The sequence below is a fragment of the Leucoraja erinacea genome, chromosome 38, assembly GCF_028641065.1.
Source record: "Leucoraja erinacea ecotype New England chromosome 38, Leri_hhj_1, whole genome shotgun sequence".
Taxonomy (NCBI): domain Eukaryota; kingdom Metazoa; phylum Chordata; class Chondrichthyes; order Rajiformes; family Rajidae; genus Leucoraja; species Leucoraja erinaceus.
In genome coordinates, this window is record NC_073414.1 from 7369226 (window position 1) to 7440142 (window position 70917).

General features: G+C 45.7%; 1 protein-coding gene across 3 annotated transcripts; it reads left to right on the forward strand.

Moving 5' to 3' along the window:
- The first annotated feature begins 1018 nt into the window (after nt 1-1018).
- itpkca (inositol-trisphosphate 3-kinase Ca) lies at nt 1019-55772 on the forward strand. 3 transcript variants are annotated; one of them, XM_055663767.1, is made up of 7 exons: nt 1020-1617; nt 42412-42511; nt 43867-44083; nt 46589-46793; nt 47624-47725; nt 49557-49591; nt 55440-55772. In XM_055663767.1, the coding sequence occupies exons 1-7, from the start codon at nt 1180-1182 to the stop codon at nt 55489-55491; spliced, it is 1149 nt and encodes a 382-aa protein (XP_055519742.1). In that variant the 5' UTR covers nt 1020-1179; the 3' UTR covers nt 55492-55772. The 3 variants fall into 3 exon arrangements, with proteins under 3 accessions (XP_055519743.1, XP_055519742.1, XP_055519741.1); XM_055663766.1 differs by lacking the exon at nt 55440-55772 and adding an exon at nt 51278-53706 and having other exon boundaries at nt 49557-49628; XM_055663768.1 differs by lacking the exons at nt 49557-49591; nt 55440-55772 and adding an exon at nt 54021-54985 and having other exon boundaries at nt 1019-1617; nt 47624-47677.
- The last annotated feature ends 15145 nt before the right edge of the window (nt 55773-70917 follow it).

Sequence of the window (70917 nt, forward strand, 5' to 3'; positions counted from 1 at the left end):
TTCACCCTGTGTTCTTATAGGATATTTGGTGTTCACAACACACAATGTAGATTACACAGAAAAGCTGGAGAAACTCAGCGGGTGCAGCAGCATCCATGGAGCGAAGGAAATAGGCAACGTTTCGGGCCGAAACCCTTCTTCAGACTGATCAGGGGTGGGGGTGGGGTGGGGACAAGAAAGGGAAAAGGAGGAGTAAGCCGGAAGGCTGGAGGGTGGGAGGAGACAGCAGGGGAGCTGAGGAAGGGGAGGAGACAGCAAGGACTAACAGAATTGGGAGAAGTCGATGTTCATGCCCCCGGGGTGCAGACTCCCCAAACGGAATATGAGGTGCTGTTCCTCCAATTTCCGGTGCTGCTCGCTGTGGCCATGGAGGAGACCCAGGACAGAGAGGTCGGAGGCGGAGTGGAAGGGGGAGTTGAAGTGCTGAGCCACCGGGAGGTCAGCTTGGTTATTGCGGACCGAGCGGAGGTGTTCGGCGAAACGATCGCCCAACCTCCGCTTGGTCTCACCGATATAGATCTGCTGACATCTAGAGCAGCGGACGCAATAGATGAGGTTGGAAGAGATGCAGGTAAACCTCTGTCGCACCTGGAACGACTGCTTGGGTCCTTGAACGGAGTCGAGGGGGGAGGTAAAGGGACAAGTGTAAATGTAGATATGACTGACAACTGACGGAAGGCGGGGCGAGCTCTGCGCGTCATGGAGGGGCGGGATTAGGGTATGATTGACAGGCGGGACAAGATCTTCGCGTCATGGGGGCGAGGTTATGACATGATTGACAGCTGCCGGAAGGCGGGGCGAGGTCTGCGCGTCATGGAGGGGCGGGATTAGGGTATGACTAACAGCTGATGGAAGGCGGGACAAGATCTTCGCGTCATGGGGGCGGGGTTATGCTATGATTGACAGCTGCCGGAAGGCGGGGCGAGGTCTGCCCGTCGTGGAGGCGGGGTCAGCGGGTGATTGACAGCGGGATGAAGCGGGAGGGGGGCGTATTACGGGTCGCGGGTGGGGCGACACCCGACCGCGAGCAATTTCGAAATGGGCGGTGTTGGCGGCAGCAGAAGTAGTGGCGGCGGCTGCAGCAGCAGCAACACCGCCGCCGCTCGCAGACGGTTGTCCGCCTGAGCAGCGTCGCGCCTCGACTCCCCCTCGGTGGGTGATGCCGGCAGCGGGAGTTTAATGAAAAGCCCGGAGTGCGCCGCGGCGGAGCTGGAGCTGGAGACGGAGCCCGGCCACGGCCACGGCCACGACCACGGCCTGCGGGAGATGACGGGCAACCTGCGGCTGAGGGGGCCGAGTCCGCCCTGTCCGTGCCCGGCCCCGGCCCCCTCCGCCTACAGGCCCATCCCCCGGCTCATCGTCACCCAGGACGAGTCGCTGGCCAGGCCCGGAGCGGCGGGGGCCGACGACGAGCAGCCCGACGAGGAGTCACCGTCGTCGGACAGCGGCTGCGGAGGCTCCCCCGCTCCCTCGCTGCTGCTCCGCAAACTGTCCGGGTCGTCGCTCTCCTCCGCCGGGCACTCGTCGTCCTTCGAAGAGTCCGAGGACGATTTCAGCCCCTGCAGCGACGCCGAGAGCCAGCCGCCGCAGTACCTCAGCCTGGAGGACGGCCTGGGGGTGAGTGAGTGGGGGCCCGGGGAGAGGCTGGAGGTGGGGGAGAGAGGGTCTAGTGATGGGGAGAGAGGCTAGCAGTCGACGGAGGGAGCAAGGGTGGAGGTGAGGACTGGAGGTCGAAGGGGGAGAGAGAAGGGAGGGAGAAGCTGGTGGTCAGAGGGGGAGAAAGGTTGAAGATTGAGAAGGTTGAGGGGAGGGGGGTAGAGGTTGTAGGGGCAGGGGGAGAGGCTGGTTTTCGGGGGAGAGAGAGAGAGGGGCTGGGGGTCGGAGAGGGGGGGAGGGTTAGGCTGGAAAACGAGCTGATGGTAGGGGCTGGTGATCGAGGTGAAGCGAGCTTCGATCTTCGTGGAGAACATTCACCAATCTGTCCCACAGTCGGCTAACCCACAGGCTGCTGCTGCTGGGGTAAGGTATTTACCTGGGGTCCTCCCTCTCAGCCCAGCTCCTCTTTAAACTGGGGGGGTCTCAGGAACTTGCAGCTCCACGTGGGAACCTAGGTACCCCCCCCCCCCTTCCACCTTTGTCTGGTGGCTGTCATCTCTGACAGTGCGGCACTCTCTCGGTACACACCTGGACTGTCACGTTTGGATTAGGATTAGAAGAGTCCCTGACACAGCCGTCGTTGGAGGTGGTGATAGATATATATACATGTTCCCTGGAAAGCAGACGGAAAGAGGGTGATGAACGTGTGCTGGAGGGGAAGGTGTGAGATCGAAAAGGTGACATGTCTGTATCCCCTGGGGAAGGTTATACCTGCTCTTGTGGCTGAGGCATGTCTGATAGGAAAAGGTGTTTTGGAGGTTGGTGTGGAGCGCCTATTTTATTTGTGCTATGATGTCCTTCAGTTGAGAGATATGTCCATGGGTGTCAAAGGAACACAACAAAGGGGATGTGGGCATGACGCTGGATCAGGATTGTACCTGAGTTTGATATATTGCGATCTCAGATGTTGTTCCATTAGGATTTTCTTTTGTTTGTAGCGAAATGATTCTCTGTTCTTTAAGTTTTTCTGGTAAGGATCTATAGTTTTTTTTAATTATCTAATTGTTTATCTATAAAGAGTTTTGGGGACTGTCAAAGGGATTTCATACGTTCTAGATGCAGAATTAGGCCATTCGGCCCATCAAGTCTATTCTGCTATTCAATAATGGCTGATCCATCTTTCCATCTCAATCCCATTCTCATGCCTTCTCCCCAAAACCCTTGACACCCATGCTAATAATTTGCTCTGCTTTCTGGTTGATTTTTAATTTAAATATGTTTGGGTAGAAAATAATTTGTAGTGTCCCATGTCTGCTGCTGGCAATGTAATTATTGATGATTTGGTTGTGTTTAACTTGTACACTAAAAAAATAGTTGGATCTGCTTCAATTTTCCTTTTACTAGACGCTGAATCTGTGAGCAGAATCTGAGCTGAAGCTCTGGTACAGTTACACAAATGTTTTTGTTCTGTGGTGTAGGTCCAAGAGTTGTGGTACAGACCGAACACTTGGAGGATGGGTTTGATTTCCGTTCTGCTTTTGGCTTGTGTTACAGAGAGCATTGGCTTGGTGGCAGTCGGTGAATTACATTCAGACATGATGGCATGTTTGTGCTTTTAAAAAAAAAAAAAATCCCTAACTCTGCTGCTACTTGCAACTGCAACCAAAGATCTTTGGCTGCAATAATGCCAGGACTGCATGTGACTTGTGTACAATGGAAATCTCGACGCTGAGTTACTCTATCATGGGGTGCGTTGCAGTCCAAACTAATTGACCTGTCACACAGATTAGTCTGACTGAACCCGTGGATGGTGAAAATGTTTGTTTCACTGGAGTTGACCGCTGACAATTAAAACGTGATCAATTGTGCCCATCTCTCTTTGCACACACACACTGAATTTAAGTTGATCCAATCTTGGCTTCCTGTCTTCGATCTTGCTTTGTTATTTCACACTGAGTCTGTGTCTGTGATGTTGCTGCAAGCAAGGTTTTCATTGTACCTGTGCCTAACCGTACTTGTGCATATGATAAACTCGACCTGACTTGCTACCGCTACAGTAGATAAAAGTGCTGGAGAAACTTGGCGGGTGCAGCAGCATCTATGGAGCGAAGGAAATGGGCAATGTTTCAGGCCGAAACCCATCTTCAGGCTGATTGCTACTGCTACGTTCATTGACCTGCAATGGTTCCAAGTCTAAAGATTGCCCTTGATTCATCTACTTTAAAAATGCTCTTCACTATCTCTGTCACCATATTCAGCCTTCCTGCCTTTGCAAAACTTGATGCTCTGATAAGCCTTGGTTGGGCTTCATTGTTTAATTGTTCACTTATTAAACATCCCCTTCCGAAGCATCTGTTTATCTCTCCTACTTCATTACACAAGCGGCATTCTGGTCACTAATCATTCTCCTTGAGTGGATTTTTTTTGTGTCTTTGAGTTTCTGCGAACCTATTTTGGAATGTTTTGCTCTGTACCATGGAGTATCAGATAGTTGCTGTTACAGTCTCTGTTACAGTGTCCATCATCTGTGGTTCACAATCCCCCCCCCCGGACATTAGAGCAGTCTGGACAATCTTTGCAATCTGGACAAAGATTGAGTTGGCGTGTTCATCTTGATGTCCCAACTGTCAACCAATCTCATCTCGGACACGGTGCTGGTCTCTAGTGTTACTCTTCTTCCCCCCCCACCCCCAGTCTTGCTGGATATAAAAATCACAGTAAATTTCCCTACATTGGAATCGTGATTGCATTTTGGAGATAATTCATTGACCGTGGTGCAGCGGTAGAGTTGTTGCCTCACAGCGTCAGAGACCCGGATTCAATCCTGACTCAAGGTGCTGTCTGTACAGAGTTTGTATGTTCTCCCCATGGACATGCTTGGGATTTCTCTGGGTGCTCTGGTTTCTTCCTACACTCCAAAGATGTGCAGCCTTGTAGGTTAATTGGCTTGGTAAACAATTAAACAATGAAGCCCAACCAAGGCTTATCAGAGCATCAAGTCTTGCAAAGGCAGGAAGGCTGAATATGCGACAGAGATAGTGAGGAACATTTTTAAAGTAGATGAATCAAGGGAAAACTTTGGACTTGGAACCATTGCAGGTCAATGAACGTAGCAGTAGCAATTTGTTCCTAGTCTGTGTAGGACAGTGTGAGTATGTGGGGATGGATGGTCGGCACGGACTTGGCAGGCCGTAGGGCCTGTTTTCACGTTGAATCTCTAAACTAAAAACTAAACCTAGACTGGAGTGCTCTGGAATGTCCTAAACGTATAAGAAAGCTGTAGAATTGGGGAGATGTGTAGGGCAGATATTTTGCACAAAGTGTTGAGTATCTGGAACATGCGCTGATGGTGGTGGTGACAGGTGCAATGATGGGGTTTAAGGGGCTTTTAGATGGCCACCTAGATTTGTATGGAATGGAGGGATTATGAATCATATGCGCTCAGGCAGGTGAGATAAATTTCTCTTGGTATCATGTTCGGCACGGACATTGTGAGCTGAAGGGCCTGTTACTGGGAATACAGTCCTGTGTTCTATAAATGCAACGGCAATAGACCTTGGCTGGCAGGGGAATTATATGCGTGCGTGTGTGTGTATTTTCTGGGTTACAGGATTAATATCTATTTCATGTGGAAGTCAAACACATTGTAATTCTAGTTAATTATATGAAGAAGCCATACGCAACAGATTGCAGAGTGGTAATATTTTTTAAGAACTCTGTTTTGCAGCATGGGGATTGGAGGGCCCAGTGTCACTCCCCACTTCAAGTGGAAAGTACTGCAGTAAAATACAGTGTGCTGGAGGAACTCAGTAAGTCAATCTGCAAGTGCTGGAGAAACTCAGCGGGTGCGGCAGCATCTATGGAGCGAAGGAAATAGGCAACGTTTCGTGCCAAAACCCTTCTTCAGACTGGGTCAATCTGCAACTTGGGAGGGAAATGGACAGATGACGTTTCGGGTCGGGTTCCTTCAGTTTCTGTCCATTTCCCTCCACAGATGCTGCCTGACCCGCTGAGTCAGATTATAAAAACTGAAACGTCCAAAATCTGCAGTCTCTTGTGACCGAATGTAGAGCAGATTGTGTAATCCACGTGCAGGTTTGAACACATCCTACCCAGTTCAGTAACTGTGACAAATATGTACTGGAAATCTGTAATAAAGACAGCAAATGCAGGATTCACTCAGCTGGTCAGGGAGCACATACAAGTCAAGTCAAGTTTATTCGTCACGTACACATAGGAGATGTGAAGTGAAATGGAAAGTGGCAATGCTTGTGGATTGTGCAATAAACTACAAAACAGAATGGAACCGAATTACATATTACATATTTGTTGGAGGAAAAAAAAACAAAAAAAAAACAGCAATTTTACAAAGACACCACCCAACAGTAAATTAGTACAGTAAAGTTACTCCCTGGTGAGATAGGAGTTTACAGTGGCCTCTGGGAAGAAACTCCTCGTCCTCTCCGTTTTCACAGCATGGCAACGGTGGCGTTTGCCTGACCTGTTGCTGGGGTGAAAGGGGTCCCAGGCTGTTGCTGGGGTGAAAGGGGTCCCAGTCTGAAGAAGGGTTTCGGCCCGAAACGTTGCCCATTTCATTCGCACCATAGATGCTGCTGCACCCTCTGAGTTTCTCCAGCATTTTTGTGTACCCCCCCATGATCTTGTTGGCTCTGGATTTGCACCTCCTGATGTATAGTTCCTGCAGGGGAGGGGGCGAGTGTAGTTCCCATAGTGCGTTCGGCCGAACACACTACTCTCTGCAGAGCCTTCTTGTCCTGGGCAGAGCAGTCCACAAATGAAATTATGATGTTTCCGGACAAGATGCTTTCCACAGCCGCTGAGTGGAAGCTCTAGCCGCTGAGTAGAAGCAGAGAGAAAAACAACTCCATGTTTCTGTTCAGAGACACTTATTACAGTAAGCAGTGCATCACCTGCACACGAGTGCGTTGCATTATGAATGCGTGTCCGTGTTTGCTGACTCTGATGTTTATGTTGTGCTGAGCTTGCTGTGATTAAGTTCTGCATGTGTGTGTGTGCTGTTGTAATCCGATAACCTGTAGGCATTACTATTAATAAGTTGCGGTGAGGGTGATATTCTCAGAAGAATTCAAGACATCCAGGTAATCAATCACCTGTTCAATTGTCTGAGGTTTAACAAAGGACACCTCCCTCTTTTCATGAGATGATGGAAAGATTAAATTCTTGATTCCAAAGAAATAAACAGAAGAACAATGAAGTGTGACAAACCTTTGCAAGAGTGGTATTTATTACCCCTGAAGTATTGTGGGCTTGAACTTTATTTAATGCAAAGTTAAAAGGAATTAATTATCATGGTTTCGATGTATAAGGTTAAATGCAGTAGTTATGTAAGTATTGCCTGACTAAGAAGAACTGCTCTGGTTGCTGGATTGGAAAGTACAGCAAGTCAGATAGTGGAAGGAAAGTCCCAGGTCTCTTTGAAAATTCTGTCCATCAACTGGTCTCCACAGGGTGAACACACAAAGAATATCAGTCTGACGAAGGGTTTCGGCCTAAAACTTTGCCTATTTTCTTCGAGCAGTCTGAAGAAGGGTTTTGGTCTGAAACGTTGCCTATTTCCTTCGCTCCATAGATGCTGCCTCACCCGCTGAGTTTCTCCAGCACTTTTGTCTACCTTCGATTTTCTAGCATCTGCAGTTCCTTCCTGAACATCATTGCCATGAACATGCTTTCCCCAGTATAGTCATCATTGCATTTGTAGAGTTATAGAGTGATACAGCATGGAAATAGGCCCTTTGGCCCAACATGCCCACACTGGCCGACATGTTCCAACTACACTAGTCCCACCTACCTGCGATTGGGCCAAGTCCCTCCAAACCTGTCCTATCCATCTATCTGTCTAAGTGTGTAGATACTGAAAGAAAGGTGTGTTGGAAAGAACTGCGGATGCACAAAATGCTGGAGTAACCTTGCGGATCAGACTGCATCTCTGGAGGAAAGGAACAGGTGACGTTTCAGGTCAAGACCCTTCTTCAGACTAGGTTTCTGGCCCAACCAGTGATCGATGGTGCAATTCCTCTTTGCAAACAAAGATCTGATTCCATGTATTGCTCTTTTTCCTTTAAATCCATAGTAATTCAGCTTTTCCCAGTAGTTGTGTGCACAGTTTTTGTTGACAACCTTCTGGAAGTCCACCTGCTGTATTTTCCAAATATAATTCTAATTTGATACAAGCTGATTAGTAAGGATGTCAAAAGTTATGGGGAGCTGGCAAGAGAATGAGGTTGAGAGAGAAAAACCAATCAGCCACGATCGAATGGCAGAGGATACTGGATGGGCTAATTCTGCTCCTATGTCTTGTCCTATTATGCCCATATCTGCAGATATGTTTTACTTTCTAAAATCTGTAATGCCTGCTTATTTTCCCATAAAAACACTTCATCCACCCAGATATTAGGCTTGGCCTCTGGAAATAAAAACAAGGTCAATAAGATTATCATTGAGCAGGCATTGATCAGTAGGATTAAACCCAAGGTAGACAAAAATGCTGGAGAAACTCAGTGGGTGAGGCAGCATCTATGGAGCGAGGGAAATAGGCAACGTTTCGGCCTGCTGAGTTTCTCCAGCATTTTTGTCTACCTTCGATTTTCCAGCATCTGCAATTCCTTCTTAAACAGGATTAAACCCATTTGTGTGTCCACAGATAAAGATTGATCTCCAATGTATTTCTGTTTAAGAAGGAACTGCAGATGCTGGAAAAATCGAAGGTAGATAAAAATGCTGGAGAAACTCAGCGAGTGAGGCAGCATCTATGGAGCGAAGGAATAGGTGACCCGTCTGAAGAAGGGTCTCGACCCGAAACGTCACCTATTCCGTCGCTCCATAGATGCTGCCTCACCCGCTGAGTTTCTCCAGCATTTTTATCTACCTCCAATGTATTTCTAGTGTGTTCTGTTTTCATTTGAGCTTCAGAGCTTCAGCATCTCTACGGCCTTTATACTATCTGGGTCACTTTTGTTTTTGTTGATTTACGGCATTATGTTTCATTCGTATTTCTGAAAATATGCTATCTGTCCATTTCAACATTGCAGCCCGCAGTGTCTTTCTAGAAACATAGAAATTAGGTGCAGGAGTAGGCCATTCGGCCCTTCGAGCCTGCACCGCCATTCAATATGATCATGGCTGATCATCCAACAGTATCCCGTACCTGCCTTCTCTCCATACCCCCTTAGCCACAAGGGCCACATCTAACTCCCTCTTAAATATAGCCAATGAACTGGCCTCAACTACCCTCTGTGGCAGAGGTGAACTCAATTTGGCAGTTGGCATTAAAAACAGAAAATGCTAATAACATTCAACAGCTTAGAGGAGTGAAATTATTAACATTTCAGGCTAGATCTTTCTCCATCGATTTTGAAAGGTGGGCTATTTTTCTATTTGCAGATGCTGCCTGACCTGATGCATCCTGCTTTTTGCTTTAATTGCAGATTTACTGCGTCGCAGTTTTTTGATTCTATGTTGCAAGTTGGCATTTTGTTACAATGTATTGGAAGCAAGAACTGACATGACAATTTGTTAATATTGTGTCACCTTTGAGTCCAAAGCCCTCCACATTGGTGTGGGATAAAGGATTGACAGTAGTTTACATTTTGTGAGATGCTTTGCAAGCAGCCGTAGGTTCTATGACCTATGATCTATCTAAAGTATTCTTATTGATAGAAATATAGAAACATAGAAAATAGGTGCAGGAGTAGGCCATTCGGCCCTTCTAGCCTACACCACCATTCAATATGATCATGGCTGATCATCCAACTCAGTATCCTGTACCTGCCTTCTCTCCATACCACCTGATCCCCTTAGCCACAAGGGCCACATCTAACTCCCTCTTAAATATACCCAATGAACTGGCCTCAACTACCTTCTGTGGCAGAGAATTCCAGAGATTCACCACTCTCTGTGTGAAAAATGTTTTTCTCATATCGGTCCTAAAAGATTTCCCCCTTATCCTTAAACTGTGACACCTTGTGCTGGACTTCATCGGGAACAATCTTCCTGCATCTAGCCTGTCCAACCCCTTAAGAATTTTGTAAGTTTCTATAAGATCCCCCCTCAATCTTCTAAATTCTAGCGAGTACAAGCCGAGTCTATCCAGACTTTCTTCATATGAAAGCCCTGACATCCCAGGAATCGGTCTGGTACTCTCTGTACTCCCTTTATGGCAAGAATGTCTTTCCTCTTGATTACTGAAATAATATGACAGTAATCTGATAAATAATGATTGCAGGAACCCAGTTGCTTAAGTGGTTACGTCTAGAATTGTCATCTTGTGGTTTCATTGACGGCATAGAATTAAAACAATTCTTTGCTGTCTCTGCTCTTCCTCTATTTTCCTTACCATCCAATTTGTTTTCTACATTCTATTTCAATTAACTATTTTTAAATATCAGCAATTATGAAAATACAGTAACTCGTTATTATGGACCTCATAATAATCGATTTTGGTTATAGTGGACAGACCTACCGACCTTTGCCGTCGCCGCTGCCGGCCGGCATTGCCTACTGTTGCCACCCCTGGCCACCACCGCCATGCCTGGCCGCTTCCAATTCCTCGTTAATCCTTATTCATTCTTAGTGGACTATTTCCCCCTGTCCATGGTCCGTTACAACAAGGGTTTACTGTGTTTAAGAAGGAACTGCTGATGCTAGAAAATCGAAGGTACACAAAAAAGCTGGAGAAACTCAGTGGGTGCAGCAGCATCTATGGAGCGAAGGAAAAAGGCAACGTTTCGGGCCGAAACCCTTCTTCAGACTGATGGGGGGTGGGGAGACGAAAGGAAAAAGGAGGGTTTACTGTATCTGAACTGTCTTATTCTGAATATAACAATTTCCTGTATAAAGACTAAAGTATCGCTGCTAACTTCCAGTAAAGAGTTCGTGCTTGGCTCCACTTACATCCATAAGTGTATTAACCATTTTTTCACTGACTTGTTTATGCAAATTTAACTTTGTATTTGTTCTGTACTTGTTCTTTTACTTTGTTTTCTTATCTATAATCTCTTCCTTTTAATTTCATTAAAAAAAAACAATTAATGGGCAGGAAGTTGTTTTGCTTAAATGTGATGCAATGCTCCAATGGTATGCAGTGGTGTTCATCGACTGGAGCTGATCCTGTGTTATCTGTGCTAGGAATCTGTGTCCCCTTCCCAGTCTCACCGCACGCTGACTTCCAAATGTACTCGTATTTTGTCTTCACTATGTCAACCCTGGAAATCCCTGCTCAACAACAATGTAGGAATAACCTAACTGCAAGACAATAGACAATAGGGGCAGGAGGAGGCCATTCTGCCCTTCGAGCCTGCACTGCCATTCAATGTGATTATGGCTGATCATCCCCAATCAGTACCCCGTTCCTGCCTTCTCCCCATATCCTCTGACTCCACTATTTTCAAGATCCCTATCTAGCTCTCTCTTGAAAGTATCCAGAGAACCTGCCTCCGCCGCCCTCTGAGGCAGAGAATTCCACACTCGCCACTCTGTGAGAAAAAGAGCCTGTCATGGTCTCCCACCATCTACTTGAAATTACGAATGGGTAACAACTGACCCTTGCCATGATGCCCACATCCCTTCACTTGAGTTGGGAAGTGAAAGGCACAGTGGCTCAGATGCTTCACAGCCCCAGAGACCCAAGTTCGATCTTGACCTGGGGTGCTGTCTGTGTGGAGTTTGCACCTTCTCCCCGTGACCACACGCATTTGCTGTGAGACTCTAGTTTCCTCCCATATCCCAAAGACGTGGGTTTGTAGATGGGTGTGTAGGGGGGAACTACAGTTGCTGGTTTACACCAAAGATAGACACAAAATTCTGGAGTAACTCTTCAGGTCAGGAAGCATCTCTAAACCAGAATTGGAGCAGAAATGGTTTTGTAATTATGGAGCAAGAGGATGTGAGGAATCTTGAAATTGACTATGTGGAATAGAATCAGTGGACGTTGTTGAGCTTTTAGTTTAGAGATACAGCTTGGAAACAGGCCCTTCAGTCCACTGAGTCCATGCCAACCAACGATCGCTCCATACACGAGCACTATCCTACACACTAGGAACAATTTACAAATTTTACTGAAACCAAATTAACCTACAAACTTGTATATACTTGGAAGTGTGGGAGGAAACCGGAGCACCCGCAGTAAAGCCACGCAGTCACGGGAAGAATGTACAAACTCCATACAGACAGCACCCGTAGTCGGGATGGAACTCGGGTCTCTGGCGTTGTAAGGCAGCACTCGCCCACTGCGCTACTACATAATTAAAGTTGGGGGAAGAACAGCCACTGGTCAGACAGCACTTTGCCCTCCATGTTTGGCCCTGAACCTCTTCCTCTTGTGTTCCCTCTCAATTTGATTTCATCTTTTTGCCACCATATATTTAGTATCTATATTCCATCTATTCTAATTCTACAATTGCTCACTCCTGGATTTGTTACACAAAGCCCGCCTATAAATATCCGCTGGAAATGTTGATTAGACAATTGCGAGGAAATGGGTCGTTCCGATTTAATTTTTTAAATCTCTCTGTCCAGTCATTTCCTGTTCTGAATGAGGCAACGTGATTCATGGTGTCTATCGCAGGAATGTTCTTCTTTAGCTGAGCTAGTGCTTGGGGAATATAAGGTCCATGTTTATGAGTGATTAATTGTTGGGTTAGGAATGTATCTATTGAGAAAACTCATTGTGCGGTTCAGTTTTATCGCCTCCTAGGCCCACTTTTAAATGAAACTCTCCATTCCGCATTTCCTCGCCCTCCCCGGGAAACATAATGAATGAATGTTCCCAGCAGTGAGCCTTTGCAATTACTACTTCTCAAACACAAGGATGAAATGTCAAAGAAAGCCCCCAAGCCTTTTGGTCATTCAGGAAAATCTCATGCACTTTTATGGTAGAGTTGCTGCCTTACAACGCCGGAGATCCGGGTTCGACCCTGGCTACGGGTGCTGTATGATGTGTGTATATATTTATATAATGGGACATGGACACACTGATCTGTTCTGTATTCATGCCTACTATATTCTGTTGTGCTGAAGCAAAGCAAGAATTTCATTGTCCTATCTGGGACACATGACAATAAACTCACTTGACTTGACTTGACTTGACTTGACTTGACTTGTCTATACGGAGTTTGTACGTTCTCCCTGTGACTGCATGGGTTTTCCCCCAGGTGCTCCGGTTTCTGCCAACACCGAATACGTGCAGGTTTGTAGGTTAAATGGCTTTGGTAAAGATTATAAATTGACTCTAGTGTGCAGGATAGTGCTAGTGCATGGTGATTGTTGGTCGGCCCAGACTCAGTGGGCTGAAGGGCCTGTTACCGTACCATATCTCTAAACAAAACTAAGTTTGATAGCTTTGCAGGGAGGGTAGTTTTTGCAGCTTCTCAATGAAGAAAAATAAATGTCCAAATATCAGTATTCCTGTTTCCCAACTTCCTGACTTTGACTCTCTCCTCCTTGCACCATACCCATGAAAATAATCTGCACTGGGCTATACTTTTGTTTGTGAAGTACTGTACTTTTGAGATGCAGTTGCTGTTGTAGTAATGTGAAATATTTTCCATACAATAACATGACACGCAGAACAGTGCAGCAACAGGGACAATAACCTGTGTAAATACTGCTGGGATAAATACTGGCCGGGACATGGGGTAGAATGGGATTTGCCAATTGTTAATCATAACTGCCTGACAGGACAGATTAAGGAATGAGTGATATTTCATGTCGAGACCCTTCTTCAGACTCGAAACGTCACCCATTCTTTCTCTCCAGAGATGCTGCCTGCCCCCCGCTGAGTTACTCCAGCTTTTTGTGTCTATCTTCGGTTTCAACCGGCATCTGCAGTTCCTTCATCCACAGGACAGATAAAGATCTTGTGTATAAAATGACTCTCCTGACAGTGCAGAAGTTCCACACTTCTTCAGTTGGATCTATTGTCCTTGCAGGCTTAGTCTAGATCTCGCTAACCTCCACACACTCACCAACATCATGACGAGCCCTCGGGTGACTTGGTGCATTAGTTCATAAGCAGGATCAGGCCATTCGGCCCATCGAGTCTGCTTCGCCATACAATCATGGCTGATCTATTTTTCCCTGTCAACCCCATACTTATGAACTAATGCACCAACAGAATCAAGTGATATGGGGGAAAAAACAGGAACGGGGTTACTGATTCTGGATGATCAGCTGTGATAATATTGAATGGCCGTGCTGGCTCGAAGGGCCGATGGCCTACTCCTGCACTTGTTTTCTATGTTTCTATATAGGCCTTGCCATTGGCATCCACTGAGCTTAGACAGGAAGCAAAGTTAGAAATTATTTTGACAAATATGAAAAAAAAAGTTTTTAAAGCATCTCTTGCATTGAGCGATTGGAAATCAAATTTACTCATTTAAAATTACTAAAAATTCAGGAATAGTTAAATATTCAACAAAATGGTGACCCAGTGTAGCACTTGCACTCTCAAACTTGCAGATGTTGGAAATTTAACACAAAAACAGAGTGAAGCATCATAGCAAAGTTCTCTGGATGCTTTCAAGAGAAAGCTAGATAGGGCTCTTAAAAAAAAAAAAAAAAAAAAAAAAAAAAAAAAAGCAGTCAGGGGATATGGGGAGATGGCAGGAACAGGGTACTGATTGGGGATGATCAGCCATGATCACATTGAATGGCGGTGCTGGCTTGAAGGGCCGAATGGCCTCCTCCTGCACCTATTGTCTATTGTCAAAGGGTTCATGATCTGAAACATTGATTCTGTTTTTCTTTCCTCGCATGCTGCCTGACCTATAATGACGCAATAACATTCAACTTTAAAGCCTTTGACTGAAAGTATATTTCAAAATATAACTATACAAAGCCATGGTGCTTAGAGTACATCATTTCAAACAGTTTTATTAGCTGAAATTGGCCACACAAAAAAATAGCAGTACTTGTTTTCTTTGGATACATTATTACCTGACAACATAAGAATAAAAATGCTAGTACTGTAAAGGGCCTGTCCCACTTTCACGACCTAATTCACAACCTTTTTTACTCGTGGACATTTTTCATCATGCGGGACAAACGCCCCGACCTACTTGATGTCACTAGTACCTACGACTAGCATCACGACCTGCTACGGCCTACCTACAAAACCTCCTACGACCTCGTTACGACCATGCTGCGAGTATGAGTCAAGGGCAAACTCGGCAGAGGTCGTCAAAGTGGGACTGGCCCTTAAGATAGCTACATACAAGCAGCACCACTGTACCACCCACTGTGTTTCATACATTGTAAAACAACCCAATATTTTTGAATGAACTAAGTAGAAAATGTATAACTTTGTTTGGGAGGAGTAAATGAGGGGCGAGTATGAGCAGGTAGACAGGAGGATAGGCAATAAATGGTATTTGGTTGCATTTGCTGTGCATTTGGCTTGAGTGTAGACACTGAGCCAGAATCCTATAATTTGGTTAGAACCAATCTTCCGTATCTCCGGGCGTTTGTGCATTTGATGAATTAATCTCCATTTCTCTACTTATCACTTTCTGCTTGTTCTCTGACCGTGGGAAAAGTTATTTGACTATATTGTTGTTACCCGCGTAACTCCCAATCCCCTGAGATCCACTGGGGTGACAATGCCTTTCTGATGTCACTGACAGTGTCCTATGCTGTTAATATTTGGCATTCGCAGCAATGTATTGAATTGTGCCAAGTTTTGGCGTTTTAACATGTGTTTCTGAATTGCCCATGTATGCGGTTTGTGGATGTATGTTTGTCTTTGTGCGGTGTGATTGTTAGGTGTTGTGCTCTTGTTTTACGGTTACATAAATCACTCTCTTTGGAGTGCCTTGATAGTTTGGCTGGTGGGAGGCGTTTCCTCTTGGACAAGTTGTTGGAGAGAGAGAGTAGGCCATTTGCCTTCTCGCACCGCCTCCATTTTAATAATAAGGTGGATTTTTAACCTCTGCCGCTTTCCCCACATGTTCCCATATTCGATGAATGGTTAGTTTATAATTGTCACGTGCACTGAGGTGCTGTGAAAAGCTCTTTGTTTCGAGTTATCCAGTCGCGTTCCCATAAATCGTAAAAAGAAATTCCTCTCGGCTGTCTTGTATGTACTCAGCAACTGGGTCTCCAAAGCTTTCTTGGGTAGAAATTCCAAAGCTGAAGAATTTTCTTGTCCTGAACGACAAACTCCTTGTGTTATGGCTGCAACCTCAAGTTGAACGAAGTTGCAATAAAACATGCAGTCCCCTAAAGGCCCTTCGAAGATCCAAAATTAACCCTTTCCTAAGACAGCACTAAACTAACATAGCTTATTGCTTTATGGCCTCATCAATGTATTGATCTATTCTTCTAGAGAATGCTCTCGTTCACACCATGAATTAATCCTTTACCCTATTGCTGTTCATTTGGTTTGCTGTTTCACCATTGTATTATCCTTGTTACACTTGCTTATAATTTCCTATTTAATGCTGTGCTAGGACATGAAATTGACGTCTCCAATTTCAGGTAGTCCCTGATTTCTCCTTCTTTCCCCTCTCCAGCTCTTCCTCAGCCCACTGGCTCAGCCTCTTCCTATCTTCTTCCCCCCCCCCCCCCCCCCCCCCCCCCCGTCACATCAGTGAGGGTGTGGGGGCGGGAAGAAGAAAGGAAGAGAAGGGTCACAACCCAAAGCGTCACCTATTTCCGTCGCTCCATACATGCTGCCTCACTCGCTGAGTTTCTCCAGCATTTTTGTCTACCCATGCTAGGACATGTTCATTTGCTGCTCTCTTTACATCTTGCAATTAAGCCAGGTAGCATTTAACAATATTTGCAACAGTACACATGAGGCAAAAGGATCATGTGTATTTCCCCCAAAAAATCCCCAGATCTTCTGCAGTCTAGGCAACCAAACCATTTGGTCTATGTTCTGGAACCCAAAGCTCATCTGAGTCTGAAGAAGACCAGAGTAGGTGAAACAAGGACTGGAGGACATGGGTTTAAGGGGAAGGGGAAAAGATTTAATAAGAAGGTAGATAAAAATGCTGGAGAAACTCAGCGGGTACAGCAGCATCTATGGAGCGAAGGAAATAGGCAACATTTCAGCCCGAAACGTTGCCTATTTCCTTCACTCCATAGATGCTGCTGCATCCGCTGAGTTTCTCCAGCATTTTTCTCTATCTTCGATTATCCAGCACTGCAGTTCCTTCTTAAAGATTTAATAAGAATCTGAAGAAGGGTCTCGACCCAAAACGTTGCCTATTTCCTTCTCTCCATAGATGCTGCCTCACCTGCTGAGTTTCTCAAGCATTTTTGTCTACATAAGAATCTGAGGGGTAACTTTTTCACATAAAGGGGGGTGGGTGTATGGAACAAGCTGCCGCAGTCGGTAGTTGAAGAAGGGACTTTCCCAACGTTTAAGAAACCGTTAGACGGGTACATGGATTGGGCAGGTTTGGAGGGATATCGGCCAAACGCAGGCAGGTTGGACTAGTGTAGCTGGGACATGTTGGCCGCTGTGGGCAAGTAGTGCTGAAGGGCCTGCATCCATGCTGTATCACTCTATGATTCTAAGGGATCTGACCCAAAACATCACCTAGCATTTTTCTTCAGAGATGCTGCCTGACCTGCTGAGTTACTCCAGCACTTTGTACCTGTCTCACCAGGGGTCTGTTGGCTTGCCCTGCAGCACTGAGACACAGCATGTTCAACATATGTGCACAGGTGAAGCTGATGATCATGACCAGTAGTTCTAAGGCTTATGGAAGTGCTTACTGTGGTTGTGAAGCACACTGGTACTGATAACTTCCTGTCAAAATGTCCAGGTGTTTAGAACTGAAACCTCAATCCGTTTTGCTGCTTAGTTTGTTCTCAGCCTCCACGGTGGCAGTGCCTGCCCTCCCTGCCCAGTGACGGGGTGGAAAGTGTGTATGAAGTTAGTGGTGGAAAATCTGACCACATTGCACTTGGTGGCAGTGGCAGCGGTAGAGTTGCTGCCTCACAGCGTCAGAGACCCGGGTTCGATCCTGACTACGGGTGCTGTCTGTGTGGAGTTTGTGCGCTCTTCCCATGATTGCGTGGGTTTTCCCTGGGTGCTCCGGTTTCCTCCCACACTCCAAAAACTCACATGTTTGTAGGTTAATTTGGCTTTGGTAAAAATTGTAAATGATCCTTAGTTTGTGGGATAGTGCTAGTATGTGGGGATCGCCGGTTGGCATGGACTCGGTGGGCCGAAGGGCCTTTTTCTGCGCTGTACCTCGAAACTAAATTAGTGAACCTGTTTTGCACCATTTATATTACACTTTTTATTAACTGTAAACTAAACATTATACGAGGACTTGAACTGACCACTCTCTCTGGACAGTCCCGCCAGGCTTCATCCCTTTTTTCCTTGACCGGGCCTGCTCTTCCCACCAATGCCTTGCCTTGAAGATCGCATTTGCACAAGCTTTGTTGCCCTTGACCTTTCTCACCTCCAAGGCATGTTCTTGCTGCTCAGTGATCTTGTGATGCCCTTTCACCAGCTGCTGGGAGCTGTGTGGCCCAGCTTGCTTGAGCACTGTTCTTGCTCATCCCCTGGAGCTGGTCCTGCTTCCTCTTGCTGTTGAAAAGCCTCCTGAATACCCACAGGATTCAGAATTGCAAGCTAGTCGACCATAACTCATAGACAATAGGTGCAGGAGTAGGCCATTCGGCCCTTCGAGTCAGCGCCGCCATTCAATGTGATTCACTGGAGTTTCGAAGGATGAGGGGATATCTTATAGAAACTTATAAAAGGACTGGACAAGCTAGATGCAGGAAAAATGTTCCCAATGTTGGGCAAGTCCAGAACCATTGGCCACAGTCTTAGAATAAAGGGGAGGTCATTTAATACTGAGGTGAGAAAAAACTTTTTCACCCGGAGAGTTGTGAATTTATGGAATTCCCTGCCATAGAGAGCAGTGGAGGCCAAGTCACTGGATGGATTTAAGAGAGAGTTAGATAGAGCTCTAGGGGTTAATGGAATCAAGGGATATGGGGAGAAGGCAGGCATGGGTTATTGATAGGGGACGATCAGCCATGATCACAATGAATGGCGGTGCTGGCTCGAAGGGCCGAATGGCCTCCTCCTGCACCTATTTTCTATGTTTCTATGATTCAATGACATGTCCGAATTAACTCTGAATCACCTCCAAGTGTTCCAGATATGTCATTGTATTGACTTGCACTTTTTTTAAATATACATTAAGGAACAATAATTGTTTGCTTGTGTTAACATGTATGTGTAATGGATTAAATTATTTTTACTATAACACAAAGTGCTGGAGTAACTCAGCGGGTCAGTCAGCCTATCTGGAGGACATAGGCAAATTGAAACATAGAAAATAGGTGCAGGAGGAGGCCATTTGGCCCTTTGAGCCTGCACGGCCATTCAATGTGATCATGGCTGAATCATCCACAGCCAATAACCCGTGCCTGCCTTCTCCCCATATCCCCTGATTTTGCTAGCCCCTAGAGCTCTATCATGTTTCAGGTCAATGTTTGAGAATATTTGGTGGTCGTGGATGGGCAACATTTTGGGTCGGAACGTTTCTTCTGATTGAAAAAGTGTTTCGACCAAAAACATTGCCTATCCATGACCTCCGCAGAATCTGCTTGTTCCGCTGAGTTACTTCGTATTCTACACAAGTAGCCACAGAGGGTAGTTGAGGCCAGTTCATTGGCTATATTTAAGAGGAAGTTAGATGTGGCCCTTGTGGCTAAAGGGATCAGGGGGTATGGAGAGAAGGCAGGTACAGGATACTGAGTTGGACGATCAGCCTTAATCATATTGAATGGCCGAATGACCTACTCCTACACCTATTTTCTATGTCTACAAGGTTTCAGCACCTGCAGTTCCTTGTGCCTACATAATGTTTTCATTGCTGACAGTCTTGTACTTGCGTGGGTATGGAATATTGCTTCTGTGCAGATCAAATGCATTCCCCTTGAATGGCTTTACTGAGAGCATCGACCTAGTCTGCCTCTGCTTGTTTGTAGATTCTGATCAAATTGTCACCGCAACCACAGCATCGCGGGTATGTAATGGAAACTTTTGTGCAGGTAGCTAGCTGGCTGCTGTGCAACCAGGTTACGCAACCTTGCTTTTTGTGGCGTGTAGGATCTGCTGAGGGTGTTGCAGGAAGCTGCTGGAGGGGGGGGGGGGGGGAGAGCAGTCTGAGCTGAGCTGCCTCTGCTCTGTGACAGACGGCAATGTGGAGATCACTGGGGTGAATGGGGCAGGACGGCTTATGTGTAAGAAAATCGATCATCCATCCACGTTCCGCACCTCCATATGTCTCGGAGATTATGGTGAGCAATGTTTTTGTATAGGGTATATATTTGCTTAATTGACATTTCAATAGCTTTGCCTGGTGATGTTGCTGCTGTATACAATCCAGGGCTGTCTAGGATCATAAACCTGGGGGAGATAATGAATGGGCAGCACAGTGGTGCAGCTTGTAGGAATGCTTCTTTGCATCTTGAACAACCTGGGATTAGTCTGCCTGTGGCTGCTGTCTAGATGGAGTTTGCACGTTTGTCCTGTGTATCTGTGGATCTCCTCCCCGCGACAGAAGATCTATAGACACAAAACGCTGGAGTAACTCAGCGGGTGAGGCAGCATCTATGGAGAGAAGGAATGAGTGACGTTTCGGGTCGAGACCCTTGAAGATGCGTCACTCATTCCTTCTCTCCATGGATGCTGCCTCACCCGCTGAGTTACTCCAGCATTTTGTGTCTTCCTTCGATTTTACCAGTTCTTTCTTAAACAGAAGATCTATAGGTTGTCATGTTAGCTGCTCACTGTAAATTGTCCCAAGTGCGCAGGTAAATGGTAAAATGAGGGGTGGTACAGTGGGAAATGTGGGAGAATAAGATTTGAATACATGGGTGGAATGGTGGGCTGTTTCTGTACTGTATGAGTCCATGGCTTCATTTGCATCCCACATTTAAAAGCATATCGAAAGCCTTTGTTCCCTTTGATTCAAGATTCCAGATTCCGGAGGGTTTATTGTCATTACAGCCATATACACAGTGCAATGAGATAGCGTTTCCCCAGAACCTCGGTGCTACATAGAACACAATTGAACAACATGCTACATATATAGATATACTACGCTATACACTTCCTTACTGTAGTGCAACAAAGTAAATAGAAAATATACAAAACAGCAACGCAGGACAGTAGACAACAGTGCAACAGAGTGCAGTGTACACAAACCAAGTGTGCCCTGTTGGTTTGTGTTTGGGGGGGGGGGGGGGTGTATTTGGATCAGTCCCTGAGCGTTGAGTCAATTGGCCTGGGGAAAGCAGCTATTGCATAGTCTGGATGTGAGGGGCCGTATGCTTTGGTACCTTCTGCCAGATGGGAGGGGGCAGAAAAATGTATGTTTGAAGGGGAAGTGTGTGAAAGGCCTGTAACCCAGCGGGCCATGGAGATCGTGGAACTATTAATTGAGCTGCTTTTAGTCGAGCTCCATCCTTGCCTGTCTGCCCCGGTACTGTGGCGCACATCTGCAAAGGATGCGTCATGCTGCAATTATTCTGTTTACCTGTAATCTTATAACTTGAGGAATGTTCACAATTGGTAGAAAGCCAGCTCCACTGGTTATCAATCACAGTCGAACAGCATGGAGCTACGCCCTCCGAGTTTACGGAGACTCAGAAGAAGGGTCTCGACCCAAAACGTCACATAGAACCATAGAAACATAGAAATTAGGTGCAGGAGTAGGCCATTCGGCCCTTCGAGCCTGCACCGCCATTCAATATGATCATGGTTGATCATCCAACTCAGTATCCCGTACCTGCCCTCTCTCCATACCCCTTGATCCCATTAGCCACAAGGGCCACATCTAACTCCATCTTAAATATAGCCAATTAACTGGCCTCAACTACCTTCTGTGGCAGAGAATTCCAGAGATTCGCCACTGTGTGAAAAATGTTTTTCTCATCTCGGTCCTAAAGGATTTCCCCCTTATCCTTAAACTGTGACCCCTTGTTCTGGACTTCCCCAACATCGGGAATAATCTTCCTGCATCTAGCCTGTCCAGCCCCTTAAGAATTTTGTAAGTTTCTATAAGGTCCAACCTCAATCTTCTAAATTCTAGTGGGTACAAGCCGAGCCTATCCAGTCTTTCTTCATATGAAAGTCCTGACATCCCAGGAATCAGTCTGGTGAACCTTCTTTGTATTCCCTCTATGGCAAGAATGTCTTTCCTCAGGTTAGGAGACCAAAACTGTACGCAATACTCCAGGTGTGGTCTCACCAAGACCCTGTACAACTGTAGTAGAAACTCCCTGCCCCTATTCCTTCTCTCCATAGATGATCTCTGAGCTGCTGAGTTTTTGTGTCTATTTTTAGTGACCCATCAAGCATTCATTTGCACTCAACTGACCTTAATCTCAGTTTATTCTCCCCACGTTCCCATTAACTTTAAGATTCTATCACAAGGTATGTGATGTGCACCAGAGACCAATGGCACTGCCGTTTTTGAGATATAGGACGGAAACTGGAAAATCAATCGAGGGAGAACATGTGCTCTCCACACACTACTCTGCTCCCAAGGTAGTCAAAAGTGCTGGAGAAACTCAGCGGGTTTCGGCCCGAAACGTTGCCTATTTCCTTGGCTCCATAGATGCTGCTGCACCCGCTGAGTTTCTCCAGCACTTCTGTCTACCTTTGATTTTCCAGCATCTGCAGTTCCTTCTTAAACACTGCTCCCAAGGTCTGGATTGAGCCTGGCACGCTGGAGCTATGACATTGCAGCTCTACCAGCTGCACCATTGCCACTTGTTGCAGATCTGATACTTTGGTTAGTTTACTGACTCCTGCACCCTTTTTTATTTCCCCTTCTCTCCACCCCACCCCCCTTCTTACTAACATTCTCCATCATCAGCTGACAATGTGCCCTCAGTAACAGTAACAGAGCAGGACTGGCAGCATCTCTGGATAGAAGGAATGGGTGACGTTTCGGCTCAAGACTCTTCGGTCTGAAGAAGGGTCTCGACCTGCAACCTCACCCATTCCTTCTCTCCAGACACAAAATGCTGGAGTAACTCGGCGGGACAGGCAGCATCTCTAGAGAAAAGGAAGCGGTGACGTTTGCCTGACCCGCTGAGTTACTCCGGCATTTTGTGTCTACCTTGTCTACTTTTTACATTTAGCCTTTGTCACTATCTCCACCCATCAGACTCCCCCTCACCTGTATCCACCCATCACTTGCCAGGCATTACCTCAACCCCACCTGTCTTTCAAGCTTTCTTTCCCCTTAGTCCACCAGTCTGAAGAAGGGTCCCGACCCGAATAATCGCTGCTCCATTCCCTCGATTGGTGCTGAGTTCCTCGTAAGGTTGCTTTTTGAGGTTTCTGAGGCACCGCCTAACTTATGACTGACCTTGCTTGACTCAAATAACCAAAGTGACATTAAAATCCTGCAATTCTTTGCGTATTGTAGCTCTCACATCATTGCTGAAGAGATGCTTTGTAACCGGAGGCATGGAAAGACAGGCACGACAAGTTTACTTGGATAGTTTGCATTTTAATTGCATACGTTGAATTACAAATCAGCAAACACGATGAATGCATAAAATGCATGGGGGGAACAAATGGTAAACATTCTAAACATTAAGCAGGTTAGGCAGCCTCTGTGAAGAAAGAACTAGTATTTCAGGCCTTGATCGTTTGTTAAAACTAGAAAGTTCAACTGGTTTTTAAGCAAGCTGCAGGGAAATTGGATTTGGGTGGGGATGAAGGGAGGGAAATTCTATCTGTGTGAAAGGCAGGAGGGAGTAAATGATAAGTTATAGTGTGAGGTAATGGATAGATAAATTAAAAAAATCAGTGAAGAAGTAGTGCTTGCATCAAAATGAAACGGAGGCTGGAGTTTGTTGTGTTGTTTTCCAACTTAGTTCAATCATTCAACAAGTTCAACCAAAGACTACAAAAAGTAGTACACACTGCCCAGTCCATCGTCGGCTCCGACCTTCCTTCCGTCGAGGGGATCTATCGCAGTCGCTGCCTCAAAAAGGCTGGCAGTATCATCAAAGACCCACACCATCCTGGCCACACATTCATCTCCCTGCTACCTTCAGGTAGAAGGTACAGGAGCCTGAAGACTGCAACAACCAGGTTCAGGAATAGCTACTTCCCCACGGCCATCAGGCCATTAAACCTGGCTCGGACAAAACTCTGATTATTAATAACCCATTATCTGTTATTTGCACTTTATCAGTTTATTTATTCATGTGCGTATATATTTATATTATGGTATATGGACACACTGATCTGTTTTGTAGTAAATGCCTACTATGTTCTGTGTGCTGAAGCAAAGCAAGAATTTCATTGTCCTATCAGGGACACAATGATCAGGTCCCCCCTTAACCTTCTGCGCTCCAGAGAATAAAGACCTAACTTATTCAGCCTATCACTGTAACAATAAAACTCGACCACTTGATTTTGAAGCATTCGTGCATGGTGGAGGTATAATGTAGTCATAAGGTGATACACTCCCACACCCCCCCCCTCCCCAGGCTTGGTCTCTCGCAAGTCAGGATCGAACCCGTGCCTTTAGTACCGTAAGGCGGCAACTCCAACGCTGTGCCACCATGCCATCTACTTGGCTCCGATATGAGTCTGGTTCAGTTGCTAACAAGATGGTTGGATTTGGAGGTTGGGGAGTTTATAAATACATGTTTTTGCACTTTCATTTGGATAAATAAGTTTTCAATGTCTGGTGAGTTCATAAAGTTCTTGTGTATTGAAATTCGAGGTGTCCGTCTCAACTGACGATTTCATTTTCAACTCGTGTTCCGCTGTCTGTTGAATGTTTCCGTGGCTAGAACAGTCTCTTTATGAAGAAAATCACCCTTGAGTAGAAAGGAGGGGGTTTGGAAATAGTTTCTCTTTGCTTTGTGGAAACTTGGAACATTTATGAAAGCAGCTCTGTATTGCCCTCCTTTATCTGTAAAGGTCTCTAGTTTATCTACGCAGTTGTGATTCCTTGTGACTGAGCAGTTTGTTCTTGTTTACCCTGGGCCAGGAATTTTGTTGTCTGCTCCAGCCATTCTGCTTTTAGTTTCCAGCTCGATTTCTCATTTCAAACCAGCATTGGAACAATGGCAGTCTTGGTGGGAAACACCTTTAACAATACAAAGGGCAGCACCGTGGCTCTGCGACAGAGAGCTGCCTTACAGCGCCAGAGACACGGGTTTGAGCCTGACTACAGGTGCTTGTCTGTACAGAGTTTGTACGTTCTCCCCGTGACTTGCGTGGGTTTTCTCCGGTTTCCTCCCACACTCCAAAGACGTGCAGGTTTGTAGGCTAATTGGCTTGGTATAAAGTGTAAATTGTCCCCAGTGTGTAGGATTGTATATGGGGATCGCTGGTAGGGCAGACTCGGAGGGCCGAAGGGCCTGTTGCCACGCTGCATCTCTAAACTAAACTAAAACACAAAGTACTTGAGGAACTCTGGAGTTCAGTCAGCATTGATGGAGGGATTGGATAGTACATTTTGTGTCTTGACCCCCTTCAGACTGATTATAGTGGGTTTGGCGGAGAAATGAATGTTGGATACGAGAGGTAGGGTCTGCACAAAGCCTAGCAAGTGATGGGCGAATGTGGGGCGAGGGGTTGATTAGTGGACACGGGTTAGAGATGAAAAGGAGACAAACGATGTCGGGTAAGAGGAGAGAGGAGGAGTGAAATGTAAAGCCAAAGGGAGGGATAGAGGAGGAAGGGGGCAGGAGAGGGTGTTTTATTATCGTATGTCCCAGATAGAAGAATGAAATTCTTACTTGCTGCAGCACAACAGTATATGTAAACACAATACTCTGTAAATAATATGATAAACGAGAGAGAGGGAAAAAAAGTTCAGTGTGTATATGTGTGTGCGCGCGCGTGTGTCTGTGTGTGTGTGTATATGTATATGTGTGTATGTATATATATGTGTATATATGTATATGTATGTATATGTGTGTGTATATATATATATATATATGCATATGTATGTGTATATATATGTGTGTATATATATATATTTATGTGTGTATGTATATGTATATGTGTATATATATATATATATGTGTGTGTATATATATGTATATATTTGTCTCTGATGCTGGCTGCCTTTTTGAGGCAGTGACTCCGATAAATCCCTTTGATGGTGGGATAAAAGAGAAATGAGGCACTCGGAATTGGGAGATATGCATGGGAAGGAGGGGAATTGAGGAGGATGACGGGGGGTGGGGGGTGAAATATGGTTGAGGCACAGGAAGGAGAGAGGGGGTAGCAGGGGTATTTAAAATTTGAGAATTCAGTGTTCATACACTGGATTATACCCTGATGCTTCATTTAACAATACAAACCCTGACGCTGTCTCAACATTCCAAATGGAGAGGATTGTGAGTGATGCTGTCCAAAGTGGAGAGGCGTCAGTGGTAGGCAAAGGGCCTGTCCCACTTTCAAGACCTAATTCACAACCTTTTTTACTCGTGGACATTTTTCATCATAATACAAAAAAATGCCCCGACCTACTTGATGTTACGAGTACTTACGACTAGCATCACGGCCTGCTACGACCTACCTACGACCTTGTGACGACCATGCTGCGAGTATGAGTCCAGGGCAAACTCGGCAGAGGTGGTGAATTAGGTCGTGAAAGTGGGACAGAGCCTTTATGATTCTCCTATTGGAAGTACGTTTAAAGTAAGGTTGCAGAAGGCACATTCAGTCTGAAGAAGGGTTTCTGCCCGAAACGTTGCCTATTTCCTTCGCTCCATAGATGCTGCTGCACTCGCTGAGTTTCTCCAGCATTTTTGTGTACCTGCAGAAGGCACATGTTTGGGCTGTTAGGTTTTTGAGAGTTTGAAGCATGCACCGACTTTACCATGAACCAGAGGGGTAGGATAGGAAGAGGAAAGAGTGGTCTTTGCTGCCATGAATAATTGCTGGTCTGAGAGTTCTATGCCTGCTTGGAAGCAGAGAATAGGGAATCTAGATACACAATTGCTGGAGAAACCCAGCGGGTGCAGCAGCATCTATGGAGCGAAGGAAATAGGCAACGTTTCGGCCGAAACGTTGCCTATTTCCTTCCTTCGCTCCATAGATGCTGCTGCACCCGCTGAGTTTCTCCAGCAATTTTGTGTACCTTCGATTTTCCAGCATCTGCAGTTCCTTCTAAAACAGGGAATCCAGATGCTGCCTTTTATGGGTGAGTCACATAGAATCTAGAGTTTTAATTCAATTCATTGTCACGGGAGGAAGAATGAAAAGCTTTTTTTGTTGCGTGCTATTCAGTCAGTGGAAAGACGATATGATTGTAATCATGCCTTCCACATTGTAGATAAAGGGTGTAACATTGAGTTCAAGGTAAAGATAGTCTGAGAGTCTCCAATGAGATAGATGATAGCTCAGGATAGTAGCTCCCTCTTCCTATGCTTCAATCAAGGAAATCCAGCCTTCTCATTCTTTCTCAATGACTCCTACTGGAAAGCACTTGCAAATTAAACGGGAATAAGATCCGGATCAGCAGGAAGTCTGCTGAATCCCATTGGGATACTGTTGAATCACCAGCCCCGATTTTAAAATGGCAGCACAGAGCTCCAATTCTTTTTGAGGAGAATTGTACCAATCGCCACAGATACAACTGATACAGGTAAATTTCTACTAATAAAACATTTTTTTTTTTTTCATCATTTGCATTGTTTAGGTCAATTTTGTCCACAGCCAGTTAGAAGTGGGTTTAGACTGACATTTGATTCAGCACGTTGTTCTACAAAGCTCCTGATGACCAAATCTTCCAGAAGGTGTTTTAATCCTTATTTTGAACGAGGGAACAACCAACACCCCATTTTTCAACTTGGGCAGATCATGGCACAATTTTGAAAATGCTACTATGGTAACTCTAGTACTTTTAGTCAATAATTAAACGGCAAACATTACTAAACAGTATCTGGTAACATCACATTGCTCCATGTGGCAACATACCGACGACTGCATTTCCTACGTTACAAAAGTAATGACACGTCAGATGTATTTGACTGTAAAGCTCTTTGCGATTTGGAACATTGCTGATATAGTGTGAGGCCCCAATGGTGAATACAGCATTTGAAAGAATCAAACAGCCTCTTAGGTCTCTATTTTCCAGCACTTTGAGCTCGGGACAGAATGGGACAAGTTGTACAACTCGAGCAAAACACAAAGTGCGACAGGAACTCATCGCGTTAGGTAGCATCTGGGGAGGCCGTGGTTCTAGACCAGAAACGCCACCTCCCTAGATGCTGCCTGAGTTTAGTTTAGAGATTTAGCATGGAAACTGGCTCTTCGGCCCAGCGAGTCTGTGACAGCCAGTGATCCCCACACACTATCAATACCCTACTACACACTATGGACAATTTACAATTTTACCAGGCCTATTAGCCTGCAAACCTGTATGTCTTTTGAGTGTGTAAGAAGGAACTGCAGATGCTGGAAAATCGAAGGTACACAAGAAGAAGGGTTTCGGCCCGAAACGCTGCCTATTTCCTTCGCTCCATAGATGCTGCTGCAACCGCTGAATTTCTCCAGCTTTTTTGTGTACGTCTTTAGAGTTTGGAATGGAAACCGGAGCTCCTGGGGAACACCCAAGCACGTCACGGGGAGAACGTACAAAATCCGTACGGTAAACACCTTCTGTCAGGATTAAATCTGGGTCTCTGGCGCTGTAAGGCAGCAACTCTACCACTGTGCCACATGCTCCAGCTTTTTTCCTCAGGATTCCAGCATCTGCAGCCCTCGTGCCTTGTGGATAACCTTTTTTGTCGTGCTTGCAAAGGTTCTTTTGAAGAGAATGGCCTGCTCTTGGGTAATTCTATGAGTCGTGTCGGAGACAGTGAGCGTGAGGGCTCCAAACACCTAAAAGCACATAGTGCCAGCAGGTAGGAAGTGTCTCCGTACTGTACACTGCACAATGACAATAAAGATTGAATCTGAATCGGAAAGGTTAGGCTGTGATTTTGGAAATGAATGCTCTAACTCTTCAAATTGTGGATTAGTAAAAATTTAAATAGCTCTTATTTTCAAGGCAAATTTGTATGTGTGTCATCGATCGCTCGTGGCAGTTTAAGAAAAAAGAAACAACTAAGTCTAACGTTTGTCTTCAGTGCAGTGGAAACTTTCACCAGCGTGCTTCAAGTTGCTGCCTAAAACAAGAGGCTCATTAGTTTTGTGCGGGGCTGCATAGGAAACTCATTGAATCACATGTTCCACGAGTGAAAGAGCGTATAGTCTTTGGTGGCGTATTAAATTCCACGCTTCCCCCTCCTCAACTGGAATAGACAGTATTTGTCTCAATGTGCTGTGTCATGTGCTTTCATGTGATGTTTTTTGCTCTCTTTTTCTCTCTAAATAACTCCATGATCCAGATTGAGGTTTGGTCAGAGTCCTTGCTTTGAAAATGTACCATGCTCAGTCGCTTTATTTGTGTGGCTAGTGAGTGAACGGGAATATACATTATATAAGAACAGTAACTGGAAAGCAAACTGGCTTTAAATCTGAAATAAAAATTAATTATAGAAATATCCAGCAGGTCGGGCAGCATCTAGATAGAGAGAAAGAGAGAGGGAGAGAGAATTTCACTGTTTTTACCTCTTGTGGATGCAGTGTGACAATTTTAAGCTTTTTTTTGTTTAATGTAACAGTATTTATGTTATGTACTGGTATAATGAAGGGCCGCACAGGGGTAGAGTTGCTGCCTTAAGGACATGTCCCACTTTCCCGACCTAATTTACGACCTTTTTTACTCGTGGAAATTTTTCATCAGGCTAGAAAAAATGGCGCGACCTACTTAATGCCTCGAGCACCTACGACGAGCATCGTAACCTCCTACGACCTCGTGACGACCATGCTGCGAGTACGAGTCAAGGGCAAACTCGGCAGAGGTGGTGAATTAGGTCATGAAAGTGGGACAGACCCTTTCGACTGCCAGAGACCCCTATTCGATCCTAACTACGGGTGCTGTCTGGACAGAGTTTGTACTTTCCCCTGTGACTGTGTGGGTTTACAAGGACAAGGACGAACAGACTAAAAAACAGTTTTTACCCCACTGCTATAAAAGCACTGAATGTAGCCGCCAAGGAACGCAGGGGCGAGACATACTAAGGGACTGTGGTACACTGTGAAATCGACAGAAGGATGGAGGGTTGGGTGTTTATGCGTGCTATTTTCGTGATATTTATTTTAGTTGTTTATCTTTTAATATTTTACCTTGTATGTATCGTTAGCTTTTAGAAATGCATGAATGGTGCACTGACTGGCTGACATTTTAAAATTTCGTTGTACATGGTTCATGTTACAATGACAATAAAGAAACTATTCTATTCTATTCTATTTTCTCCAGGAACTCCGGGTTCCTCCCACATTCCGAAGATATACAGGTTTGCAGGTTAATCCAGTGGTTCACAACCTTTTTTTAGCTCATGGCCCCCTTGGGATCTTTTAATTTTTCTGTGCCCCCCCCCCCCCTGACATTATTAGCGGGGAAAAAAGTACTTCAATATTATAATACCTTCCATAAAAATATCAGTCTATTAATTGCACATATATTCTCTTTTATTCCATTCCAAAAACATCAAAAATATTACAACTACATAGATTTAAATTTATTAGAACTGAAATTTAGGAGGCAAATTTAAGTAGCTCTGTAGCCCCCTTCATTGAACCTGTGGCCCCCTAAATCCCATTTTTTTTCTTCTGTGGCCCCCCTGAAATTTGCCATTGCCCCTTTGGGGTCATGTGGCCCCAGGTTGGGAATCACCGGGTTAATCAACTTCTATTAATAGTCCCGAGTGTGTCGTTTAGTATTTGTGTATGGTGATCACTTGATGGCATGGACCTGGTGGGCCAAAGGGCCTGTTACCACTGCTGTATGTGTAAAGTCAAGTCTAAATATCCTCTTACCATACATTTTATCCAAATCCCTCATTTTACATAGTTACATCAAACCCCTTTGTCTTTTTCTGAAGAAAGTGTTGCAGCCATTCTAAATTATCCTTGTATCCGGATCCTCTCCTCCCAGAAGCCAAGCACATAAATCATTTCCCCCCCTGAATTCCTTCACATCCTTCCTATAATGTCGTGCTCAGATTTGAGCATGACTCTCCACCCAAGACTGCACCAGTGTTTTCGGCAAAACTGCTTGTTTATATCCTGTTGCAATCTATCGCATTTCTTTGTGCCGTAATCAGCGATTATACAATTCTGGCTCTACGGTTTTTGCTGTTCCACACAAAACAGCACAAGAACAGACCCTTCAGCTCACAATATCTGTGACAAACATGATGCCAACATGATCTAATTTGCCTGCACACCATCCATGTCCTTCCATTCCCTGCATATTCATATGCCTATGCAAAAGCCTCCGTCTACCTATCCTGAAAATTCAAGTAATTCAAGAGCCTTGGTGTTCACCTTTTCTTTCCTTTGCTTGCTTGTGGAAAGTTGTGACCTTTTCATTTCTAAATTTCTTGCGATGAAGAGATTATGTAAGGAATATCCTATTAGTCAGTCCTTTCAGTGTGTCCACCTCCATGCTGGGCCACTTGATCCTGACTTATTGTGTTGCTGTTGCATTGCTCCACCTATTCCTACTTTTGCTCGTGCAATTAGAGTGGGTGTGTCACTTTGCAAGTTGTAACTTGTGCACCCTGTAATTACAGTTGAATTATTGGAACTTCAGTGAGATGGCAGATGCCTGGTACAGCGTATTCAATATTGAAAGAAATCAGAGTCTGTTCTGACACGGCTCATTAACCTCGAGTGCAAATTGTGCTGCTGTTCTACTTTGTGACTTGGGTAGGAGACGTATTAATCTGGAGCAAGATACTTCTATCTCTTCTATCACCAGTCCAGATGGACTTTCTGGCTCAAAATATCGATGTCCATTTCCCTCCACAGATGCTGCTTGGCCTGCTGAGTTCCCCGAGCAGATTTTGTTCTATCTCAATAACCTTGTTATCACCAGCATTTTGTGTCAATCTTCGGTATATACCAGCATCTGCAGTTCCTTTCAACACATCTAAGCTAGTTCCATTTGCCTGCGTTTGGCCTATTTCCCTCTAAATCTGTTTTATCTAGAGACCTCCCACTGGAATGCAGAGTGTTAAAGCCATCATCTTTTAAAATGGGAAATTGAACCACATTTTAGGACTGTCCTCTTGGACGTGTAGATATCCCATGGCCGTCTGAAGAAGGGTTTCGGCCTGAAATGTTGCCTATTTCCTTCGCTCCATAGATGCTGCTGCACCCACTGAGTTTCTCCAGCTTTTTTGTGTAACCTATCCCATGGCATTGTTCAAAGACCAGGGAAATCCCCGCTACTGTTCTGACAAATGTGCAGCTATTGACCAGTTTCACCAAAATAAGTCATTGTTTAGTGGGCCAAAAACAAAGATGGTTTGAAGTCTGAAATAAAATTGGAGAATGCTGGATGTTTTCAGCAGGTCAGACAGCATCAGTGGAGGCAAAAGTGTTATTGTTTCAGGTCAGCCTTTCATCCAAACCTTTATTGTGTGACGTTGCACTGTGTACATTGGCTGCTGTATTTCTATCATCGTGGCAGTAAATCCACTTCAAAAATGTCTAACTTGCTACAAAGTACTTGTGGAATGCCTGCCTACCCTGAAAATTGTGATAGACGTACACACCGGAGGTGATATCTTTGCTGCTTGGTGGCAGGGTTGGAAACGTGCATGTCTGAGCAATCTTATGGTCATAATTACCATTTTATGAGTTCTTGATGGTTTTATTCCTGTAATGCAACAGAAACTGTAGCGATTACTTAAGTCTGACTCAGTAAACATTTCCAAATTCAGTCTAAATCGGATATAGAAATAGCATACTCATGGAGCAATCATAGGCTCGTGATTCAAAGTTAGAACATTTTTGAGCCAAGACAGAATTAGCTTTGTCTTTTCCTGGGCGTATCATCCTGCTGTATTTTTGTTTGCATTATGCAATGTGCGGTGTACTGACAAATGTTGTGCTGTCACACTGACGTTTAGTCTTGGCAAGACCAGATTCCAGACACCATTGTTCTGTTCCAAACAAATCTCCCCAGAGCTGACATGTTGTTGAAAGAATCACAGAGCAGGTAGGCAGGGTATGTCAGAAGGTAGACAAAAGTGCTGGAGAAACTCAGCGGGTGCAGCAGCATCTTCTGCAGTTGTACAGAGCCCCAGTGAGACCACACCTGGAGTATTGTGTGCAATTTTGGTCCCCTAATTTGAGGAAGGACATTCTTGCTATTGAGGGAGTGCAGTGTAGGTTTACAAAGTTAATTCCCGGGATGGTGGCATTGTAATATGCTGAGAGAATGGAGCAGCTGGGCTTGTACACTCTGGAGTTTGGAAGGATGAGGGGGTTCCTCATTGAAATATATAAGATTGTTAAGGGCTTGGACATGCTAGAGGCAAGAAACATGTTCCCGGTGTTGGGGGAGTCCAGAACCACGGGCCACAGTTTAAGAATAAGGGGTAAGCCATTTAGGTACGGAGACGAAGTAACACTTTTTCTCACAGAGAGTGGTGAGTCTGTGGAATTGTCTGCTTCAGAGGGCGGTGGAGGCCGGTTCTCTGGATGCTTTCAAGAGAGAGCTAGATAGGGCTCTTAAAGATAGCAGAGTCAGGGGATATGGGGAGAAGGCAGGAACGGGGTACTGATTGGGGATGATCAGCCATGATCACATTGAATGGCGGTGCTGGCTCGAAGGGCCGAATAGACTACGCCTGCACCTGTTGTCTATTGTCATCTATGGAGCGAAGGAAATGGGCAACTATTTGGGCCGAACCTGTTCCGTCAGAAGAATGTCAGAAGAATGCTTGCTGACAGAATACCAAAGCAGCTATTTCATGGTGAGCAGACTGAGATTAAATGATCACGTGGTGCACAGAAAAACAGACTTTAAAGCCTTACAACATGTGTGAAGAGTTTCAACATTGATACACACTCACCGGTGGGAACAAAGGGCATTGGACAGTGCTGTTTGGTGCGCCTGCATAAAAGGCGCAGCTCCCTCGTCAACGGGAAAGCTACAGTGGAAGAAGCAGAATTAAAAAGGATCTCAAATTGCGAGCCATTGGTGCAGCATCCCCTCCACCTCTGTTTCCTGCGTTTAAGCCCTTATTGATCTAATCAGTCATCTCCATACACATTGCTACATTCTAAACTAGATGTCATGGCCTTCCTTGAATGAGTGACGAACAGTGACAACAGATAAGATATGATGCATACTGTTGAAATGAATGACTAATTGTATATAAGCTGGACAGTGGCGCAGCGGTAGAGTTGCTGACTTACAGTGCCAGAGACCCGGGTTTGATCCTGACCTTGGGTGCTGTCTGTACAGAGTTTGTACCTTCTCCCCGTGACCACGTGGATTTTCTCCGGGTGCTCCGGTTTCCTCCCACACTCCAAAGACGTACAGATTTGTAGATGAATTGGCTTTGGGGAAAAAATAGTAAATTGTCCCGACTACGTAGGATAGCGCTAGTGTACGGGGTGATTGCTGGTCGGTGCAGACTCTGTGAGCTGAAGGGCCTGTTTCCACACTATATCTCTAATATCTGAAGTAAAGTTGGGGGAAGGGGTGAGAGTGCTGTGTTTGGGTACAGCTATCATTAAACTCTGAAGACTGTTTGAGGAGTTGTTCCTTCTTGCCATTCTGGGTGGGGTTAGCATTATAGCAAAAATCCCAGTCAATGAATGAGGTTTGGAACCCTGATTTAGGATCAAACTGGAAGCAAAACCTAAAGAGTTAGTCAAGGCTGCTTTCCGTCATCGCTCATTATTCATTGTGAGCGTCAGTCAGTGTGGTGTCTCACGTTTGGGGGTGTGTCTGAGTGACGTCACAAATACTGGAATAAAAGCCAAACCTCCACGGTTGCAGTATTAACTCGGAGAAACTTCTGATGCCTGTGGCTGCCCAGGTAATGTTCTCAGATTTAATTTTTACTTTTAAATGTATTCTGGAATCTTTTTCTGTTTGCTCTTCCTGGAGTGTATTTCCCATTCAAATCTTCCAGGATTTGAAATGACTTGCCGTTTTGGAATTCTTCTGGAGTGTGTCAAATTCCAGTTGCCAGTGTTGACTGGATGTCACATTCTATAGTTTCAGCCAACTTTCTGAATCGTGCCCGCTCGGTATTCAAAATAATATCAAGGTTAATATCACGATCATTAAAATCATATTTTGCCTCGCACTATGTATTGTGACAAAGAGCACCTGATCAGAATTTTTTAAATTTTTTAAAAAAATGTTGTGATCTACAAACTCCTCCTCCCGACCTTCTTTTTACTCGTCGACTTTTGTGTCATGCTGAAAAAAACGTCACGAATTACCTGATGCCCCGAGTACCTACGGCTGGCATTACGAGCCGCTACGATATATCTACGGCCTCGCTACAGACAGTCTCCGAGGTTGAATCAAGGGGAAATCTCGGGAGAATTCGTGAGTAACTCGGGAAAGTGGGACAGGACCTTTACTCCTGTACTTTGTGTCTGCAATTGAGTTTAAGTTTGGTGACTCCCTCGAGCATTGTGAATGCACCATATTCAGTAAGGGAGGAGAGCTGGAAAAGTTGCAGGTTCCCTTTCTCAGACAAAGCTTGAACCAGGCAGGATACTGTGATCGTTCCTGTGGCCGTTTTAATTTAGCACCACACAAATGCAGAGTGTCTGAATCTTGCGCCCTTCTACTGAGTGGCTTTATTGAATTGAATTTCGCAATTTGCCCTGGCGGCTTTTTGATCTTGTGACCTTGAGCGTTGCTGGTCGAGTTCCGCAGCCACTGGCGTTTTGATTACTGGTAGGTGATCCGTGTAGGTGAATACACTGTGGACATTGTTTAACTCTGTTATAACCAGAACACATTGTTTTGTGGACTTTTAAAATTATGGGTGCAGTCCCTAGGCGCAACAATCATGTCTTTGTTTGTGGCTGCTTGGTCTTTGAGGCGGGGGGGGGTTAGTGTGGGCAGGTCTGCCCTGCTGGTTTGGGGTGAGTGAGTAAAGTCTGTCTGCACCTTTCTTGAATACCACGGGAGCACAGATTCTTGCTTGTGGAATGGTGAAGTGAAGGAGATAAGGAACTGCTGATGCTGGAATCTTGAGCCGAACATGCAGTTCGTGGGGGGGGGGGGGGGGAGTCCTATCTTTCCATGTGCCACATTATTGGCTGTGATTTGCGTAGGGCATGTTGGAGTCTAGCTGCCCTGTCATCAGCGGTCACTCGAAACGAGTATGACTCCTCTCCATAGGGACGTCTACTTGTGGGTCTGTAGATGTCTGTAGAGGCCGATCCGAGATCCACACACCTTGGTGCAACGTGGGCAGTGGAGTCGAGCTGCACCGTACAGTGCCTTATTGAAACATAGAAACATAGTAAATGGGTGCAGGAGTAGGCCATTCGGCCCTTCAAGCCTGCACCGCCATTCAATATGATCATGGCTGATCATCCAACTTCGTATCCTGTACCTGCCTTCTCTCCATACCCCCTGATCCCTTTAGCCACAAGGGCCACATCTAACTCCCTCTTAAATATAGCTAATAAACTGGACGCAGGACTGTAAGGGATCTGCCCAAGTTCTATGTCACAAAAGAAAATTGACTAGCCTATAGGTTACAAAAAAGATAAATAACACAAAATGCTGAAATCCCCAATCTCCAATTTCGACTGCTCCATTGACGGCCAAGAGGGGGGGTGGGGGATGTTGGTTGGGGTGGGCAAGTCGGGCCGAAGGGGCTGTTTCCACTCTGTGATAAAGAGTTTAAGAAGGAACTGCAGATGCTGGAAAATCGAAGGTACACAAAAATGCTGGAGAAACTCAGCGGATGCAGCAGCATCTATGGAGCGAAGGAAATAGGCAACGTGACGTTGCCTATTTCCTTCGCTCCATAGATGCTGCTGCACCCACTGAGTTTCTCCAGCATTTTTGTGTACATAGAAACATAGAAAATAGGTGCAGGAGTAGGCCATTCGGCCCTTCGAGCCTGCACCAACATTCAATATGATCACGGCTGATCATCCAACTCGGTATCCTGTACCTGCCTTCTCTCCATACCCCCTGATCCCTTTAGGGTCCACAAGGGCCACATCTAACTCCCTCTCAAATATAGCCAATGAACGGGCCTCAACTACCTTCTGTGGCAGAGAATTCCACAGATTCACCACTCCTTGTGTGAAAAATGTTTTTCTCATCTCGGTCCTAAAAGATTTCCCCCTTATCCTTAAACTGTGTGGCCCCTTGTTCTGGACCTTCCACTCTGTGATAGTCTGACTCTGTGACTCCTGCATTTTCTCTTTAAATCTCTCTTGCCTTTTTTATCCTTCTAAGTTTGTCTCTTGAAAGGCTCGTGACTGCCTACCTACAATGTTAGTCCCTGTGTCTCCTTGTATTACTTGGCGTAAGATGCTATTTTTTCCAAATAACACTTGTGAAGCCCCGTTAAAGATTTGACGGCACTAAAGGTGCTATATAAATGCATGGAGTGGTTGAGCACATTATGAGCTCCTGATGGCCAAATTCACTTCACTAGGCAAGTGTTAAAGTTTATTAATAAGGTGAGCTGCTTCTCTCCTGTGCTTCTGTGTGAACCTGATGACCGAACTGTGAATTAGCTAGTTTCATCAGCCAGGAGTTGGCACGGTTCCTGAAAGTCTTAAACCTGTGCACCAGGGTTGAAACTATGCATAAAATAACAAGCTGTGTGGTTTGTTTTGACTAGAGCTATGATCAATGTTTTTTTTAAGTTTGAGGGCCGAGAGAGACTCCTAATGAGCTGAAGTCATTGAGGTTGCTGGGTTTGGAGAGCCTGGAGCAGCACTGAGCCCAATTTTTTACAATATGTAAAAGAATATGTGATTCTGTTTGTAGTTTGTTTGGTTGTTTGTTTGTCTTTTGCACAAAGTCCGCGAGCATTGCCACTTTTCATTTCACTGCACATCTCGTATGTGTATGTGACAAATAAACTTGACTTGACTTCCCACCCCATGGAGCTTGTTTGCACCCCCCCCCCCATTTCCCCATGAGGCAGGTTGGATGGCTTATCTTCCTGCATGCATTTTAACTCCATATAACCATATAACAATTACAGCACGGAAACAGGCCATCTCGGCCCTACAAGTCCGTGCCGAACAAATGTTTTTTTCCCCTTAGTCCCACCTGCCTGCACTCATACCATAACCCTCCATTCCCTTCTCATCCATATGCCTATCCAATTTATTTTTAAATGATACCAATGAACCTGCCTCCACCACTTCCACTGGAAGCTCATTCCACACCGCTACCACTCTCTGAGTAAAGAAGTTCCCCCTCATATTACCCCTAAACTTCTGTCCCTTAATTCTGAAGTCATGTCCTCTTCATGTTTGAATCTTCCCTATTCTCAAAGGGAAAAGCTTGTCCACATCAACTCTGTCTATCCCTCTCATCATTTTAAAGACCTCTATCAGGTCCCCCCTTAACCATCTGCGCTCCAGAGAATAAAGACCTCCCAACTCCCATCTTGTGGTTTAATTATTGACACATTTAACTTGCAAAATAACCACAATAAACGGGACTATCTCACACTAAACGTTTTTCACGTTATTCCCTATGTCATGTATTTGTACGTTGTGGACGGCGCTATTGTAATCATGTACTGCCTTTCTGCTGACTAGTTAGCACGCAACAAAAGCTTTTCACTGTACCTCGGTACACGTGACAATAAATTAAACTCAAACTCAAAGTGGTAGGAAGGAACTGCAGATGCTGGTTTAAACCCAAGATAGACACAAAATGCTGGAGTTACTCAGCGGGACAGACTGCATCCCTAGAGAGAAGAAATGGGTCTCTCCGTTCATACTGAAGTCTGAAGAAGGGTCTCAACCTGAAAAGTCACCCATTCTTTCCCTGGGTGGAAGATAAGGAGGTGGGAGTCCTGGTTGGTTCCATTCAGGCTCGGTAATGCTAGCCACGAGAACCAGGACTGTCGGGACACGAAGTCAGGACTGTCTTATGAAGAAAGACTGGATAGACTTGGTTTATACTCTCTAGAATTTAGAAGATTGAGAGGGGATCTTATAGAAACTTACAAAATTCTTAAGGGGTTGGACAGGCTAGATGCAGGAAGATTGTTCCCGATGTTGGGGAAGTCCAGGACAAGGGGTCACAGCTTAAGGATAAGGGGGAAATCCTTTAAAACCGAGATGAGAAGAACTTTTTTCACACAGAGAGTGGTGAATCTCTGGAACTCTCTGCCACAGAGGGTAGTTGAGGCCAGTTCATTGGCTATATTTAAGAGTTAGATGTGGCCCTTGTGGCTAAGGGGATCAGGGGGTATTGGAGAGAAGGCAGGTACGGGATACTGAGTTGGATGATCAGCCATGATCATATTGAATGGCGGTGCAGGCTCGAAGGGCCGAATGGCCTACTCCTGCACCTAATTTCTATGTTTCTATGTAACCCGAACCTGCTTGGTAAATTTCATCAGCATGTACTCGGGTGAGAGAGTCTAACGAGGGAAGTTGCTGGTACCCGGGCTTACAAGTTATACTTCCATCGTGACTGAGACTACATGGACATCAAGTTTATTTTTCAACTGGAGATCGAGTCGGGTCAAGAGTGATTCATTCTCATATGTACTGACAACAGAACAATGAACATTGTATTTTGCAACTCAGGATTTTACAATGACATAGCTGTGGGTTTAAGTGATTTCAAGTAGAATGAAACTTTACAGTTTTAGATCCTGGTTCAGAATCTTAAACAATAACCAACTTGAGTATTGAATGTGACAAGCTGTTTTTAGTTCACATTATAGAGTTGGAACAAGCATGCAAAGGCTGATGACGTGCTTCTGTTTTCTTCTGATAGCAGTTTTTAGACTTTAGAGATTCGGCATGGAAACAGGCCCTTCAGCGCACCGAGTCCACGCCGACCAGCGATCACCCCGTACACTAATGCCCCTGTCCCACTTGGGAAACCTGAACGGGAACCTCTGGAGACTTTGTGCCCCACGCAAGGTTTCCGTGCAGTTCCCGGTAGTTTTTGTCAGTCTCCCTACCTACAACCACCTGCAACCTCCGGGAACCGCACGGAAACCTTGGGTGGGGCGCAAAGTCTCCAGAGGTTTCCGTTCAGGTTTCCTAAGTGGGACAGGGGCATTACACTATCCTACACACTGGCGACAATTTACAATTTTACTGAGGTCAACTAACCTACAAACCTATACATCTTTGGAGTGTGGGAGGAAACTGGAGTTCCTGGAGGAAACCCACGTGGTCACAGGGAGAACGTACAAACTCCTTACAGACAGCATCCAAGGTCAGGATTAAACCCAGGGCTTTGGCATTGTAAGGCAGCAACTCTACTGTTGCCGCCCTCGGTTGGTGTGGGTGAGAGGCACAAGTTGTGCCACTTCCCCGTGGGTTTAATCTTGACGCTGGGCACTCTCTGTGAGATTGCCCCTCCCTGTGATTACATGCGTTTGCCCCATGTGCTTAGGTTTCCTCCCACCTCTCATATTCGCTGTGTTTAAGAGGGAACTGCAGATGCTGGAGAATCGAAGGTTACACAAAAAAGCTGGAGAAACTCAGCGGGTGCAGCAGCATCTATGGAGCGAAGGAAATAGGCAACGTTTCGGGCCGAAACCCTTCTTCAGACTGATCGGGGGCGGGGGTGGGCGGGGACAAGAAAGGGAAAAGGAGGAGGAGCCCGAAGGCTGGGGGATGGGAGGAGACAGCAGGGGGGCTGAGGAAGGGGAGGAGACAGCAAGGACTAACAAAATTGGGAGAATTCGATGTTCATGCCCCCGGGGTGCAGACTCCCCAAGCGGAATATGGGGTGCTGTTCCTCCAATTTCCGGTGCTGCTCGCTGTGGCCATGGAGGAGACCCAGGACAGAGAGGTCGGAGACGGAGTGGGAGGGGGAGTTGAAGTGCTGAGCCACCGGGAGGTCAGCTTGGTTATTGCGGACCGAGCGGAGGTGTTCGGTGAAACGATCGCCCAACCTCCGCTTGGTCTCACCGATATAGATCTCATATTCGCTGGTTGGTAGGTTACTTGGCTGCGGTAAATGACCCCTAGTGGGTGGTAGGAGAATGAAGAGGGTGTTAATGGGTATGTGTGGGCGAATACATCACAGGCTTGCATGTGCGGGGAACTAATAGGCTGAATGGCATCTATATTGTAAGAAATAATGAGATGATGTGGAAAAACAATGGTGATCGTGCAGGTCAGGACTAGTGTCTCTCCAGTTTTAATAGTTGAAATAATATTGTGAAGGCGGGGATCTTTGAAATACAATCTCTAGTTTGCTCTTCTGGTAATATGATCACGGCACTAGCAATGCCAGGTTGGCCTGTGTCTCCTCAGCACTGCCAACACCCTTTTTCTGTGTAGTAAACCTCTTGGGTAGACAAAAGTGCTGGAGAAACTCAGCGGGTGCAGCAGCATCTATGGAGCAAAGGAAATAGGCAACGTTTCGTGCCGAAACGTTGCCTATTTCCTTTGCTTCATAGATGCTGCTGCATCCGCTGAGTTTCTCCAGCACTTTTGTCTACCTTCGATTTTCCAGCATCTGCAGTTCCTTCTTAAACACTGGTAACTCTCTTCCTGAGTGCTAGTGGATCCATCCTGTAATCGGAGCCATTAACAGTGCTCCAGATGCAGCTGACCAATGTTTTGTATTGTTCCAGCATGTTTTCCCTGCCGTTTTATGCCCCACTAATAAAGGCAATAATACTGTGCTGCCTTAGCTACCGTATGTAGCTGTGCTCCTACCTTCAGAAGTCTATCCACAAGCACTCTAATGCCCCTGTCCCACTTAGGAAACCTGAACAGAAACCTCTGGAGACTTTGCGCCCCACCCAAAGTTTCCGTGCATTTCCCGGAGGTTGCAGGTGGTGGAAGCGGGTAGGGAGACTGACAAAAACCTCCGGGAACCGCACGGAAACCTTGGGTGGGGCGCAAAGTCTCCAGAGGTTTCTGTTCAGGTTTCCTAAGTGGGACAGGGGCATAAGATCCCTCTGGAATTCTGCACCTCTTGCTATTCTATTTACTGTAAATGTGTTTGCCTTTAATTCCATGTCAAATTCATTGGCAGACGCTTCCCAATGAATTCTACTTTGCTAGTCAGCATGAATCTTGCTAGTTCTTTAATATCGTTAGAAAACCCTGGGTGTTGTCACGCAGCCATGTCAAGTCCCACCCTGAACCCTCCAATTACTAAAACTCCCAGTTGTAGTGGCACCAAACACCAACAACGTACCTCGGTGACTGCCAATCACCACCCCCCCCCCCCCCCCCGGACACTTATTATTATTTATTCAAATCATTTGCTATGTCGCTCTTCAAGGGAGATGCTAAATGCATTTCGTTGTCTCTGTACTGTACACTGACAATGACAATTAAAATTGAATCTGAATCTGAATCTGAATAAGGCCAGACGTCAGGCAGGTTCAAACGACAGTTTATTCAGGTGTTTTACTGTTATCATTGCTGCTGTAGTTGAGCGAGGTTGTTCTCTCGGGCTCAGCTACCGGTGGACTTCATGGGTCTCGAGGTGAGATAACCTTAAGTAGCAGGACACTCCCCCTAGCCCATGACGTCACGTGCCAGCCCTCGTACCTACTGACGAGGGTTCGACCATTAGCGGTCTGTGTATTAGCTGACGCCACACCGTGACCAATATCCCCAATCAAATGTCTTACTCCTGGGGAAAGCAAAGTGGAAGTCAAGTATTCATTGTGGGATTGCAGAGATTATGTTGTTCCCTTTTGTTAATCTGGGGCTTTTCTTTGCAGAACAAGTCGTGGAAGAAGCTGAAAACCATGGTGCACTGGTCCCCGTTCGTTGTCACCTTCAAGAAGCGTTATCCGTGGGTGCAGTTGGCGGGACATGCAGGTAACTCATGCCATGCGATTCTCCATCAGTCTCGTGGCAAGGCAGCCCCGGGTCCTCTCATGACTGCTAGACCCTGTCATACTGTTGAGTAAGCAGTGACGATGCAGTGTGGTTGGTTCTGCTGACGGCTGATTGCAGTGTAGGTTCCATTCAGGAAGGTCGATTGTCTGGAATGACAGAGCAGATTGGAAATCAAAGACCAGGGCTTTAGTTTGGTTTAGACCAACCTGGGGCCATGGCAAATTTCAGGGGGGCTACAGAAAAATGTTGCGATTTAGGGGGCCACAGGTTCAATGAAACATAGAAACATAGAAATTAGGTGCAGGAGTAGGCCATTCGGCCCTTCGAGCCTGCACCGCCATTCAATATGATCATGGCTGATCATCCAACTCAGTATCCCGTACCTGCCTTCTCTCCCTACCCCCTGATCCCCTTAGCCACAAGGGCCACATCTAACTCCCTCTTAAATATAGCCAATGAACTGGCCTCAACTACCCTCTGTGGCAGAGAGTTCCAGAGATTCACCACTCTCTGTGTGAAAAAAAGTTCTTCTCATCTCGGTTTTAAAGGATTTTTCCCCCTTATCCTTAAGCTGTGACCCCTTGTCCTGGACTTCCCTAACATCGGGAACAATCTTCCTGCATCATGAAGGGGGCCACAGAGCTACCACCCTGTTGCCTCCTCAATTTCAGTTCTAATAAATTTAAATCTATGTTGTTGAAATATTTTTGATGTTTGTGGAATAGAATAAAAGAGAATATATGTGCACTGGAAAAACATTTCTCCCATCTTGGTCCTAAAAGACATCACCCTTATCCTTAAACAGTGACCCCTTGTTCTGGGCTTCCCCAACATCGGGAACAATCTTCCTGCATCTAGCCTGTCCAACCCCTTAAGAATTTTGTAAGTTTCTATAAGATTCCCCCCTCAATCTTCTAAATTCCAGCGAGTACAAGCCGAGTCTATCCAGTCTTTCTTCATATGAAAGTCCTGCCATCCCAGTAATCAGTCTGGTGAACCTTCTCTGTACTCCCTCTATGACAAGAATGTCTTTCCTCTGATCCAAATAATGCAGGACTGTGCTGTGTTATTTGGAAGATCCTATAGCGGAGATCCTATTGCTATAGGGTCTTTGGGCACAGCTGTAGGTACTCGGGGCACTCCCTCTATGGCAAGTATGTCTTCCCTCAGATTAGGAGACCAAAACCGTACACAATACTCCAGGCGAAGGACTAGCTGCCCTCTGTGACCATCATTTGCCTTTGCTGGCCACGATTCTGTAGTGAGTTTGGAGAGGCAGGTTTGTGAACTGGAAGGTTCAGGGTGATCCTAATGAAGACATCTTTTCTTTTCAGGCAACTTTAAAGCTGGGGATTATGGAAAGATCCTGAAGAAGTATTGCGAGTGTGAGCATCAGTGTCTGGAGTCCCTGATGAAGGACCCTCTGCTGCGTCCTTACGTACCGGGCTATTACGGTGTGGTGGGCAAGGATGGAGACAGCTACAACCAGATGGACGACTTGCTGTCGGAGTTTGACTCCCCCTCGATCATGGACTGCAAGATGGGAGTGAGGTATGTTCAATAATATTGATTGGCTCAGGAGAAGGGGTTGCAGGACGAGGACGAGGGGGAGGGGTGGTGCGGTTTGTTCCTCTCTTTGTATATTTGTAACCTCAACCCTTGTAATTCTGCTGTGCAACTTTGAGCTGTAAATGGGTTTTGATACACAACTCAAACGTATAAGAACTAGTGAGCGATCTTTGTCTGAAATTTGTTTTTTGGCTTTACCTTGAAAAGTATCCATGATGTTGTTCTATTTCATAGAAATGGGGCAATAATAAATGATTTGTTTGCCTGAGGCATTTAACAGTAAGTGATTACCTGAATAGATGCTAATCATATCCTGCAGGCGCCACCTTGGGTAATGTGGCTCTGACGTAAAGGTGTACGGAATTTATGGAATGTGTCTGGTTTGGTAATGATAGACAAATGGTGGTAAGGGCCTGTTCCACTTTCCTGAGTTATTCACGAATTCTCCGGATTTATTTACAAATTCTCCCGAGTTTTCAAACTCACAGAATGTTCATAGCGTTCCAAAGGGCCTGTCCCACTTTCCCGAGTTATTCACGAATTCTCCCGAGTTTTCAAACTCGTAGAATGTTCGTAACGAGTCCGTGGATATACCGTAGCGGCTTGTTATGCCAGCCGTGGTTACTCGGGGCTATTTTTTTCCTCGTGGACATTTTACATCAGGCCGAAAAAACATCCCGACTTACCTGATGCCCCGAGTACCTACAGCTGGTATAACGAGCTGCTACGATATATCCACTGACTCATACGGACTTGTTACGAACATTCTGCTAGTTTGAAAACTCGGGGGAATTCGTGAATAACTCGGGGAAAGTGGGACAGGCCCTTTAGAAAACTCTGGCGCACAGTATTGGTTCTGAAGGAGCCAGTAATGATGGCTAGCCTGGAATGAATGAGCATGGGGCAGAAGGATATGGTATGGTAATAGTGTAGGAAGGAACTGCAAGTGCTGGTTTAAACCGAAGATAGACGCAAAATGCTGGAGTAACTCAGCGGGACAGGCAGCATCTCTGGAGAGAAGAAATTGGTGACATTTCTCAACACCTAATATTTTGCCTGTTGACTGTCATAGAATCAGAGTCATACTGCACGAAAACAAGTCCATGGTCCTACCATACTCATGCTGACCATCAAGGACATGTCTATAGAGCGACTGAAGTCTGAAGAAGGGTCTCGACCCGAAATGTCACCTATTCCTTCGCTCCATAGATGCTGCCTCACCCGCTGAGTTTCTCCAGCATTTTTGTCTACCTTTGATTTTTCAGCATCTGCAGTTCTTTCTTAAACATCAAGGACGTGTCTAGTATTTGGCCGATTTCTTCTCTGCCATGGCATTTCAAATGCTCTCCTTCGAATACTTAAATGCCAAGACAATTAAGGAGATAGATGGAAAATTGCCAATTGCATTTTAAAGAAATTAATGCTATGTGGCTGTAGACACAGCATGGACAGGAAGTCACGAGGATATGGGGACGTTAGCATCCAGTGGGCAGGTGCTATAGACCTGCACGGGAAGGTAGACGCTCCCGCCCCCACCAGTCTCGGGCAGATGGGGCTCGTCAGCCTGGGAAGGCAGTCCATCTAGGAGAGGGGGAAACTCTGATTTAAAACCTCCACTGCCTTGTGGCCATATCCAGTCATGGAAAAGGCTCCCAGAGTAAACCTGGAGAAAATCCGGAGTTGGAGCCCCTAAGGCAGTTTGTCGTTGTCTACAACCTCGCTCTGGCAGCTCCTGCGATGGCGCTGGTGCCAAACTGTAACGGCCCTGCTGTTCCTTTGGATCGATCAGCGATGTGGAGAGGGGGGGATGTGCTGCATGGGCAACAGCCTGTCCTCCATATGACATTGATCGTCCAGGCTTGCATCCATCCAGCCAGGATGCATCACCCATGGTCAGTCATGACCGAGAGGGGCCTACTACTACCATACACCCAGGTATTTAACTCATGGAACAGGTGTGGGAAGTACAGCCCTTCCTTCTATCCAACGATGCTGGATTTTGACTTCCAAAGCCTTGGTATTTGAGGTGCAGATCATTTATTATTGCCCCTAATTATGAAATAGAACAACATTATGGATTTGGTTAGAAGTAAGATTTAAAGATGGACAGAGACAGTAACAGTGATAGTGAAGGAGTGCAGATGCCATGGGGTTGAAGATGTGTAGGGAGGAACAGCAGATGCTCGTAACATTGAAGATACACAAACTGCCGGGGCAACTCAACCGGTCAGGCAGTATCTCTGGATAAAAGGAAAAGGTGATATTTTGAGGTTTTGACCCAAAACGTCACCTATTCCCTTTTATCCAGAGATGTTGCCTGGCCCGCTGAGTTACTCCAGCATTTTGTCTACCTTGAGGTTGAAGATGGTTGCTTTGGAGATTGCGAGCGGATGTCTCTGGAGGTGGGTCAAGAGCAGTCGCTACAAATCATGGCGGATCTGTGTAGCGTTGGCCTTTTCTCACTGGGTTACAAATTTCCTTTTGTAGGACCTACCTAGAGGAGGAGTTAACCAAAGCTCGAGAGAAACCCAAACTGCGTAAAGATATGTACGAGAAGATGATAGCGGTGGATCCAAATGCACCCACCCAAGAGGAACACGAACAAAAGGCCATTTTGAAGCCACGTTACATGCAATGGCGGGAGACCCTTAGCTCGACTGCAACACTAGGATTCAGGATCGAAGGCATCAGGGTGAGTGGTGAGCCCAACAGCCCACACTGACAAGAAACTGATTGACCAACAGAAAGGCATTTAGTCCTGTTATTTACTGAGTCTTGGATGTGTCAGGGGTTATGGGGAGAGGGCAGGAGAATGTGGTTGAGAGGGAACGATAGATCAACCATGATTGAATGACGAAGTAGACTTTAAGTCTAGTTTGGAGATACAACGTGGGAACAGGCCCATCGGCCCACTGAAGGGGTCACAGCTTAAGGATAAAGGGGAAATCCTTTAAAACCGAGATGAGAAGAACTTTTTTCACACAGAGAGTGGTGAATCTCTGGAACTCTCTGTCACAGAGGGTAGTTGAGGCCAGTTCATTGGCTATATTTAAGAGGGAGTTAGATGTGGCCCTTGTGGCTAAGGGGATCAGAGGGTATGGAGAGAAGGCAGGTACTGGGATACTGAGTTGGATGATCAGCCATGATCATATTGAATGGCGGTGCAGGCTCGAAGGGCCGAATGGCCTACTCCTGCACCTAATTTCTATGTTTCTAATCCGAGCCAACCAGCGATCCCAGCACAATAATGTTATCCTACACACACTAGGGACAATTTTACAATTATACCAAGCCAATTCTTTGGAGTGGGAGTAAACCAGAGATCCCAGAGAAAACCCACGCAGGTCATGTGGAGATCGTACAAAGTCTGTACAGACCGCCCTCGTAGTCCAGATCGAACCCAAGCATTGAGTAAGGTAGTCAGCACAGGACGGGGGATGGTGCTGTCTGCTGTTGACTGTCGTGCCCCACGTGCCCTGCTCCTTATTGTTAACAAGCTTCTGTTTTCTTGGTTTCCCCCAGAAGGCTGATGGGTCCTGCAACACAAACTTTAAGAAAACCAAACTCAAGGAACAGGTTATGGTGGCACTGGAAGATTTTGTGGACTGCAATAAAAACATCTTGGTAACTATCTTTTTTAATAGTACTTTGGGCAAAGGGTTCTTTGTATCCAGCCAGAGATCATAATGTATTTCTCTTTCCAAGAGCTTCTTTAAATGCTTCAAATACATGTACAGGTAGCACAGGCACATGTTGTTGTATTTTGAGTGGGGTCTTCGATGTCCATCACAGAGTGTTTGTGGATCCTAATGGAGGTGGTCCTATCTTCACACCAAGGGTACCACTCCCAATAGTGTGTGCAGCACTGCAGTCAGACTCATCTGCCCAATGCTTTTTAACTCACGAACAGGACACATTTGTGTGAGTGCTTAGATGACTTCATCTCCAATAACCACCCATCAGCTTGGCATCAAAGCTTTTTTCTACGAGCAGTAGCTCTACTCAATAACCATAAATCTGTAGCCCCCTTTTTGCTCTGGTAATTTATTTAATCCACATGTTTGATTATTAATGTTTAATGTCTTATGTGTCATTCCTAACTGTCACTGTATGTCATGTTGTTACTTGTGGGCGGAGCACCAAGGCAAATTCCTTGTATGTGAATACTTGGCCACTAAACTTATTGATTAATTAATTAATTAATTAATTCATTCATCTGAATTAGTACACCATGCATTTCCTTAACCTTGACATGCGTTGACTTTAGTGTGTATTTATATTATAAAATGTAACACAGTTACTAAGTTACCTAGGCTGCCCCAGCTTCATGCAACTTTTAAAATCCGGACAAGGGCTTTGGCATGTGGGGGCACCACCACATTTGGACTCTCCTTCCAACCGCCCAGCAATATGCAATGGGGATGTATTGTAGAAACATAGACAAGAGGTGCAGGAGTAGGCCATTCGGCCCTTCGAGCCTGCACCGCCATTCGATATGATCATGGCTGATCATCCAACTCAGTATCCTGTACCTGCCTTCTCTCCATACCCCCTGATTCCTTTAGCCACAAGGGCCACATCTAACTTCCTCTTAAATATAGCCGATGAACTGGCCTCAACTACCTTCTGTGGCAGAGAGTTCCACAGATTCACCACTCTCTGTGTAAAAAATGATTTTCTCATATCGGTCCTAAAAGATTTCCCTCTTATCCTTAAACTGTGACCCCTAAACTGTTCATCCTTCATCACCGCTGTGTCAAAATCCTGGTGTTGGCCTTCCCAACAACTCTGCAGGAGCACCTTCTTGGGATAGGGTTTTACTTCCAAAAAGGGTCTTGCCACAATCACCATGAGGTGTGCAGTGTGTGCTGGTATTATCAGGAATGAATACAAGGAAAAATAAAGCTGGATGGTGCTTCAAACAACTGCCACTTGTTTGGACTAATGGCCGGATACTCTTCCTAACATAAAGGTGGTGGAGGGAGGGCTTAAGCCAGAAAGGGTTATTGGGAAGAAAGAGCTACTTTAAATGTAGTTGCATCTTGTTGGGTAACTATAGTTGGGTGGAGATTATTCCATGCTTTAATTGTGCGGGGGAAGAACGAATTGCTGTACACATCTGTCTTTGTAGCTGGGATCACAAATTGGATCGAATGCCCTCGTCTGCTCCTAATTGGTTTGGGTTTGGTGTAGGTCTTGTAGTCTATGTCGAGCTGACCATTTAACATTTCCTTCATAGCCTTCAGGGGTTAGGTCTCCCCTTTCCCCCCCGCGATGTGGTGAATTGCGCCACAGCTTCCCCTTCAGTGAGCTGGCTGGGCTGGGCTACTGCACGGGGTGAATGCTACACATTGGGCCAGCATACTAGTCCGCTGCTTCATGTAGCCTGTGTATGGTGGGTGACAGTTGTCTGCTGTGTTGCTGGGCCACTAACACTTCTGTTGTTCTGTTGCAGAGAAAGTATTTGGCACGGTTGAAAGAATTGGTGATAGCATTGGAGGGCTCGGAGTTTTTCAAGACCCATGAGGTAATGTATTTGCTGTGTCTGTCCATAGCTTACTGCTAGAAAGCAGTGATTCTTAAATTAATCGAAACTAAAACTAATTGGCACCCCAGCGGCAATTGCAGGCCAAAGATGCTGGAAAATCGAAGGTAGACAAAAGTGCTGGAGAAACTCAGCGGGTGCAGCAGCATCTATGGAGTGAAGGGAATAGGCAACGTTTCGGGCCAAAACCCTTCTTCAGACTGATGTGTGGTGTGGGGTGGGGGTGGGGGGGGGAGAAGAATCCGAGCCGTTTGTCCAGTTGTGGATGCGACATCTATTTATTGTACTGATCAGGCAAGATCCCTGCCCAACCCTCACATCACTGCTGACCATTGACTGGCCACATAATTTCACCCCACACTGACACTCCCTTTATTCCACCCCCAGCTCCACCCTCTCTGCTGCTTAGACAAGCTTGCTCTCCCCCTTTTTGTTTGTTCTGATCAAAGGTCTTCAACCTAAGACTCTGACTTATTTCTCTTTCCGCGGATGCTGCCTGACCTGCTGAGTTTTCCCCCCGACATTTTCTGTTGTGATCCTGTTGTGAGTTGGGTTGCTGTGCACGGCAGTTCCTGAATGTGTTTGAGGTGACGGCTTGAACCTTCCTAGCTGCTGGCAGTGTCCGTGATAGCTGCACAGCTGCTGCTTTGCATCTCACCTTCATGTTGCTTCCATGTCCCATTTGTTTTGGAAAATGTTTGTGGTTTGTCCATTCGGTAAACTTTAATGTTGATATTCACGGGTCAATGGTGGTAAGACGGGTCCCTGAGCGTTGCTGCATCTTTGCACCCTCTGTGTTGGCAGTCTGTGATGATCCCATGCATGTAGATGTAAGAATTCTCCACAGTTTGAGGTTAAAGAAGGGACTGCAGATGCTGGAAAATCGAAGGTAGACAAAAATGTTTTGGTCGAGACCCAAAATGTTCCTTTCCTTCTCTCCATAGATGCTGCCTCACCCGCTGAGTTTCTCCAGCATTTTTTGTCTACCTTCGATTGTTCCCGCATCTGCAGTCCTTTCTTACACATAGTGTTTCTGAATGCAGTTGTGGAAATGTCTCGGGAGTATTGTGTGCAGTTTTGGTCCCCTAATTTGAGGAAGGACATTCTTGCTATTGAGGAAGTGCAGCGTAGGTTCACAAGGTTAATTCCCGGGATGGCGGGACTGTCATATGCTGAGAGAATGGAGCAGCTGGGCTTCTACACTCTGGAGTTTAGAAGGATGAGAGGGTATCTCATTGAAACGTATAAGATTGTTAAAGGCTTGGACACGCTGGAAGCAAGAAACATGTTCCCGATGTTGGGGGAGTCCAGAACCAGGGGCCACAGTTTAAGAATAAGGAGTAAGCCATTTAGAACGGAGACGAAGAAACACTTTTTTTCACAGAGAGTGGTGAGTCTGTGGAATTCTCTGCATCAGAGAGCAGTGGAGGCAGGTTCTCTGGATGCTTTCAAGAGCGAGCTAGATAGGGCTCTTAAAAATAGTGGAGTCAGGAGATACGGGGAGAAGGCAGGAACAGGGTACTGATTGGGGATGATCAGCCATGATCACATTGAATGGCGGTGCTGGCTCGAAGGGCCGAATGGCCTACTCCTGCACCTATTGTCTATTGTCTCTGTTCCCTTGTTTCCAGGTGGTGGGCAGTTCCCTTCTCTTTGTCCACGACGACTCGGAGATGGCCAAAGTTTGGATGATCGACTTTGGAAAGACGGTGATGTTGCCTGCCCCAGAGACACTGAACCACAGGGAGGCCTGGAAGGAGGGCAACCGGGAGGACGGCTACCTGTGGGGGCTTGATAACCTCATCGGTATCATCAGCAAGATGGTGGAGGAGTGACTCGCTGCAGCAGTCCTCGGCTGTATTGGTCACAGCTGGCCGTTTCCATGTCGCACACCCTCCTCATGGGGAAGTGCCTCTTGCCTGGCAGCGTTTTTCCCCCTCACCCCCTCTCCCTTTCCTCCTGCAGGAGCGAAGCTCTCTGCACGAGAGAACCACCACAGCTGGGGGGAGAGGGGAGGGGTGGTGTGCGTAGGAATTGGGGGAAGGTGCGGATGTGAACCTGGGTGATGAAAGCTGCAGCCATCTTTTGAAGGCGTCACTCCTGAGCACTGTGGCCCAGACTCCTGAACTCTGCAGTAAAGCCAGAGGAAGGCCTGGGATTTGAACTCTAAGCTGCAGTGGCGGTGGCAAACGCTAACCGGACACTTTAGGGCTCTCGTCAACTGGCTGAGTCGGTGAACTTTCTTTTGGCAAACGAAACACTGGAGGGAGGCAGAGCTATCTCTGATTCATTCCTCGGTTTGTATCATATATATATTTTTTTATAGCCGCAAAACAGTACTGCAGAACAGTTTACTGAGGCCAATCGCATTTGTATGCATTTGAAACATTGTCCCGATCTTGCTTCATTTGCCCTGTCTGCGATATGCTCTGACCCGATAGAATCTAATCCCCTCTCACTTCCACTTTCCCCTTCCCCACCCCCGATGGGGCTGAACTCGCCACTGCATCGAACACTGACGACAAACTGGCGAGAGATGCCTGCTGTGGGTGTTGAGACCCAAGGGCAGAGTAGTTGAGGGTCAAATGCACTAGAAGCTACGTGGAATCATCCAAGGCTAGTACTCTTGGACTTCACAGTGTAACATTTTATAGTACTGTGTAATAAATCTGTAACAACGGGTTTAGCCTCTTCAAAAACATTTATTAAACAAAAGCTAATCTTTAAACCTAAGTTGAATATTAACCATTGAGTAGAGAGTGACTTCCAGTTTGTCACGGTGAGGGACTGCATGTACTGTTCCATCACAATCTTATTCTGCAGCTAGAGATGGCTCAGTTACAGCATCTCTCTGAATTTATCAGCATCGGTGGGGGTTGGGAGGTTTTGGACAAGACGTGGTATGCTGGCCCTCATTTTGGGGCAGTGTATGGGGCTTACTAATGACTGGAATTTCCCCCAAACAAGAGACTGCAGTCTCAGAGATTTGCAGACGCAGCCTTGGAGAAGGTGCGTCCTCAAGCCTGGATAACCTTCAACATGGTGTTGAACCAGAGAAGTTTAACCTTTACCATAAAGTTGCTCTCGATTTCCCCCACCTCCAGGTTCCTCCTTCACAGGCTAGTTGCTTGTAGTTTGAGTGAGTTCTGTAGCTAGAGATTGCAGTCTGGGTTAGAGGAGGTGTGGTGTGAGCATTTCCCATTTTTAGTTAAGTCTTCCCTCCACCACCTCCAGTTTAAATTCCATTTGGAATATTTTGGAGGACCAAGAATCCCTTTATGGTAATTTTTAAACCTTAAATTCTCTCGATTATTTGGCATTCTCTGAGAAATAATACGTTATTTTTTAAGTAATTTTAATTTGAAGTAAATTTTAAGTGTAGAGTGAAGATATGTCCTCCCACCCTCTGTGCTGTTGGTTCTGAAACTGAACCTTGACCACATTAAGAGCAGCGCTTCACTGAAACATTGTATCTGCGTGCAGACGATAAAGTCGTTTGGCAAATCAATGGATATTTTTTTCCAGATTGAGCAATATCTGAGAGTTTTCCCCATTCGGAGTTCTGCTCTTTGACACATGCGATGTGGGCACAGATTAGCTACTGTGTCTTCCTTGCAGTGCAAAGAATGATCAAGACTCTGTACCATCAGTTGCTGCAAAGAGGCAATAGTTACCTGAATGTTAGGCAGACTGATCCCACAGCAATTCCAAGCTTCATTTTAACATTAAACTCAATGGTGTCTAATGCCCCTGTCCCACTTAGGAAACCTGAACGGAAACCTCTGGAGACCTTGCGCAAGGTTCCCGGAGGTTCTTGTCACTCTCCCTAATGGTCGGGAGTGGTTTCCGTGTAGTCGAGCTTCTTCTAAGTTCCGGCGATTATTTAAAAAAATTCGAAACCGGCCGCGACTAAAAATAGGTTGTTATTTTAAAAACCGGTAATTTTTTTAGTCGAACCCGGTTTCAATGCTAGTTGCAGGTGGTTGCCGGAGGTTGCCGGAGGTTGCAGGTGGTTGCTGGAGGTTGCAGGTGGTTGCCGGAGGTTGCAGGTAGTGGAAGGTAAGACCTTTTTTTTTCACCCAGTTTTATTCCACCAGGGAGGTCTTACCTTCCACTACCTGCAACCTTCGGCAACCACCTTCAACTAGCATCGCAACCGGCTTCGACTAAACAATGACCGATTTTTAAAACGGCAACCTATTTTTAGTCGCGGCCGGTTTTGAATTTTTTGAAATAATCGCCGGAACATAGAAGAAGCGGAAACCACTTTCCACCATTAGGGAGACTGACAAAAACCTCCGGGAACCTCATGGAAACCTTGGGTGGGGCGCAAGGTCTCCAGAGACTTCCGTTCAGGTTCCCTAAGTGGGACAGGGGCATAACTATTGGGAGGATCGCAAGGGCGCGTGTGATGAGAATCACAGTGAAATAATATAATGTGATATACATTGGCATTCGGTGTATTAATACATTAAAACTTCCCAAAATCAAAGTTCAAATATGATTGGGGAAGTGAATACATTTTAAGTTCAAATAACAGTTCATCATCAAATGTCCCTATTTGAAGGCAAACCCTCCCATAGTTGCAAAGCCCTGGGGAAATTTATAACTTGACTGATGGAAGTTATCTCAGCTTGCATCTCCACTGAACTCCCAGGAGAGCCCTGAAGTATCAGAACAAAATAATCCGGCTGACTGTCTGTCGATGGTAGTTCAGCCATTGTAAATAGCTGGGGTCTCTTGCCTTGTTTAGAGATGCCTCCATCTTATAAATACCTGCTGTACTATAGGGAACCTGTAAATTGAATCCCAAATGCAATGAGCCTGAGCAAAATACTTTTTGCTGGTTGTATTTTTATGTTTATGACAGTGTGTGTGTATGTGTTTCTATCTCAGAGATTAAACACTGGGGGAGTTTCATTGCTGAGGGAGAGTTTTCAGAATGGGTCATTAATGAGCAGAGCTCCTGTCGAATGCTGGAATTTTTTTTTTTAAAGATTAGGATCTTTTGTTATTTTATCCTTCCCCAGGCTCTCGTGAAATCACCCAGTTCTATTCCGATCAATGAACGCATTGTGGTGAAACGGTGAAGGAATGATACTCTGGGCTTGGGCGCTTGCAGCTCGTGTTGGAATGAGAACGCTGCTTGTGGCTTCTTACTCCACGACTCCATTTTGCAGGGCTAGTGAGGTGTTTTAGTGAGCTGGAAGTTGGGTATGTGTCATTCTACTTTGGTTTGTCCCCTTCAACAACAGCGAGACTTTTTTAGTTAAAATAAGTCATTAACACGCTATGGTGTTGTGATCTTGTGCAGAGGGGAAGGAAGTGAGCCAATATCATTTAGCGGTCCATGTATCATTTAGCTTGGCCCAGCCTCCGTCATCTCCGCGTTTGTTTAGAGTGCAAGGTTTGAAGGGGCTGGAGCTGCGTTGGGCTTGTGCATTGCGGTTTGCCCAGCGTTCCAGCACTGAAGGAAGGAAGCTGCATTGTGGAGCCCCAGTGATCATCGCTGAGGGATTTCTGCCTCAGTTTGACTGGTACTGCAGGTAGGAGTTTCCCCCCCAGCAGCTCTGTGTCCCACCACCAAGTCACCTCATTCCATCGGTCGCCCTATCGAGCTGACTGAACTGACCAGCAACCTACCTGGGACTCTATTCCATTCTCTGAGCCGCTTGGTTTTAATTCTGAAGAAAGACACAAAATGCTGGAATAATTCAGCGGGACAGGCCGCACCTCTGGATAGAAGGAATTCTCTCCTCTCCAGAGATGCTGCCTGTCCCACTGAGTTACTCCAGCATTTTGTGTCTATCTTTGGTGTCCAATCTTCCCTTCCAACGAGTTTTAATTATATTCCTTACAAACATTGAATTGTGGCCCCAAATTTGAGATCACCTCTTCTGACTCTCGATACACACAATTGTTTACAAAGCTATCTTTTTAAAAGAACATTTACCCAGTCCCTCATTGTATTTTCATTATGTATTTATGAACCGCTACTGGACAGATACTGGAAGCTGCATGTTTAATTTATATTGCATTAAAATTGCTTTGCTGGGTTAATTTCCATACAATGTTATCTAATGGGTTCATTGTCATAATAAAACTGCCTCTGTGGGGATTTCTACATATCGACTCATCTGTGCCTATCTGTTTCATATTCCTGTCATCAGCAACAAACCACAAATGTTGCTCTTTGGTTGGGAAGTACAGTAAATGGCAGGACCTTTAGGAGAATTGTACAGGGGAACTTGGGTGTAAATACATAGCTTGCTGGAAACCTAAGTAGAAGGTGAAGGGGATGAACAGCATTTGCAGTTCTGTGTATCTAGATTTTGTTACAGCATGCTAGGCTTACTCGCTAAGTACAATACAGCTGTGGTGTTGCATATGTGTAGGAAGGAACTGCAGATGTTGGTTTACACTGAAGATAGACACAAAATGCTGGAGTAACTCAGCGAGTCAGGCGGACAAAAATGCGGCAGCAGCATCTATGGAGTGAAGGAAATGGGCAACGTTTCGGGCCGAAACCCTTCTTCAGATTGATGTAGGGTGGGGGTGGGGAGAAGAAAGGAGAAAGGAAGAGGAGGAGCCAGAGGGCTGAGTGAGAGCTGAGAAGGGGAGGAGACAGCAAGGGCTACCGGAAATTGGAGAAGTCAATGTTTATGCCGCTAGGGTGCAGACTGCCCAAGCGGAATAACGAGGTGCTGCTCCTCCAATTTCCGGTGGTGCTCACTCTGGCCATGGAGGAGGCCCAGGACAGAAAGGTCGGATTCGGAATGGGAGAAGGTAGACAAAAGTGCTGGAGAAACTCAGCGGGTGCAGGAAGGTAGACAAAAGTGCTGGAGAAAAAGGTCAGGTAGCATTGCTGGAGAAAATAAATAGGTGGCGTTTTGGGTTGAGATCCTTCAGACAGAGTCGGGGAGGAGGGAAACGAGGTATGAGAAGCTACAAGGAATGAATGAAAGGTATGAAAAGAACAAATCAAAGCCAACGCTGGTGATCAATGAAAGGTGGAGCCCACAATGGTCCATTGTTGGCTGTGGAAAAAGTGATAACGAGGGGATACGTACAATGAAACTGAGCAGGACGACAGTGAAACTAGTACGATGACTAGGGTCGGGGAGGAGTGGGGGAAAGGAAGAGTTACTTGAAGTTAGAGAAATCAATATTCATACTGCTGGGGTGTAAGCTGCCCAAGCGAAATATTCCTCCAATTTACGTTTGACCTCACTCTGATAGTGGAGGCTCAGGACAGAAAAGTCAGTATGGGAATGGCAAGGAGAGTTAGTGTTTGGCAACCGGGAGATCGTGTTGCATGCGGTTCTGCTCACCACATGGCAGGAAGGTTGGGGATGTTTTTGAGAGGGTGCAGGAGAGGTTCACCCGATGAGGCCCGGATTACGGAGTATTAGGTACAAGGGGAGATGGGACAAATTTGGATTCTTTTCACTGGAGCATTGGAGGTTGAGGAAACCTTTAAATGTGTTCAATTCTCATCTATTTATTGCTTTATTCCTTTTTATTGAGGTTGACTAAGTGATCTTTAATCAATCACAGAATTGGCTATTATTTCCAAGTATAAATAAATAGTATTTACAGTCATTGTAAAAATCACAAACGTTCTACCAAATTTATTTCTTACTGGGATTACTGAACTATTTACAAAATTAGCACCATTTGCCTCATCTAAATGTTATTATCAGTTCAACCTCTCTGTGTAACTCTATTCCTGATCCTACAAAGTGGGTTAGGAATAGAGGCGGTTATCCCGAACTGCCCCAGACCTGAGCGAGAGACACAAGGAACTGCAGATAGGAACAACATTGAGTGAAAGACAAAATGTTGGAGGAACTCAGTGGACCGGGCAGCATATGTGGAGGGAATGGACATGCGAAGTTTTCGGGTCGTGAAAGGGTCCCTGGCACGTGTCCCGCCCCCAATATCTCTTATCCTGCTCTCTCTCCCCTCCCTTTAATCCTAAGCCTGAAACATCGTCTGTCCATCATGTTCAATTATGAAGCAGGCAAGATGCATGGTCTTTTTTTCCCCCCATGGTGGATTATCAAATACTGGAGAACATTGCTTTATGGTGAGAAGGAAAAAATGTTTGGAGGACATTTACAAGGCAGGTTTTTGTTTCACACTGTGGTTGGTGCCTGGACTGGGCTGCCAGTGGGAAGTGGTGCAAATGGAAACAATAGCAATGTTTAGGGATGTGAGCAGTCGGGAGATGGAGGGATATCGACAACATGCAAGAGGGTGAGATTGATTTAAATTAGCATCACGGCACTGACATAAGGCCTGTTTCTTTACTGTATGTTATGTTCAGAAAGGGTCCATATTCTGTTATTAGCTCTGAAAATGCAGGCCTCCATCATTGACTGTGGGATGGAAGTTCTCATGGATCGAGTCCGTGTGTGAAGTCTCGCAACAAAGTTCATTTCCTCCAACCTCTTGAGCTTTTTTTACAAGAATGATCCCAGGAATGAGTGGGTTAACCTATGATGAGCGTTTTGTCGGCACTGGGCCTGCACTCACTGGAGTTTAGAAGAATGAGGGGGGATCCTCATTGAAATGTACAGAATAGTGAAAGGCTTGGATAGAGTGGATGTGGAGAGGATGTATCCACCATTGGGGGAGTCTAGGACTAGAGGTCACAGCCTCAGAATTAAAGGACGTTCTTTTGGGAAGGAGATGTGGAGACATTTTAGTCAGAGGGTGGTGAATCTGTGGAATTCTATTGCCACAGACGGCTGTGGAGGCCAAGTCAGTGGATACTTTTAAGGCAGAGATAGATAGATTCTTGATTAGTACAGGTGTCGGAGGTCATGGGGAGAAGGCATGAGAATGGGATTAGGAGGGAGAGATAGATCAGCCATGATTGAATGGCGGAGTAGACTTGAATAGTCTGAATGACCTAATTCCACACTCATCACTTATCTTAATGATAAACAGTATGGAAATGTAAAGCAAAAACCTATGCAAATACATCTGGAGTGAGGTCAGAACATCCGCTGTGTCACGGCAGCTGGAGGTGATGGGCTTTAGTCATCTGTTCGGTGCTGGGCTAGTGATTTGCATCGCATAGGATGAGGTAGGAATGAAAGTAGACATTTGCAGAGCATAGCCATCCAGTGAAAAAAGTTATAGACAATAGGTGCAGGAGGAGGCCATTTGGCCCTTCGAGCCAGCACCGCCATTCAATATGATCATGGCTGATCATCCCCAATCAGTACCCCGTTCCTGCCTTCTCCCCATATCCCCTGTCTCTGCTATCTTTAAGAGCCCTATCTAGCTCTCTCTTGAAAGCATCCAGTGAATCGGCCTCCACCGCCCTCTGAGGCGGAGAATTCCACAGACTCACAACTCTCTGTGGGGGAAAAAAAGTGTTTCCTCGTCTCCGTTCTAAATGGCTCATTCCTTATTCTTAAACTGTGGCCCCTGGTTCTGGACTCCCCCAACATCCATGTTTCCTGCCTCTAGCGTGTCCAAGCCCTTAACAATCTTATATGTTTCAATGAGATATCCTCTCATCCTTCTAAACTCCAGAGTGTACAAGCCCAGCTGCTCCATTCTCGCAGAATATTACAGTCCCGCCATCCCGGGAATTAACCTTGTAAACCTACGCTGCACTCCCTCAATACAAGAATGTCCTTCCTCAAATTAGGGGACCAAAACTGCACACAATATTCCAGGTGTGGTCTCACTAGGGCTCTGTACAACTACAGAAGGACCTCTTTGCTCCTATATTCGATTCTTCTTGAGACTAATCCCATTTAGTTTATTTCAGAAATACTGTGCGGAAACAGGCCCTTCAGCCCACCAAGTCTGTGCCGACCAATGATAATAATAAATAATAATAAATTTTATTTATGGGCGCCTTTCAAGAGTCTCAAGGACACCTTACAAAAATTTAGCAGGTAGAGGAAAAACATGTAAGGGGAATGAAATAAATAGTAGAGACATGACTAGTACACAAAGTAAAGACAGAATTCAATACAAAACACAATATGAGGCAATTAATGCACAGATGAAAAGGGAGGGGGACGTGGGGCTAAGGATAGGCAGAGGTGAAGAGATGGGTCTTGAGGCAGGACTGGAAGATGGTGAGGGACACGGAATTGCGGATCAGTTGGGGGAGGGAGTTCCAGAGCCTGGGAGCTGCCCTGGAGAAGGCTCTGTCCCCAAAACTGCGTAGGTTGGACTTGTGGATCTGAGGGACCGTGAGGGTTGGTAGGGGGAGAGGAGGTCAGTGAGATATGGGGGGGCCAGATGGTGGAGGGCTTTGTAGGTGAGGACCAGGATTTTGTAGTTGATCCGGTGGGAGATGGGAAGCCAGTGAAGTTGTTTGAGGACTGCATTGATGTGATGCCAGGATTTGGTGTGGGTGATGAGTCGGGCGGCTGCGTTCTGGACCAGTTGGAGTCGGTTGATGTAGATGGAGCTGATGCCAAGGAGAAGTGAGTTGCAGTAGTCCCGTCGGGAGGAGATGAAGGCATGGATGAGTCTTTCAGCAGCGGGAGGTGTGAGAGAGGGTCTGAGTTTGGCGATGTTGCGGAGGTGAAAGAAGGAGGTTTTAATGACATGACAATAACGATCCCCATACAAGAACACTATCCTGACCAATATCGCCCCAGGCTACAATTTTCCAGTCCCAAGTAAACCTCCTGTGCCTTTGCATCTTCAAATGGTGAACAGAACTATACACTGTACACAAAGCTGCGGTCTTGCAAGTGTAGCCTTCCTGCTCGTATATTAGCAATACTCAATATAGGAAAGCATTCCATAAATCATGGATTTGTCCTGCTATCTTTTGAGGACCTCCAAGGATGGAGGCTGCACCATGGCACAGCAGTAGAGCTGCAGCCTTACAGCCTCTGCCACCCAGGTTCAATCCTGACCACGGGTGTGTCTGTACGGAATTCTCCCTGTGACGGATCGGGTGGGTTTTCTCCAGGTGCTCCGATTTCCGCCCACACGGCAAAGACACACAGATTGGTAAGTTAATTGGCTTCGGTAAAAACTGTAAATTGTCCCTTGTGTGTAGGGTGGTGCTAATGTATGGGGTGATCGCTGGTCGGCACGGGCCGAAGGGCCTGTTTGTGCGTTGTATCTCCAACATCCTTACCAACTGCGTCACAGTATGGTATGGCAACTGCTCTGTCTCCGACCGGAAGGCATTGCAGAGGGTGGTGAAAATTGCCCAACGCATCACCGGTTCCTCGCTCCCCTCCATTGAGTCTGTCCAAAGCAAGCGCTGTCTGCGGAGGGCGCTCAGCATCGCCAAGGACTGCTCTCACCCCAACCATGGACTGTTTACCCTCCTACCATCCGGGAGGAGCTACAGGTCTCTCCGTTGCCGAACCAGCAGGTCGAGGAACAGCTTCTTCCCGGCGGCTGTCACTCTACTCAACAACGTACCTCGGTGACTGCCAATCACCACCCCCCCCGGACACTTATTATTATTTATTCAAATCGTTTGCTATGTCGCTCTTCCAGGGAGATGCTAAATGCATTTCGTTGTCTCTGTACTGTACACTGACAATGACAATTAAAATTGAATCTGAATCTGAACAGAGTCTGCATCGACCAGTGATCCCCGCACATTAAAGGGCCTGACCCACTTTCATGATCTAATTCGCGACCTCTGCCGAGTTTGTCCTTGAATCATACTCACAGCATGGTCGTCACGAGGTTGTAGGAGGTTGTAGGTAGGTCGTAGCAGGTCATGATGCTAGTCGTAGGTCACTCGTGGCATCAAGTAGGTCGGGGCGTTTTATCAGCATGATGAAAAATACCCACGAGTAAAAAAGGTTGTGAATTAGGTCATGAAAGGCCATTAACACTATCTGACACACACTAGTGATAATTCACACTTATACCTAGCCAATTAACCTACAACCTGTACGTCTTTGGAGTGTGGGAGGTAACCGAAGATCTCGGAGAAAACCCACTCAGTCACGGGGAGATCAGGCAAACTCCGTACCGACAGCACCCGTAGTCGGGATGGAACCCAGGTCTCCGGTGCTGCAAGCTACAAAGCTACAAGCCAGTTTTTGTACGCTACAAAAAGTAATGGGTCAAGTACTGAGCCCTGTCGCACTTCACTGATGACCATAGAAACAGAAAATAGGTGCAGGAGTAGAGGCCATTCGGCCCTTCGGCCCTTCGAGCCATTCAATATGATCATGGCTGATCATCCAACTCGGTATCCTGTACCTCCCTTCTCTCCATACCCTCTGATCCCTTTAGCCACAAGGACCACGTCATCGACTTAAATATAGCCAATGAACTGGCCTCAACTACCTTTGTGGCAGAGAATTCCAGAGATTCACCACTCTCTGTGTAAAAAATGTTTTTCTCATCTCGGTCCTAAAAGATTTCCCCCTTATCCTTAAACTGTGTGGCCCCTTGTTCTGGACTTCCCCAACATCGGGAACAATCTTCCTGCATCTAGCCTGTCCAACTCCTTAAGAATTTTGTAAGTTTCTATAAGATCCCCCCTCAATCTTCTAAATTCTAGCGATTACAAGCCGAGTACATCCGGACATTGACATGAAGCCGTTACCCTCTGCTGTTACTGATAAGCAATTCCATTAAAGGAAAGGAGAACATAATTATCCCAAACCGCACTCTCATCCAGGAAATGCCGACGCAATGTGCTGTGAATGTGGAGCGGAGATGATGATGGCTCGGAGGAGAGGGCCAAGCACACCGCGTGAAATACCACAAGCATGAGTTCGCCCGCCATCAGGAAGTGTGGGTTCCGTGCAGCAGTTACCTCTGACTACAGCAGCCATGCCCTCCTGCCCAATCTACTTGCTGCTGCTCACCAACAACGCGAGAGAAGGGAATTATAATTCAGTAGCATCTTTCACAAACTCAAGGTCTTTGGAACTGGAAAAAAAATAGTTTTAGAATAAACATAGCTATTTGAGTGAAAAGCAAGCTTGCTCAGTTCAGTCATGTGAGCACAACTAACGTTGGTGATGTTGATTATGAGGATTACAAGGATTTGAGCATAGGAGCAGGGAGGTTCTACTGCAGTTGTACAGGGTCTTGGCGAGACCACACCTGGAGTATTGCGTACAGTTTTGGTCTCCAAATCTGAGGAAGGACATTATTGCCATAGAGGGAGTGCAGAGACGGTTCACCAGACTGATTCCTGGGATGTCAGGATTGTCTTATGAAGAAAGACTGATAGACTTGGTTTATAGTCTCTAGAATTTAGAAGGTTGAGAGGGGATCTTATAGAAACTTACAAAATCCTTAAGGGGTGGACAGGCTAGATGCAGGAAGATTGTCCCGATTGGGAAGTCCAGGACAAGGGGTCACAGCTTAAAATAGATAAGGGGGAAATTTTAAAACCGAGATGAGAAGAACTTTTTTCACACAGAGAGTGGTGAATCTCTGGAACTGCCACAGAGGGTAGTTGAGGCCAGTTCATTGGCTATATTTAAGAGGGAGTTAGATGTGGCCCTTGTGGCTAAGGGGATCAGGGGTATGGAGATAAGGCAGGTACGGGATACTGAGTTGGATGATCAGCCATGATCATATTGAATGGCGGTGCAGGCTCGAAGGGCCGAATGGCCTACTCCTGCACCTAATTTCTGTGTTTCTATGTTTGATTGAGGGGCAAATCTCTTCTTACAGTGGGATGGGAGATTGTTCCAAAGACATACAGGTTTGGTAAGGTAAAGACAAACGCGTAGGTAAGATTGATCTTGTCCTTCTAAATTGTTTTTATGACTTTCCTATGGTATAACTGTCCTATTGTCCCTGCCATATTTAAGAGGCGTGTAGACAGACACATAGGCAGGGTATTGAATGATATAGTCCTCATTTGGCCAAGATTACTGTAGATGGGCAGAAATGACTTGTCAAACACCACTTTAAAAATACCCACTGACATCTGTGGCAATGAATTCCGCAGATTCACCACACCATTCTGGCTAAATAAATTCTCCTCATCTCCTTTCTGAAGGTTTGTTCTTTTATTCTGAGTACCTCAGTTTTAGTACCACAAAGTACCATTGAACCACAAGTCACAGCCACAATGGTAAATCTGATGTGAGGTATGAGGAATGTCCCAGTCATTGTATGCACAGCAATTCAATGATGCTCTATTGGCACAGGTACCTAGGTATGGTGACATTCTTTGTCTTGCATACAACCTGGTAAAATCACACAGCGGACCTCACCTGGGCAGCGGACCTCACCTGGGCAGCAGTACACAAGTGTTGCCATGTTTCTAGAACCCACCAAATTTCAAAGGTTTTTTTTTTTTTTTTTTTTTTTTTGGTTTATTTTATTAGAAGTTAATACAGCACAAAACAGTACAGTGGAACCTAATTTTAGGTGCCAAATATGTAATAACGTAATCCATTCTATGTACAACCTCTAGTTTTATGTTATAAGAAGGAAGTAAGAAGGACAAGAAAAAGAGAACAATAGAAAGGGGAAAAAGTGGAAAAATAGATGGTAGAGAGTAGAAAAACGTGAAGTGTGTATATAAAAAATAAAAAAAGGAAGAGAGAAAGTGGAAAGTAGAAATAGAAGAGAAGGCCCCTTAAAAGAGAATTTTTCAAATCTGTATTCGGAGATGTAGCTCTATCCGCGTCATGAACTGAAATCGGCAATCCTTACGGCACCGCTGCATCACATGATTCCAAAAAGTCGATGAAAGGAGACCAACTCTTTAAGAATTGGTCATATTTATCTATTAAAGGGCAGTAGACCTCACTTCTGGGCAGCAGACCTCACCTGGGCAGCGGACCTCACCTGGGCAGCGGACCTCACCTGGGCAGCAGTACACAAGTGTTGCCATGTTTCTGAAACCGACCAAATTTCAAAGGTTCACCAAGCAGTCCTGTCCTCTGCTTGTCTTCTACCTGTGGCCCCCTGCTGGGACCCCCCTTCATTCTCAGCGGCCCCCTGTTGGTCAAGTCAAAGTAGCCTTTATTGTCATTCAGACCTTCCAGTCTGAACGAAATGTTGTTGCCTTGCAGTCATACATATAATAAAAATGACAAAGACACACAATAAACACAAATGTACCATTCTTGACGGCTCACAACTGGGTCCCCATTTCTTAACAGCAGCCCCCGGATGGGACCCCCTTGATCTCGATGGACCCCACCGGGTCCCCTCCTTGTTCTCAGTGCCACCTCACCCGACCGGGTCCCCCCCCCATCATTCTTGACCACTGGGTACCCCACTCAATTCTCGAACCCCTCCCCCCCCCCCCCTCCCTCACCACATTTCATTCACGACGGCCCTCTGCTGGGTCCAGATCAAAGATCATAGTTCTGTATCCTCTCTAGTATCTTTGGTCCAGAATCCACAGCTGGGACACTGGGGAAAATTCCACCATCCACCTCACAATACTTCCCTGGGATCATCAGAGGGAGCAGAAGAGCCTCAGTCGCCAACCCTCATGAGGACCAATAGTCGATTGTCTCGCCGAATTCTCTCCGATGCATGGACACCAACATCTGACTCCTAGCTGTCGTTCAACGCCAGACTCAACCACTCTGCTCCCTTGCCAGCTGGCTGTGGGAAGATTAGGAGGAGTTGAGAAGGATTTTCTTCCCAGAGGCAATTCGGACTGTAAACGCCTATCTCACCAGGGACTAACTCTACTGAATGTTTTTCCTTCCATTATTTATTATGTAAAAGAATATGTGTGTTATGATTGTGTTTATAATTTGTTTGGTTGTTTTGTTGTTTGTCTTTTGCACAAAAGTCCGCGAGCATTGCCACTTTCATTTCACTGCACATCTCGTATGTGTATGTGACAAATAAACTTGACTTGACTTGACTTGATTCTAGAAATTACCCACTAGGCTGTTTCTAGATGCGCAATTACTATTTATAAGTGGCTTTAGGAGAAATCAGATTGGCTCGTCGTAGTCAGATGGGTTCATTTCTGATAAACAAGTTCCTAATGAGCACCAACAAAGTTCTTTTTGATTTTTCTAAGCCACGCGAACCCTCCCAACTCAGGGATAAGGTAACGATTTCTCTCATTCACTGCTTTTATTTTAAAATAGTGCTCAAAAATTATGAAATTCAAACTCAAAGTGACCCAAAGTGGCAGAGCGGAAGAGTTCGTGCCTTGCAGCGCTAGAAGCCCTGGTTTGATCTTGACTTGGGGTGCTGTTTGTATGGTGTTTGTACGTTCTCCCCGTGACCTGCATGGGTTTGCTCCCACAATGATGTACAGGTTAGTAGGTTGATTGGCTTGGTAAAATTGTAAATTGTCCCTGCTTTGTGTGGGATATTGCCAAAGGGCCTGTTTCTGCACTGTATCTCTAAACTAAACTATAAGATCAGGACCTTGTAAGTGAATGAATTCTACTTTTGTTATACTGTTGTTATAGATCACTTTTGGATTTGAATTTCACAATTTTTGAGCACCAATTGTAAAATGTAGTGGTGTATGAGAGAAATCGTTACCTTGTAAGGAGTGAATGCATGCAGTCCTTTTGCCCAGGGTAAGGGAATCAAGAACTAGAGGGCATAGGTTTAAGGTGAGGGGGAAAGATTGAATAGGAATCTGAGGGGCATTTTCACACAGAGGGTGGTACGCACTTGGAATGAGCTGCTAGAAGCTGGTTTACAAAACAGGCCACAGTGCTGGGATAACTCAGTGGGTCAGGCAGAATCTCTGGAGACATGGATAGGTTATGTTTCGGGTCGGGACCCTTCTTCAGCTGGAGGTCAGGATCGAACCGGGGTCTCTGGAGCTGAGAGGCAGCAGCACTACCTGCTACAAAAAAAGACTACAAAAAGTAGTAAACACTGTCCAGTCCATCATCGGCGCTGAACTCCCCGCCATCGAGGGGATCTATCGCAGTCGCTGCCTCAAAAAGGCTGGCAGCATCATCAAAGACCCACACCATCCTGGCCACACACTCATCTCCCCGCTACCTTCAGGTAGAAGGTACAGGAGCCTGAAGACTGCAACGACCAGGTTCAGGAATAGCTACTTCCCCACAGCCATCAGTCTATTAAACTCAACTCAAACAAAACTCTGAACATTAATAGCCCTTTATCTGCACTTTATCTGTTTATTTATTCATGTGTGTATATATTTATATAATGGTATATGGACACACTGATCTGTTCTGTATTCATGCCTACTATATTCTGTTGTGCTGAAGCAAAGCAAGAATGTCATTGTCCTATCTGGGGCACATGACATTAAACTCTCTTGAATCTTGAATCTATACCAATCAATCAATCAATCAACCTTTATTGTCATCTTGCAAGCAACAGTTGTACAGTGCAAAATGAAAAGACGTTTCCCAGGGAATAGCAGAGCATCGCACATGAAATTTAAACATTTCACACATAATAACACTAAAAACAATCCAGTCCCTGATGGAACAGTATAAATAGTTAAAAGCAGGTAAAACACAACGTTAAAATACAATAAACCAATCATAAAAATGTCCGGGGCAGCTGATTTGAGTGGCCAGTGCCAGTTATTAAAGTGTCCGTGCCAGCCGCAGAACCAAGTGACTGTGAGTACAGAGTGACTGTTTAGCAGCCTCACAGCCTGTGGTGGGAAGCTGTTTAGCAGTCATGTAGTCCGGGCTTTGATGCTTCGATATCTCTTGCCTGATGGCAGGAGATCCAGGTGTATGTGGAGGGGGTGCAGTTTGTCCTTAGCAATTCTCTGAGCTTTTTTCAGACAGCGGCTCTGGAACAGTTCTTGTACCGAGGGTAGGGAGACGCCAATGATCCTCTCTGCTCCCCTCACTATTGTTTTGTTCCACTGGTCCACTGAGAGGAAACATACAGATTTCAAAACTCTTTAAGACTTTATTAGAAAAATGAATACAAATTAAGACGAGTAAAGTCTGGAGTAATCTTGGCCGAACAACACAGATATAGACTTTACTCTTTGGAGATACAGGCCCTTCGGTCCACCAAGTCCGCTCCAACCAATCAAATGTCTCTTAAATGTTTTGATAGTACTTGCCTCAACTATCTCCTCTGGCAGCTCATTTCATACACCCACTACTCTTTTTGTAAAAAAAAGGTGCCCATTAGCTTTCTATTAAATTGCCCACCCACATATGTCCTGTTATTCTTGATTTCCTAACTCTGGGCAAGAGACTGTGGTTTGACCAATCTATTCCCTGCACGATTTTGTACACGTCTATAAGATCACCCCTCATCCTCCTGTGCTCCAAGGAATAGAGTCCGAACCTGCTCAACCGCTCCCTAGAGTTCAAGGCCTCCAGCCTGGCAGCATCCTAAATAGCTCAGCAACATTTCAAGTCTGAGGAAGGGTCCTCGCAGTCGCCTATTTCCTTCACTCCAAACCGGCTCATTTTCTCAGCAAAATCATTTACCCAATCTATTCCTGAGAAGGAACTGCGGAAGCTCGCGACCCCAAGGTTTCGTCGGTTCCCGGATTTTTGTCAGTCTACTTGCACCACTACCTGCAACCTCTGGCATGCTCCGGGAACCTGAAACCCTGGGTGGGGCTCTCCAGAGTTTCCGTCCCTAGCATTTTCGTGTACCTTCTGCAAGGAACAGCTACATACGGTTAAGGCAGCACAGTACCCAATCTAGGGAAAACATGCTGGAACAATACAAAACATTGGTCAGCTGCATCTGGAGCACTGTTAATGGCTCTGATTACAGGATGGATCCACTAGCACTCAGGAAGAGAGTTACCAGTGTTTAAGAAGGAACTGCAGATGCTGGAAAATCGAAGGTAGACAAAAAAGCTGGAGAAACTCAGCGGATGCAGCAGCATCTATGGAGCGAAGGAAATAGGCAACGTTTCGGGCCGAAACTCTTCTCATGATACAGATTGTACAGATGTAGTGTTCACCACGTTTTGTAATCACCACCTCCCTCTTTGTCGGGTTATAATCAGCTGGTAACAGTTGATAAAAACAAGCTGTGCTGCGCGGCCAAGATTACGTGAAAGGGAAACCGCTGACGCTGCCCCTGCCAGATGTTGCTGATTCATCCACTGCATTGTGCATGGATGTGACCATAGTACTCGTCAGGACGCAAGCAACTCTTCACACATACACAACACAAATTGGAGGAACAGCACCTCATACTTCACTTGGGCAATTTACAACCCAGTGGTATGAAAATTGATTTCTCTAAGTTCAAGTGACTGTCCTATCAAGGTCCTATCCAATATAGACTTCTTCTTGCGTATGGCATGCACAGTCTTAAGTTGTAGGACAACTTGTTCTTATATCTTATATCTTATAGAAACTTACAAAATTCTTAAGGGGTTGGACAGGCTAGATGCTGGAAGATTGTTCCCGATGTTAGGGAAGTCCAGGACAAGGGGTCACAGCTTAAGGATAAGGGGGAAATCCTTTAAAACCGAGATGAGAAGAACTTTTTTCACACAGAGAGTGGTGAATCTCTGGAACTCTCTGCCACAGAGGGTAGTTGAGGCCAGTTCATTGGCTATATTTAAGGGGAGTTAGATGTGGCCCTTGTGGCTAAGGGGATCAGGGGGTATGGAGAGAAGGCAGGTACGGGATACTGAGTTGGATGATCAGCCATGATCATATTGAATGGCGGTGCAGGTTTGAAGGGCCGAATGGCCTACTCCTGCACCTAATTTCTATGTTTCTATGTTCTATTTGATCTTATTTGATTGTGCACACCAGGTTGATTGCATTCGTCGAAACAGGGCGGACCATGTGAAGGTTGCAATCTCCCACCCCCAATATAGGCTATGGATGGATGAGGGCCGAGTCCTGATCCCTGTGGCATCTCACTGTTAGTGATTGCCAACCCAAGAACCACTGCTGTTCCTGCTCAGATAAGCCCATGTTACCTCCTCAGCAAAATTCCAAAAGACCAGTCCTTCCCCATCTGATCTCTCACAGGGGATCACTGGTCGATGCAGACTCTGTTCAGAGATTCAGATTCAGATTCAATTTTAATTGTCATTGTCAGTGTACAGTACAGAGACAACGAAATGCATTTAGCATCTCCCTTGAAGAGCGACATAGCAAACGATTTGAATAAAAAATAATAATAAGTGTCCGGGGGGGGGGGGGGGGGGGATTGGCAGTCACCGAGGTACGTTGTTGAGTAGAGTGACAGCCGCCGGGAAGAAGCTGTTCCTCGACCTGCTGGTTCGGCAACGGAGAGACCTGTAGTGCCTCCCAGATGGTAGGAGGGTAAGCAGTCCATGGTTGGGGTGAGAGCAGTCCTTGGCGATGCTGAGCGTCCTCCGCAGACAGTTGCTATCCAGTTTAAAAAAAAAAAGACTATACAGTGCAAAGATGAAAGAAAGTTCAAAGGTCTGTAATGAAGTGGATGGGAGGACCGTTCATTTGCCTTGTAACAATTGGGATGAAAATGTCCCTGAATCTGGAAACCCGCTGAGTTTCTCCAACATTTCTGTCTACCTGAATCTGGAGGTGTGTGTTTTAAAACCTGCGGCGATGAGGTGGCTATGGCGCGGCTCAGCCAGCAGGGGTCAGTGTCAGCCATGTGTGTTCTCCCCGTGACTGCAACATGTATATTGTAATATCTGGTAGACACACATGCTGGAGAAACTTGTGTTTAAGTCAAGTCAAGTCAAGTCAAGTTTATTTGTCACATACACATACGAGATGTGCAGTGAAATGAAAGTGGTTAGGGTTGGGTTAGAGTTGGGTTAGGGTTAGGGTTAGGGTTAGGGTTAGAAGGAACTGCAGATGCTGGAAAATCGAAGGTAGACAAAAATGCTGGAGAAACTCAGCGGGTGCAACAGCATCTATGGAGCGAAGGAAATAGGCAACGTTTCGGTTCGAGACCCTTCTCCAGACTGTAGGGTCTGACATATCATACTTATTCTAATATCTGAGTCTGATGAAGGGTCCCTATTCCTTTCTCCAGAGATGCTGCCTGACCCGCTGAGTTACTCCAGCATTTTGTGTCAATCTTCGGTGTAAACCAGCATCTGCAGTTCCTACCTACACAATACTCTAACCCTGAGTTCTGGAGCTGCATTTGTGTAGGTTTTCTTTCTATGTTTGTTTAGGTTGACGGCATATTTCGGTTTGCACAATTTTAGTTTAGTTTAGTGATACAGCGCGGAAACAGACCCTTCGGCTCACCGAGTCCACACCGACCAGCGATCCCCGCACACTAACACCATCCTACACACACTAGGGACAATTTACACTTATACCAAGCCAATTTACCTACACACCTGTACGTCTTTGGAGTGTGGGAGGAAACCGAAGATCTCGGGGAAAGCGGATACAATAATACAATAAACCAG

What these genes read in the sequence shown, in the direction of transcription:
- itpkca (XM_055663766.1), top strand. Translation starts at nt 1,180, where the DNA reads ATGAAAAGCCCGGAGTGCGCCGCGGCGGAGCTGGAGCTGGAGACGGAG. An exon ending in GCCTGGAGGACGGCCTGGGG is followed by an intron (nt 1,618 to 42,411) that starts GTGAGTGAGTGG and finishes TTTTCTTTGCAG; the next exon opens with AACAAGTCGTGGAAGAAGCT. An exon ending in ACTGCAATAAAAACATCTTG is followed by an intron (nt 47,726 to 49,556) that starts GTAACTATCTTT and finishes GTTCTGTTGCAG; the next exon opens with AGAAAGTATTTGGCACGGTT.